The sequence below is a fragment of the Aotus nancymaae genome, unplaced genomic scaffold, assembly GCF_030222135.1.
Source record: "Aotus nancymaae isolate 86718 unplaced genomic scaffold, 86718_ANA_hifiasm-v0.15.2.pri h1tg000036l, whole genome shotgun sequence".
Taxonomy (NCBI): Eukaryota; Metazoa; Chordata; class Mammalia; order Primates; family Aotidae; genus Aotus; species Aotus nancymaae.
Window position 1 is genome coordinate 90,813,911 of NW_026988450.1, and position 67,384 is coordinate 90,881,294.

General features: G+C 58.9%; 4 protein-coding genes and 1 long non-coding RNA gene across 6 annotated transcripts; all 5 read right to left on the bottom strand.

Moving 5' to 3' along the window:
* Positions 1-1,499: 1,499 nt before the first annotated feature.
* On the bottom strand, positions 1,500-3,758 carry LYPD2 (LY6/PLAUR domain containing 2). Its single transcript, XM_012468348.2, has 3 exons — positions 3,629-3,758; positions 2,324-2,443; positions 1,500-1,826 (listed from the first exon to the last, which is right to left on the bottom strand). The coding sequence occupies exons 1-3, from the start codon at positions 3,684-3,686 to the stop codon at positions 1,621-1,623; spliced, it is 384 nt and encodes a 127-aa protein (XP_012323771.2). The 5' UTR covers positions 3,687-3,758; the 3' UTR covers positions 1,500-1,620.
* Positions 3,759-13,938: 10,180 nt separating this feature from the next.
* On the bottom strand, positions 13,939-18,753 carry SLURP2 (secreted LY6/PLAUR domain containing 2). Its single transcript, XM_012468351.3, is given in 3 exon segments — positions 13,939-14,151; positions 14,450-14,554; positions 18,098-18,753. Coding segments are annotated over 3 exon segments (294 nt in total). The 5' UTR covers positions 18,150-18,753; the 3' UTR covers positions 13,939-14,014.
* A 687-nt stretch (positions 18,754-19,440) lies between these two features.
* LOC135278064 (uncharacterized) lies at positions 19,441-20,609 on the bottom strand. Its single transcript, XR_010345649.1, has 2 exons — positions 20,381-20,609; positions 19,441-19,819 (listed from the first exon to the last, which is right to left on the bottom strand). It is a non-coding gene; the product is annotated as an uncharacterized LOC135278064 (long non-coding RNA).
* Positions 20,610-22,789: 2,180 nt separating this feature from the next.
* LYNX1 (Ly6/neurotoxin 1) lies at positions 22,790-24,928 on the bottom strand. Of its 2 annotated transcripts, none has more exons than XM_012468349.2 (4): positions 24,773-24,928; positions 23,609-23,777; positions 23,301-23,402; positions 22,790-23,078 (listed from the first exon to the last, which is right to left on the bottom strand). In XM_012468349.2, the coding sequence occupies exons 2-4, from the start codon at positions 23,658-23,660 to the stop codon at positions 22,882-22,884; spliced, it is 351 nt and encodes a 116-aa protein (XP_012323772.2). In that variant the 5' UTR covers positions 23,661-23,777; positions 24,773-24,928; the 3' UTR covers positions 22,790-22,881. The 2 variants fall into 2 exon arrangements, with proteins under 2 accessions (XP_012323772.2, XP_012323773.2); XM_012468350.3 differs by lacking the exon at positions 24,773-24,928 and adding an exon at positions 24,271-24,579.
* A 13,722-nt stretch (positions 24,929-38,650) lies between these two features.
* LY6D (lymphocyte antigen 6 family member D) lies at positions 38,651-39,923 on the bottom strand. The gene is made up of 3 exons (XM_012468340.2): positions 39,869-39,923; positions 39,003-39,101; positions 38,651-38,871 (listed from the first exon to the last, which is right to left on the bottom strand). The coding sequence occupies exons 1-3, from the start codon at positions 39,918-39,920 to the stop codon at positions 38,651-38,653; spliced, it is 372 nt and encodes a 123-aa protein (XP_012323763.1). The 5' UTR covers positions 39,921-39,923.
* Between the last annotated feature and the right edge of the window lie 27,461 nt (positions 39,924-67,384).

The window sequence follows — 67,384 nt, forward strand, 5'->3', positions numbered from 1 at the left end:
CATAGATCAAGGCCTGCCACTGGTTACAGACTGAGCCCTGATCACTGGCCAGACTGAGCCCGATCCTGACTTCAGGCTGAGCCCTGATCTCTGGTCGCAGATAGGCCTTGTTTCCAGTCTCGGTGGGGGGTTGTGGAATGCGTGTGTGTATGTGTGTGTGTGTGTGTGTGTGTGTGTGTGTGTAGTCTCAGCCCAGGCTCTGAGGCCACTTTGTGAGAGTCTTGAGAAAAGCCAGGTGAGGGTGTGATGTTTGATGGCTACGAGCACTTCTTCCTCTTGACAAAATCAGAGCTCAGGGTCACAGCCCGGATGGCACATCCAAGACAGCACTAGAATGTTCCCAGCCTCCCAGGCCCTCCCTCCCCGGGAGGCTGTTGTCTTTTTAGCACCAAGACGTGTCTGACAGATGGCGCTGTGCCGTGCCGAGCTGTGCTCCGGTGGTGGGGCCACTGGGTGGTGGGGGCCTGGCCCCAGGAGTAGACCCTAAACCACAGAACCCACTGTGGGCTACAGGTCGTGCCCCAGGAGTTGACATTCAGGGGCCCAGAAGCGGTGCTGGAGCAGGGAGGGCGAGGTGGGCGGGCTGAGCGGGGGGTCTGCCGGGTCCAAGAGGAAGGGCAGGTTCCAGGGGGAACACTCTCCTCTTCTGGCCAGGCTGGGGCTCATCTCTTGCCACCACCTCCCTTGGGCAGCCCTGGGGAGGGGCCGGCGCTGGGCGGGAGACCACTGGGTCCTGTCTTTCCCCAAGTCCTTGAGTTCCTTGTGTGTTTCTAGGACCACGTGCATGCGTGTGATCACGGGGAGTCTCCGCCTGGAGGCCTGTGGGGCAGAGGACTCCCTGGAGAGTCGGCCTGGCGGACCAGGGCATTGGCTCAGGGCCAAGGTGAAATGAAGGCCCCTTCTGCACCAGAGCTTGTGGCTGTCCTGGGCACTGACCCTTGGGAGCAGAGCTGAGTGAGGGCAGGGTGTGAGGTGGACATGTGGGGTGAGCCTGGGAGGCAGGCAGTGGACTCACTGGGACCTGACCCATGGCTTCCTCCTCAAAGTGGCCTCCACCGTCAGCCTTGTGGCAAGGCCCTGCTCAGGCTGGGGAGGTGGGCAGTGGGGTGCTCCAGGGGACAACCCCAGCTCCTGGTCACTGCTGTGACCTTCCTTCCACCTGACATGCCTTGCCCTCCTCAAGGCCTGCCAGATCTCTCCGTCATTCAAGGCCTGGCCCTAATGCCCCCTCCTCCAGGGAGCTGGCCCTGACTGCACCATGGTAGATGGGGTGCTCCCCTGCCCACGGGTCTCAGCTCCTGCCCCACCCTGGTCAGCCCCCACGTCCCCAGAGGGCTGAAAGGCAGAGATCTGCATGGTTTGTGTGGGGGTCACAGGCCTAATGGCTGTTCTTGCAATGGGATAGAGCTTAACATCACAGGAAGGCAGGAAGAGAGACAGACAGGGACAAGGACACAGATGGGGTCAGAGACGCAGCTGGGAGCTCCTCTCGGCCCTGGAAGGCAGGTCGGTGCCCAGAAAGGAGACTCAGGAGTCCTGGTACAGGCCACACTTCTTCAAGGCATTCGGAGCAGGCTGCACAGGCCAGCTGGGGCAGGGCCGTGGGGGTGGGCGGGCGCTCTAGAGTCCAAGGCTCAGGAGCAGGAGAAGCGTGAGGGCCCCGGCCAGGCAGTGGGGGCTGTCCAGAGTGGGCACCCCGTCTACATTGCACAGCTCAGTGTTACAGCAGGACACGGGCCGGGTCTGGCCGATGCCATCCACATCCGAGGGCTCACACTTGCTGGCGCAGGACTTGGTCACTGTGGAGTCCCCCTGGAAGGGGTACACTGTGGGGTGTGTGCAGAGTCGGCTGTCAGGGCTGGTCCCGACTGCCTCCCAGCCCTGGTCCCTGCCAGCGCCGCCTCGTGCAGGACTCACTCTGGGGTTACCCCTCCGGGTCTCCGTCCCTTCTGGCTCGGTGCCCTCCTCTTTCTCTTTCCTCCCACCGATGTTGGCCGGGTGCCTACCATGTACCAGGCACACAGCTGGCATTCTGCACCCTGCTGGATGGGGCAGTTCCCACTCTGATGTGACCGTGAAAGCAAAGCCTGTAAGTGCGCCCACCTTCCCAGCCATCACAAAACGAGGCTGCAGATGCGTGCCCGCTGAAGGAGCAGAGGGAGAGAGGAAGGAAGGGGAGGGCAGAGGGCCCTTGCCCATCAGAAAGCCCTTTTTTGCAGATGGGTGAGGTAATGGCTGTGCACTGGGGCCAAGTTGGCTGGTGGCCACGGCAGGAGGTGGCTCTGAGCTGGAACCCAGCTGCACCCGCTCCCGGCCCACTGACCTATCTCCCGGGAGTAGAGTGTGGTCTTGCAAATGGTTTCGGTGGTGGAGCAGTTGGCGATGGTGACGCAGTCAGACGCTCCTGTGGGTTCCGGACAGATGTAGCAGCGCAGGGCCAGCGCTGGGGAGAAGGGACGAGGGCCGTTAGGCAGGCTCTGCCCCTCCCAAGCCCGGAGCCAGCCTGCCCTGGAAGCCCGGGTCTGAGGGGACAGCAGCACTGCCCAGGGCCAAGGTACCCACCAGCCTAAATGAGGGGACAGTGGCGCTGCCCAGGGCCAAGGTGCCCACCAGCCTAAGCTCAGGAGCAATACCAGGAGCCTGGGGCTGGGGATGGGCCAGGCTCTGCCTCGGGACCCTGCTGGGGCGGGGGCCGAGCTCCTTTGGAAGTGTTTGGGAGGCTCAGGGGGCCGAGGCCCTAGCATCCTCACAGCAAAAGGCACCTGGGGTGGGAAGCCTGGGGGTGTGACTGGGAGCAGGTCACCCCTTCAGTTTCCCCATCAGGGAAGTCCTGCTGTGGGGATTAAGGACAAGCCAGGAGGCCGTGGAGTGCAGGGTGGGCCAGGCTGTGTCTGGGCTGTGTCTGGATGCTCACTCCTCTCCCCCAGAGACTTGCAGGCCAGCGGGGGCGGGGACCGGAGCTGCTCCAATTCCCTCCTGCTCCTGTGACCCCCCCACCCCAACCACAGCAGCCCAGGCAGCCGGCTGCACAGCGAGACCCGACCCCTCCGTCCCCACGGTGGGACCCGGCGGGGCCTCTGCCCTCTCCGGTGCACCTGTTTGTGGGAAATGGGCAGGGCCATCCGCGGGGGGCCCCAGGCCCAGCTGCTCTTCTGTATGAGTCCAGGACGCTGCCCCGATGGCTGTCTCAGGCCCCGCATCTGGGAGTCACCCCACCCCAGGTGTCTGGCTTCCCCACTCCTCTCCATCCCCACTGCCACCTAGACTCAGAGCCTCCCTGGGGACCCCTTCCTTCCCCAGCTCAAGACCCTTCTGGGTGCCCATAGCCCCCCATGAAATTCGCCGTGTAGGCTGGTGCCCAGGGGTGTGGTGGGCTGGCCCTGCCCACCTCAAAGGCCACACTCTGCTGACCCTCACTTAGGGTGGGCGCCCCTCTCACCCTCTGCCCTCTCTCCATCTCCACCCTCCCCTCCGTATAGTCAGGGGTGGCGCTCAGCCCTACGCTCCCACTCCTCCGACTTCTGCCTCTGAGGCTCCTTCCTGGGGTGCCCTCCCTGGGAACACTGTGTGAATGTCAGTGGGTGGTGTCTCCCTCCGCTCCAGCTCCCCTGTAGGTCCCACGCCTCACCGAGCTCTCCACAGGCAGCCATCACCAGTGCCAGGAGCACCAGCCGCGTCCCCAGCATTGTCCCGGCCCACTCCTCTGTGCTCTCGCCCTGGGCTTGCCCGGCGGGGACAGCGATTCCAAGCGCAGTGGCCGCCGGACCGGTCTGCTGAGCAGATTAATGAGATCAAGTTTCCCCAGGGTGAAGGTGTGAAGACCCCGCCCAGGCCTGCCTCCACTGACTCCCCATCTTTCACTGCAGCTCCTCCCATTCCCAGCCTGGCCCTCTGGGCCCACCCCACATGCCTGGGACCCTCCCTGTGCCTTCCTCATTCCTCCGGTACCAGGCCGGTCTCCTCCCTGCCCCTTCCTGACCCCTCCAGCTCTCCATCCCTGCCACCGTGGCCTGGGGCTGCCACCCTTCCCTTTGTGGGGACCCTTCTCAAGACTCCTAAACACCCTATACCTCGGATCTTCGCCCCACTCCCCTCTGGCTCATGCCAGGCAGCCCAGGGACTCCCCCACCCACTATCTGGAAGGGGACAGGGGACGGTGGCGGGCCACCCCTGGCTGCTGGTTCCTCGGGTATCCCTCCTGCCTCAGGCCACCTGTGTTCCAGGGGAGAGCCCTGTGCTGGATCTTCCCAGACTCTGGGCTGGAATGTTCCCGGAAGGACCTTGGCCCCACCTCTGATTTCCTTCGAGTGGTCAGGCTAGGTGTTAGGGGTCTGGGACTGAACTCCCACCCCGACAGCCAGCTACAGGGTTTGCGCAGAGGCTTAAGGAGGCAAATGCCAAAAATTACTGGGTCAGCAGAGAAGGTCCTAGTTGGAGAGTGGGGTTGGGAGAAGCCGGGGTGGCCTTGGGGGCGCTAATCCCATGCCCCTTGGCTGCCTGCCAGTAGGACACTTTAATCTCTAACCTCCCAATAAGGCTGCCCTCAGGCAGTGCTTACCGGGCCTCCTTGCAGGTGAGGAAATGGAGGGAACATTCCTTGCCCACTGCTCAGATAGGACACAGTGGCTTTGGGTTGGGGCGACTCCGGGTGGCTCCTGCTCAGCTCCCCGCTCCCCCGACAGACACCCCTCCAGAGTGCTTGCACCAGCCTCCCAGGTAGTGTCTGGCCTGTGATCCTGCCACCCCTGCCCCGAGGCCTGCAGCTGCCAGCGTGTAGGGTTGGGGAGACCAGGGCCTTGACAGCAGCCTGCGTCTTCCTGGGGCCTGGCGTTCAAGGCCATGATCTCACTGAGCTATGCCCAGCCCGAGCACCCGAATCCCACCCCCTCCTGGTCTTCGCTCCTGCTGTTCCCACTGCCAGGAATGCCCTTCCCTCTCCTTCACCAGCCCCAGTGGCTGAAATTCCATCTCTGGGAGCCCGCACTCTCCTGCCTGCACCCCCTCTCTGCCATGGCCCTTTTAGGGTCCCCAGGCTCTCCTTCTGGATCAGCTGTCTGGGATCTGGTCTTTGGCCCAGCGCCTGGGACAGCCTGTGTCTCCTGAGTACTAGCTGGGGGCAGAGCGTGCAGGGGTGGTGAGGGGGGCACCCAGGATTCCCTAGCGCCCCACTTGTGTCAAAGACTTGGCCTAGCGGATCTCACTTTTCCTCACTGTAGCGCTGGAGGCTCACAGTGCAAATGAATTGATTTTGCATAAGGGAACTGTGGCTCTGAGAAGTAATTGACTTAGGCAAGGCCGCCCGACCTGGGCTGGGTGAAGGCCGAGTGGCAGCAAGCCTGTCTGGTTTTGCATGGATGGTGCCACTCAGCCACGCTGCAATCGGCCGTTGATGCTGGGTGCAGCTAACTGGATTAGACACCCCACCCTACACACCCTGGGTTCCTCTTGAGGCCTGACCCAATTCCTCTGCCATGGCATGGCCCAACTCCTTCCTGTCCTCAGACCCAGGGGCCCCACCTGTGCCTTCTATCCAGAACACACGCCTGGCCCCAGGCATTCAGCTCCTCCTAGAATTTCTGCTTGACCCTTGCTGGAGAGATCCAGGCTAAGCCTTTCTGCAAAGTTGCAGCTGCCTGATTGGGGTGTGGAAAAATGCGGCCGAGCCAGAGTCTGGGCTGGCTCTGTCTGGGAGGACTGTGTTCCGAGAGGGCCACACCCTTCCTTCCTCAGTTCCACCAGGAACTTCTGGGTCAGGGCTCAGTGTGTGACCAGAATCCGGGCTCAATGTGTGATCAAGATTGGGGCTCAGCATGTAACAAATGTCAGAGCTCAGCTTGTGACTAAAATCAGGGCTCAGTATGTGATCAGGAGTAGGACTCAGCATGTAACAAATGTAGGGATCAGCTTGTGACTAAGATCAGGGCTTAGCATGTAAAAAGTGTCAGGGCTAAGCTTGTGACCAGGATCAGGGCTCAGTGTGTGATCAGGAGCATGACTCAGCATGAAACAAATGTCAGGGTTCAGCCTGAGACCAGGATCAGGGCTCAGTGTGTGATCAGGAGCAGGGCTCAGCATGTAACAAATGTCAGAGCTCAGCTTGAGACCAGGATCAGAGCTCAGCTTGTGATCAGGAGCAGGGCTCAGCATGTAACAAATGTCAGAGCTCAGCTTGTGAGTTGGATTGGGATCAGTGTTTAACCAGGATCAGGGCTCAGTATGTGATCAGGAGCAGGGCTCAGCATGTAACAAATGTCAGAGCTCGGCTTGTGAGTTGGATTGGGATCAGTGTGTAACCAGGATCAGGGCTCAGTGTGGGACCAGGGGTGGACTCCACCCACAGTAATGCTGCCGCTAAACTGAGGAATTGTCAGGCTGCCACCGGAGCTGCTGACTTCAAGAAGTTACCTCTGAAGTGTGATCCAGGGATCAGACGGGGCCCTGGCACCTGCTCCTATGCCACTGCCTGTTTTCTGGGCACACTGGACCCTGCTGTGAGGCCCTTCTCCAGGGCCTTCCCCAGATCCCTCTCCATGGCCAGGGTGAAGATTCAAGTCTGTCACCTAGAGGAACTCAGGTGGGGGAGGACAGCAGTGAGAGAGGCCATGCCCTGCTCCCTGGAAGTTTCTGCTGACAGGTCGCTGGGTCGGATGGCCCCCAGGGTGGGCTGGGCAGCTCAGCTTCCATGCTCTGTCATGTCCCATGCTACCCAGGGTCTGGCAATGGTCACCTGTGTCCCATCGTCACCCAGTGTTCTGTGTCCGCTCAGGCCTGTGCCCGTCAGTGTCCTGTGGTCGCCCCCACTCACTGTCTCAGTCTTTCTGTTTTCACGCTTCGTGTTGCTCCTGGGTCACCCCCAGGCTACAATGCAGGTTTGGGCTGAGGCATAATCATCTCAAAGTCCCTGAAGCAGAGGTGCTCACAGCATAAAACATGATGGGGTGAGAGGACGGGGAGGACCTGCTTCTAAACTGGCTGGAGTTGGCCACATTCTGTTCCTCACTGTCTGTTGATGGAGGCCGCCCTCAGCTCCTGCCCACGTGGGCCTGTTCAGTGCAGCCGCCAGCTTCGTGGGAGCCTCAAGTTGGACCAGCTTCCATTGCTGGGAAGCAAATCGCCCTGCACTTAATGGCTTGGAACAGCACCCATTTTTAGCTCCGGTCTTTCTCCCCATGTGGGTTCGGCCAGGCTCTCTGACCAGGGTCCCTCCCACAGGCCACAGTCAAGGTATGGCTGGGCTGGACTCCAACCTGGGGTCTCCGGGAGGAATCTTCATCCAGGCTTAGTTGGGCGCTGGCAGAATCCGGGACCTTGAGGTTGCAGGGCTGACGTCTCTGTTTCCTTGCTGGCTGGCATCCGCGGAGGCTGCTCTCTGCCCTAGGGCCCCGTTCCTCCTTGGGTGACCCCTCCGCCAGCCAGCCAGCCGCACGTACTGCATCCTCCTCCAGCTTCAGTCTCTGCCTTCCTTTTCTGTCACTGGCAGACATGCTCCATCCCTGGTCATCCCAGGGGAGGGTTTTGGAAGCTCATTGTGGCTGCCCATCGTCTTGACTGATGGGACCCTCTGAGACTGGATGAACAACTCCAGAATCCGGCCCTTGAGGGTCACCTGCAGGTGGTGCCTTCTGATAGGTCCTGAGGGAAGACTCCGGGAACGAGACCCCACACGCACTGCTCAGCAGGGAGGCGGTGGGCTGGGGCCTGTGCGGGAGCCAGCGCCTTCACGTGTATACCTCCGCAAGGTGGCCTGCGGCCAGGACGCCCCGTGAGCCAGGACGCTGTGTGGCCAGCGGAGAAGTGGCTGCCTTGCCTGGATTCCCATCTTCCATATTCGGGGACTAGAAGCTGCCCCTGGACTCCAGGCCCCTGGGAAAGGGAGCTGTGGCTCTCCAGGTGCCCTGGCACAGTTGGGGTGGAGGCCTGGGTCTTCCACCAACACCAGCTGGGCTCCCCGCTGGCCTCAAGCCACAGTGAGGTGCCACCAGGGCAGCACCGCGTGCCTCTCCCCTGCACCTGGGACCCCTGCCTGTGCACAGCCTCGCCTGCTGTTTCGGCGGCTTCTCCATCCTGTCACTCCGTCCACGTTTTGTGCTGTGAGCACCTCTGCTTCGTGGCAGGAGTCCCCAGGCCCACGTGGGAGGCTGTGGCCAAGCCTGGGGTGGTTTCTGATCACATTAGTATGGAACAGCCTCATTTGTTTTCTTGCCTTACAAAGAGGAACTCCTCTATTTGGGCAGCTTCCTGGGTGTACCGGGAGAAGGAAGTGTCCAAATTGCAGGCCTGGCCGGGTGCGGCGGCTCATGCCTGTAATCTCAGCACTTTGGGAGTCTGAGGCGTGTGGATCACCTGAGGTCAGGAGTTCCAGACCAGCCTGGCCAACATGGCAAAACCCCGTCTCTACTAAAAATACAAAATTTAACCGGATGTGGTGGCGCGTGCCTGTAATCCCAGCTACTTGGGAGGCTGAGGGAGGAGAATCACGTGAACCTGGGAGATGGAGGTTGCAGTGAGCCGAGATTGCACCATTGCATTCCAGCCCAGGTGATAGAGTGAGACTTCATCTAAAAAACTAATATAAAGTTCAGGCCTGGGGCACCCTTCCAGGCTGGATGCCAGCAAGGCTCAGGAAGGGCTGTCTGTGTCGTCAGGCCTGGGAGCTGTCTGGAAGGAGACAGGTTTAGAGGTGCTGAGTGGACAGAAGACACAGCCCTGAGTCTGACACACAGAGCCCTGTAGGAGCTGGCACTGCTCCCCTCTGTGGCCTCGCCCCTGCACAGTTCCTCTCAATTTATGCTGGCAACACCCACCTTCACCAGAACCCGGAGGAGTTCTCTCTGTCTCTGCAGCTCCAGGGCCCGGTGCGCCTTCCTCCTCAGCCTGCCCTCAGGGTGGTCTCCTCCCTGCAGTTTCAAGGGCAGCCCCACCTGGGGGATGGCTCTGCTGGTCACCCTCCTGAGGGGCTCCAGCAGGGCAGACCAATGGCTCTTAAAGCAACGTTTCTATCTGAAAGGACGTGGAGGGACAAACAGCACCAGGGTTGTGTGTTGCAAAGAGGTCTCCCAGGTCCTTCCAAAAGGGGTGTGCCCCACAGTGCCAGCCTCGGCACTCATGGAGGCGAGGCCATCCGGTGTCGTGATGAGAAAACTGGGGAACGTCTGTGCGCATGTTCTTTGTGCCACTGTTAGGAGCAGGGGGCTTGTTCACAAGGAGAACGAGTGCCAGCTCCCCACCCACGGGGCTACTGTTCATGGGAAACACGACGTTCTTTTGTTTCTTTTGTTTTGAGACAGAATCTTGCTCTGTCACCCAGGCTGGTGAGCGGCTCACTCTAGCCTTGGCCTCCAGGGTTCAAGTGATTCTCCTGCCTCAGCCTCCCAAGCAGGTGGGATTACGGGCACATGCCACCACACCTGGCTAATTTTTGTATTTTGGGTAGAGACAGGGTTTCACCATGATGGCCAGGCTGGTCTCGAACTCCTGACCTCAAGTGATCCGCCCCCCTCGGCCTCCCAAAGTGCTGGGATTATAGGCGTGAGCCACCGCACCCGGCCTAGACCAGAACTTTCCAGACTGCGTCTTCATTCCTGCACGCACGCTTCCAGGAAGTTAAAGCAGCAAATAGCTATCACCACCTGGTGACTCTTCAATAGAAACCCGCCTCAAGACTCAGCACCCGTAGCCTCGAAATTCTAAACTACTTTTTCAGAGTCCTGGCTCAACCCTAACCAAGTCCCCACCTTGGAAGACCTACCTCACTTCAGACTCCAGTCCCAGGAGTGCTGAGGAGCACTGGGCTGACCTGCCCTTGGGTCTTTGGCAACGTTTTAGGGAGCCAGCATTCACCCCAATGCTCGTGGCATCTTGCAGTTCCGTGGCCAGGGCTGATTTGTCCTGCGGGGCCGCATCTGTGACAGCGCAGAGGTTGGTCCGCGTCTCTTCTCGCCACACGGCCGGGCTGCTGTCCTGCGCCGGGGTGTGCAAGGCTGCTGGGCGCCTCTCTAGTTCCAAATGCGGTTCAATTTCTTTCTCCTTGGCTTGGCCACTTGATGGCTTTTTCTCTGAACATGCAGCTCATATCTGTTGTTCTTTGGGGATCTGGAAGGGTTATTTATCGTAAACCAAAAATAAAATTCTAAGGGACCCCAACCATCTGAATGGACCCTCTTCTCGGCTAGGGTATCCAAAGTGAACCTGAAAAACTGGCTCGGGCCACAACGGGAAAGGGCCGGATAGCCTCCTTATCCCCCTCTCTCTGGGAATTCGAGGAAGGCCGACCAGCGCTGCCGTCGACACAGACCTTCAGTCTGATGAGGAACATTGCCGGCTCTTCTCTCGGAAGCCTGCTACCTGGAGGCTTCACCTGTTGCTGAAACCCTGGTCTCCACAACCCTTATCATCAGACATTCCTTTCTATCTACTCCAGGTCTTTAGATAATCTTAACTCTTTCAACCAGTTGTCAATCAGAAAATTTTTAAATCCCCCTAAAACCTGCAAGCCCCTGCCCCGTCCCCCGGAGTTGCCCCGCCTTTCCAGATGGACCCAAATATGTCTTCCATGTGTTTGACTGATGTCTTCAGTCTCCCTAAAATGTGCGAAACTAGGCTGTGCCCGGACACCTTGGACACACGTTCTCAGGGTCTCCTGTGGCATGGGCTGTGGCCTCTCATATTTGACTCAGAATAAATGTCTTCAAATATTTGACAGCGTTCGACTCTTTTCACGGACATTATGTGTGGAGGGAATCGTGTGTCACACGCATGGGGCATATTTCCTAGTTTGCCTTGTCTTTCAGTTTGTTTACAGTATTCTTGTTTTTTTTTTTAAATTTTTAGGTAGTATTTATGAATCCCAATCCAGTTTTGTGTCTTGTATTTCTTTTTAAAAAGTTTTCAATAGCTTTCCTGAATATACTTCGTGTAGCATGCACTCCACCCGTTTGAAGGGTGTGATTCAGAGGTTTTTAGTGTATGCACGGTTTGGGCACATTTTCATCATCTCGAAAAGAAACCCTGAATGCTGCAGCACCATCGCTGCTCCTTCCTGTGAGGCCGTGAAATGCTCATTCTGTGACATCGTGAGATGGATATTTTGGTTTCCTGACACACAGCTCCTAAAACCCTTGGAATCTCCGGAGTGACAAGGGCATCCTAACGAGAGGACTGGTGACTGGGGGTCTCCAGGGAGCCTTGGGATGGGGGCCGGCAGGATTAGAGGGCTGGGACTCCAGCCCCACCCCCAGCCTTCAGGGGATGGGAGGCGGCTGCAGGTTGGGTTGATCAGTGGCCAGTGGTTTAATCAATCATGCCTATGTAATGAAGCCTCCTCAGTAAATTTCCCAAAAGGACAGGGTTCAGGGAGCTTCCGGCAGCAGAATTCTCACAGGTGCCTGGAGGTGGCGCCGGGAGGGCCTGGGAGCTCCTCGCCCTCCTCATGCCTGCCCCCTGGGTCTCCTTCCCATGCTGTGCCTCCGCAGCTTCGTCACAGCCTGGGTCATAAATGGGTAAACGCAGTTCAGTGCGTCCCTGCGTCCTGTGAGCCGCTCCAGCAAGTCATCAAACCTGAAGAGGGGGTCGTGGCAACCCTGAGTCATGGCAGGGGGGTCAGAAGCACAGGCCACACCAGGGGCTTTCGACTGGCATCGGAAGTGAGGCTCGTCGCAGGAGACTCGACCTGAGGGATCTGACGTGACCTCCATGGGGATGGCGTCAGAATTGAGTTGAGAACACCCAGCCGGTGTCCGCTGCAGCTGGGTTGTTTGCTGGTGGAGAGAAATACACACACGCTTTGGTGATGGGGTGAAGTCCTGTACCGCGTGAGAGCAGGAGAAGCACACTGGTTTTTCCCTATTTCTTTTCATTTGGTTTTTAAGATGCAGTCTCGCTCTGTGGCCCAGGCTGGAGTACAGTGACGTGATCTCAGCTCAGTACAACCTCTGCCTCCCAGGTTGAAGCGATTCTCCTGCCTCAGGCTCCCCTGTAGCTGGGATTACAGACATGTGCCACCAAGCCTGGCTAATTTTTGTGTTTTTCGTGGAGACGGGGTCTCACCATGTTGCCCAGGCTGGTCTCAAACTCCTGACTTCAGGTGATCCACCCTCCTTGGCCTCCCAAAGCGCTGGAATTACAGGCGTGAGCTGCGGCTCCCGGCCTCTCCCTATTTCTTGATAACCACCGCCACTCCCTGGCAACCACCCACCTCCTTTTCCTCCCCGTAGCGCTCCCTATTCCGGCCATTTCTGAGAAATAGAACCAGCCTCTGCTTGGCCTGTTGTGTGTGGCTTCTGTCACTTAGCGTTGTGTTTCCAAGGCCCCGTGTTTTGGTGTGGATCGGTGCTTCGTTCCTTTATGTGGCTGAATGGCATTCCGTGGTGTGCATCCGTCCATCAGCTGATGGGCATTTGGGTTTTTCCACCTTTTGCCTGCCATGGAGACCGCTGCGAATGTTCGTGCACAGGCTTTTGTGTGGCCGCGTTTGCTTCTCTTGGGCCGGGCCTAGGGGTGGAACTGCTGTGTTTACAGTGACTCTGTGTCCAATCCGTTCTGGAATGCGTCTTGCTTTTCTATTCTGAATTGTCTAGCATTTAAAAATCTCCTCGTTTTACATGGAAACCTCTGATTCAGCTGGAATGCCTCTGGCTGTAGCGAGAGAGGTGAGGATCCAACCTTACCCTGCTCCCTCCGCGGTGCCCGGCGGCGTGGCTGCCAGCGTGCCCCGTCCCTCCCCCGCAGATCTGAGAAGCGCTCCATCGTCAGCTCGATTCTTGGGCTTATCTGGGCATCTCCAGGGCCCGGTTTGTGTCTTCCTCTGTGCCCGGGGCTACGCTGACAGTCGTCCTGCACCTAACTGTGGGTGGCCCTGCCTGGGACACCCCTCCTTGTGGAGCAGACTGACAAGTGCCTCAGGTGATTTCTCATGAGAACTTTGCCAAGGTGAGAACAAGAAAGGCCAAGGGAAGGGTCTGGCAGGTGCTAACTCGGTGTGAGGGGGCGGGTGGGGGCGGGAGGAGGGAGGGAGCCGTGTCCTGCAGTGTTGACTCGCCTCGGAGGGTCTCTTCGAGGGCAGCACCGGGCTTACGTGGGGTCTCATTCAGCCTTGGCGCCGGAAGCTCAGCCATGACACGATGTTTGCCTAGTGAGTGAACGGCTTCCACATCCACCCTGCGATGGGCGGCCACAGCTGCCATCACCTCAGCCTGATTCATCCCACTCCAGCATCACTCCCCAGCGCCCTGCCCTGCGTGCTGGGTACCCAGTGGCCCAGAGGAGCTGGAGGTAGTGTTCCCTGCCAGAACTGGGGGCTCCTCCAGAGGGGCAGGCCGGGCCACTGGCCCAGGGGTTTCTATGAGGGTGAGGATGCCCCAGCCCGCCTCACCCCTCTTCCCTCCATCCTCCCCTCCCTAACCAGAAGGCCTGCTGCAGCTGTCTTTGTCAAGGGCCCCGCCTCCCTTCCTCCACCCTGCACAGCCTCCACGTCTCAGCTTGGACATCCTTTCTCTGCGGCCCCCCACCTCCCACCCTGGGGTGGGGGCTCCTCGTGGGCCCCAGCTCCACCTTCCACTGTGGCTGCTTCAGGAGCAGCAGCTGCCTGGGGGGCCTGGGCCCTGTGCCCTTCAGGCCTGACAGTTGGCTGGAGGTGGGAGGGCCTGTTCGTGATAAGGGCAGGTGGGGGTGGGGTGGGAGGGTTTAGCCTGGGGTGAGGGAGCAAGGCACCCCCATCCACTCCACTCCACCCGCAAGCCCGGGACGGCGGGGCTCTGCGCTCACTGGATAGCGTGTGTCAAGTGATCCAATCACATTTTATTGGGGGGAGGTCAGGACCGGAAGGGATGGCAGCTACGAAGGGCCCCCGGCTTAGACAGCAGCAGATTTAGGCAGGACTCCGTGAAGGACTTCCAGAGCACAAGTGGTGCTGGATGGTGACTGCAGAGGCCGGGAGGTGTGGTCAGGCGACCCTGAGCGCCAGGCCTGGGGTGGGGCCGTGGGGCTGAGTGCCCAGGGTCCTGGAGGAGGGCGGCCGTCAGTATTGGTTGCAGAGGTCGGCTTGGCAGCAAGCGATGGACACGTAGAGGCCCAGGCCCAGGCCGTGGATATCGGGGCAGCCCCCGTGGCACGACTTGGTGACCAGAGGCAAGTCCCTGGGGTTGTTCAGGCCCCCTGAGCGGGCGGGAGAGAGCCCATGGCGCTCCCTGAGGCTCTGATTTGCCCAGACCCCGCCGCCCCATCTGCCACAGAGCTGAGGGTCAGATGCCCCAGCTGCATGAAGCATGCGGGCACTCCTGGGGCAGACGTGGTGTCCCTCGCTCATGCCCTTCCCTGGGCATGGGTGATGGACGCTGCCTCTATGCTTCTGACTTCCTGGGGGCCTGGATCAGGCTCCTCTGTCCCTCTCTGAGCACACATCTTCCCATCTGGGCAAGAAGGGCGTGGGCAGCCCACCGAGGTCCCCACTCACGGGTGGCAGTAGTAATGCAGTGGGTGGAGTCCCTGGGGCATCTGAACTCACAGGATCACCCTCCGAAGCCCTGGCACTGGTGACACCACATGGCTTGAGCTGCAGCTGTGGGCACGGGGACAGACAGGACACAAACGGGGCGCGGGAGGCAGGTGTGGACCACTTCTGCAGTGACGGCGCCCACTCAGCTCCACCCAGCACGCCATGTCCCTTCTCAGGGACCAGTCTCCCAACCCTGTGATTCGGCCCTCTCAGGAGCCAGGCCCCTGTCCCTCATCCTGGGGGGCCAGCTGTCCCTGCAGTTGGAACCAGCTGGTTGCATCCTTGCCCAGGAAGGAGCCTCAGGCAGGTGGGGCCAGGCAGTGTGATGTCCCAGGGGAGTGGGGGTGCAGCAGCCTGGGCTGTTTGGGGCCCTGGGTGGGGGCATGGGGGGAGGTGGAGGGGCCCTCAGACACGCTTTCTGCCCACTTTTGCCTCCAGGCACTGAGCGGGACACTTGAGACCCCTGGGACTGGATTCTGGTGGCTGAGATGATGGGGCCATTCCTGCCTCCACAGGGGGCCCAGGGCAAGGGCGACCGACCAGGACGTGGCAGCACCGAGCAGCAGCAGGGAGCGGAAGCTCTGCCTCGCTTTACCCGGGAGGACGGCGAGCTCGGGAGACACTAGTTCTTCCGCCAGCGCTGCTGTGGATCTGCCCAGCTGTCCTGATCTCTGCTTGGGACACCGCCCCACCCCTGAGGCCCGCCAGCTCTCCTGGGCACCCCTCGCAAGGGGCTTCCCTGCCTGCTCTCTGCCCCTCTTCGTCCCTGTCTCTGTCCTCTCCTCCCGGGTCTCCCTCCATTTCCCAGCCTTAAACGCCCTCCCTCCCTTCCTCCCTGTCCTCACCCCCGGTTCACACACCCAGGACTGGGTAAACAGAGTCCCTAATGCCTGCTGGCCCTGGGCCTGCTCCCTCTGCATAGAGCCTGCAGGGTGGCAGGGCTGATGGCGTGACCACAGGACGTGAGGGCTGCTTTGTTACAGATACCCGGCCCTGGCTTCCTCTCGAGCTGTGCCCAGGCAGCCCGGCCTCGGGACGCCCTGTCCCCTCTCTGCCGGGCTGCCCCCCGCCTCATGGTTGCCAAAGGTGGAGAAGGGCTGGAGTTGGCTGCAGTCAGCCCAGCTCCAAGCCCGGATTCCTGTCAGCATGGCTCTGCACACACCAGCACTGAGCTGACTCAGACCTCAGCGCACGCCAGGCCCTACCAGAGTCCTCCGGTCACTCCTGGGTCCTGAGGGTGGAATCCTCCACCGAGGCACCACGGAGAGGGTGACACAGATGGGAAGTTTCCACCATGGCTGGCACCTGCCATCAGCTTTGGTCCCTCTGCCAGCCCCAGAGAGCAAGCTGAGACCACACCTTCGAGCAAGAAAGGTGGTGACAGCTGCCTCCAAGCCCGCCCTGCCCCTTCCCACCAAAGTGGCTTGGAGCTCCCCTCGGCTGTCACATCCAACCTAGTGACAGCCAATAAGCCGGACATGCTCTGCTGGACACTGGCTGCCACAGGCCACAGCTGGCTGGGGTGAGGGGTGGCAGGGAAGACAGGCAGGAGGCTGGGGCACTGGAAGGAAGAGGTGAGGATACGTGTGCCAAGGGTGCCATGGAGACAACCAGCCCCTGCCTGCCCCCCTGCACACACCCACCCTCCCAACGCCTCCCTGGCTTCAAACTTGCTGCTCCTTCCGCCCTCTGAGCAAACAAGCCCTAGTGCAAATGCCACCTCCTCCAGGAAGGCCTCCTGGGTTTCCAGGGCAGAGTGAACAGCCCCAACTCTGACACACCCACCATGAGCTGCATGGTCCTGCCCCAGCTGGCATTAGTGTCCCTGTCGCGTGTGACTGTGCTCAGGGCTCCCTCCTCACCCCCACCCAAGCATGAGGGCCTCTGATGCAGGGTGGGGGGTTCTACCCACTCCTCAGTGCTCCCTCCCCTGCATGCAATGGGGCCCAGGAGAGGCTTGCAGGATGAATGAATTCCGGGAGTGGGGGTGTTCAGGCTGGGTTATCAAGAAAAATAATTCTGTCCCTTATCAGAGGGTTTTCATTTTCATCAATGAGATTCTGAGGGAGGCAGAGAAAATTTTAGCTTCAAACAGGAAAGGGTGCTCAATGGTGACAGTGGGGACAGGGACAGTGTTCAGACTGGTGCCTGACACACGGGGAGAGAGGGAGGGAGGGAGGGAGGGAGGGAGGGGATGTTGGGGGGAGAAGAGGAAGGAGGAAGAGAGGGAGGAGGAGAGGAAGGAAGGAAGGGAAGGAGTGAGAAGGAAGAGAGAGAGGAGCAGGGAAGCAGCGGGTGAGGGAAGGGGGCAGGAAAAACTGGAGGGAAAACGGGATGGTGGGATGGGCTCTGGGTGCAGCTGCATGGCTGGTGGCAGGTCTCTCCCACTGGGGACCCCTGTGCTGGCTCTGAAGCAGGCTGGCCCCTCAGGGAGATCGTACTGCCCATGGGTGGCAGAGAGCAGACAGCAAACAACGACTGGGGATGTGGGTGCCCCGAGAGAGGCTCCCCAGTCCTCCAGCTGGAAGAGCAGTGAGACAGCTTGGGACTTGCTCCTCGAGGGGCAGGTGGGATTTCAGCAGGGAGGGGCCTCTGGGTCCGAGCGGAGTCCATGGGCACTGGGCATCTAGGCAAAGGCTCCTGTGATGTGCCTCTCCCGGCCCTGGTGACCACATGACCACGTGTCCAGCCCTGATGGTGATAAAGCCTTTCTCCAGGTCATGCTGAGTCCCCAAGCTCCCCATGTGTGTCTGGGACCTTCAGCACAGAGCTGGTCTCCCCTCCTGACCCTGCGACAGTCCTCAGAGTCAGTGGCTCAGCCTCTCATAGGCCAGGAGGGCGCCCCTGGGGATGGAGACTGGAGGTATGTGAGACACCTGAGCCAGCACAGGGACTCACTGACACTCCACCGCCTGCTCATTCAGGGCCTGGGAGGAGCAGGCTGCAGAGGTCCTCCCACCCACAGCCAGGGAAGCAGAGGCTTGGCCCCTGGGGAGCTGGGCTGCCTGGGTTTCGAGGGGGTTGGTGGGAAGATCAAGGGACCAGCTGGTTTTGTTGAGGCCTCAGGGTGGGGGTGAAGATGCCCTGCCAGGAGAAAGTGCCCGGCCCTGCTGGGGAAGCCAAGGCCAGGTGTGCATGGCTGCATTTGAGGGGTCACCCCCTGGGTCCCCCAGGAAGGCCCTGGGCCAAGGGATCTGTAGCTGGGGGGACGGGGCCAGCCGTAGTGGACACAGGCACTGTGGGGGCGAGGGTTGGGGGGTGGGGAGTGGGTAAAATCGCCCAGGGAAGCAGGGGGCAGAGAAGAGGACTCAGGAGGAGGGGCTGAGGATGGGCGAGCAGAGGGACTTGGTTTTCCTGGGGGAGGGAGGAGGGAGTCCAGGGAAACCGGCCCCAGGAGACAAGCCAGCAGGAGGCCAGGCCCAGGAGGGCTGGAGGGGCACATTCAGAGTGCGTGAGCAAAGGTGCATGTGTGAGGGCGTCACTGGGACAGGAGAGGTCTCAGGAGAGGAAGGGAGGTTTGAGCCGACAGTCGCAGCCCAGGGCTGGGGGACAAGGATTGGGCTAGAGCGACAGGGGCCTGAGCAGGTGGACCAGCCCTGGACTCACCCAGCGGCAGGCTCAGGACGGCGGCCAGAAGGAGCCCCTGGTGCAGCTGCATGTTCTCCTGGTGAGGTGGGGCTCTGGGCACCCTGGCCGGCTGCTGGCACCCCGCCCTGGCCCTCACCCACACAACAGACTCTGCGGGTCTGAGTCACCCGGCAGCCAGGCTTAGCCAAGGAGCCGGGCTGGGGTCCAGGCAGTCTGGGGCCAAGCTGGCCCCAGAGCTTGCGAGTTAGGCCTCCGGGCTGGCCTGTGCAACCTCATGAGCCACCTTTCCTTGTCCATAAGTAGGGATAACCCTGGGTGACGGGATGGAGGATCCCATAAAACAGCCTGGCACCAGGCAGACGACCGCCACAGGCCGGTCTCCCTCAGCTGCTGGGAAGGAGGGTCTGGCACCAGCCACCAGCCCACCCCTTCCTCCTCAAAATGCACCTGAGGCTCCGGGCCGGGTGGAAGCCAGAGACCCTCACCTGTCTCCCACCCTAGAGTGAGCTGGATGACAAGACCTCCTCCAGAGAGGCCAGAACTTTCCCACCTCATCCCTCCCAGGGCTGGGAGAGCAGAGGGAGCATGGTGTGAGCAGCCTCTCCGTCTTCTGTACAAGCAGTCATGGCCATTGTCACACTGACTAATGCCCCAGGATCTATGCACAGGAGTTGGGGGGGTGGGGGCAGAAGGGCTCTTGGTAATAAAAGGGGCCCCAAGGATAAAGTAAGAGCCCAGAAGGGACACCCTGGACAGCAGGAGCCATTGACGGTTCCTCCAAAAGCTGGTGAGGGGTTGGGGCCCCGAAGGGCCCGTCTGTAGCGAGTCAGCCCCGACAACCAGGAGCCTCTGTGTGTCTCTCGGGCTGCCCACATGGCTTCCGTCCACCCTTCTGTCTGGGGGGCTCCTTAGGGCTGGGAGGGGGGCCCACAAGGAAGGAGATGCCGAAAGAAGGGTGGGCAGGTGCAAACCCTCCATCCCGGGGAGTGGAGAAGCTGGGGTCAGGAACTAGGTAGCCAGAGAGGTCAGAGATGGTGGGGTGGGGTCCTGGGGTCCCTCCTCCCTTACCCAGCACCCCCAGCCTTCCTCAGGGGCTTGTCTGCCCCTAGACGGCATGGGGGCTCAGCCTCTCTCCCAGGGAACTGGGGGCAATATTCGGCAAGCCTCAGGAGCCCAGCCTGTCTCCCTCCCAGGCTCGGCTCTGAAGATAGGCCAGGCCTGGAGGAGGCAAGAAAAGCCCGGGGCCTGGACTGGGTGGGGTACACAGGAGAGCAGCTGCGTGGAGGCCAGAGGGCCCCCTCAGCCAGGCTGGAAAGGCGAGGCCTGAGCTCAGGCCGAGGCAGTGGGGCTGGAGCGAGACATCGAGGATCTGTTCATTTATTCACTGCTCGGGGAGACGCCGGCTGGACCTCTCCCGGGTGTTGCGTACACGGCGGGCCAAGGGGAGAGTGGCCTGAGGGTGGAAGTCCGTGTCCCGGTTGCTAGGGTTAGGGTCGGGGCTAGGGTTAGGGTTGGGGCTAGGGTTAGGGTCAGGGCTAGCACTAGCAGCAGGGCACGGCCCTGGGAAGTGCCTGGACCCCAGGACATAAGACAGGAGGGAGAGGCGCCATCGTTCAGCCGACACCTATGCCCACCAGAGCAGTGGAACCCAGCACCCGCAGAAAAGCCTGGCATGTCCAACGTGGGGGCCTCTGCTTCTTCTGACCGTTTTCAGAGTTTTAGAATTTTGAACCTGATCACCTTCATGAGAGAAGGCGAATCAGACGCTACCTGGGGGAGGAGGCGGCAGCCGGCCTGGCCCCACTTCCCCGGGACCCCCACCTGGAGGAAGCCTGCCCAGGGCCGCAGCCCCGCCCCCACAGACCCCAGGCCAGACCAGGGCTCCTGCTGGAGCTGGTTTCCTTGCCCTTGCTGACCCGGCCACGTCCCCAGGTCCCACCCCAGGACACCGCCTGCAGCTGTCGCTTCTTCTTAGTGGCTGATTCCAGTTCCCAGGAGAAGGTATAACATCCAGGGAGCCAGAGCCGCCCAAGCAGCCACTCCGGAGCTGCTCGGGAACTTCTGGGATGCACAGACAGCAGCACAGATAGCCCTGGGCATGGAACCCATCAAGGGGCCCTCGGTTCTGCCGGCGAGATACCCGAAGTGGGAACTGGGCCCCCGGGGTGGCGGGCGCTGTTCCCTCTACTCCCACTTAGCCCGGCACCCACAGGCAGCGCCGAGGCTTACCCTACGACCCAGGGCTTCTCAAACCTCCCGTTCCGCGTTGCTCCTTCTAAGCTTTCCATTTTGCAAACTCACCTACCCCTTCCCAGGCTTGGGGGTCCAAGGAACCCCAGCTGGTGGGAGAAGCGGCTGCGCCATGGTGCCTGGGTGGTGCTCCTGGGGGCAGCTGTTTCACCTCCCTGTGCCTCAGTTTCCTCCCCTTCAAGGGAGCAGGATAATGGCTCCCATCTCGCAGGGCTTCTGGACAGTGCTCGGAGCCACAGTGCAGTGGGGAGCCCGCGTCCGCCGCCACCTTGATGGCTACAGCGGGACCAGTGTTCTTGTGCGGTTCCCGCTGGCGCTGCTGCCCGGACCCTGCTGCACACCGTGCACTTCCCACCAGCGGGCCTGGCCAGCATTCGCCGAGTGCCTCCTGTGTGCTCTGTGCCAGGTGCCCAGCGCAGGCCAGCCACGCAGAACGGTCTGTGGGGCTGGGGACAGTGCTGTCAGTGTGGAGCTGGGGCAGGTCAGGGTGGGGTAACGGTGGACAGATGGAGGCAGGAGGCAGGGGTGAGAAGCTGCCCACCCCACCCCTCAACACCACGGCACTCGAAGCTCCTACAGCTCCTTGTTCTCAGCTGCCGCTGAGCCCCGGGTGGCCAGGCCCCCTCCCCATCACCCCACTGAGCCATGAGACAGGGAGGACCTGATCGGGGAGCCCCTCCCAGCCCTGGCCCAGGAAGTCACCCGACTAGTGGAGTGGCTTGCGTGTGGTGCAGTGACTGCTTCCAGGCCTCCCACGGACAGGGAGCCTTTGGGGCTGGAGGGCCCAAAGCCACTTCCCTCCCAGCAAACATCACAAGGCCTTGCCGGCTGCAGCTGAGAGGCCTCAGGAGACACATGGTACCCTCGCAGCCGCCCCAGGCCAGGCCTGCTCTGGGGGTAGGGGCGAGGGCTCTTGGCCTGTGTGACGCCCATCTTCCCTCTGGGGAGTCACATTCTTCCCATTCCAGGCCCGTTCCCACACTGCCCTCCTCCAAGAGGAACCAGGTGTCTCGGCAACCAAGACTCTGCCCCCTCCCGTCCTCGTGTCCTCAGGGCCGACAATCAGCCCCAGCCCCAGGAGCAGAATGCAGGCCTGCATGCAGACTGGCTGTAAGGAGACCCCTGGGGTGCACACTCTCATCCCCCACCCCCGGGGTCCCACATCAAAGCTCTCAAGATGCAATTTCCAGCAGGGGCTCCCCTGACCAGGGCCACACTTTGGGGCAGAGGCAGTCTTACTGCATGGACCTCTGTTTCCATCCTGCCCATGCAGGACGGCTTGAAGTGCTTGGAGGGCTCCTCCGAGGGCACCAGAGCCGGGGGCACTGGTTGCGGGGGGTGGGCCTCGGGTGCAGCGTGACTGATGGCACTAAAAGGTCTCATGCCCCCACTGGCCCCATTCCCTGGGAGTCTCTGGGAGTCCCCACTCCCAGCTGGGGCTTCCGCCCCGCCCTCTCTGCCAAAGCAGTCCCAGGTACAAGGCGCTGGGGCACCCACTCACTGACGCAGTCCCGCTGTGGGGAGGGGCTGGGTCTCCGCCCTCCCCACTCCCGCCCTCTCGTGGCCACAAGAGGGCGGCGCACTCCCACCTCCCCACGCCCTCGCCTGCCCCACGCTGCTCCCGACCCCGGGCCCATGGGTGCAGCCCCCAGCCCTGTGCCACCAGGCCCTGCGGTGGTTGGGGACCAGGCCTCAGCAGGCCACCGGCCGTGCCCTGCCCCTTTCCCTCCCTGCCCGGAATAGCGCTGGCCTGGGCAACGATCAGGACACACCAAATATAGCACAGCCCAGCTCCTGCCAGCCTCAGGCCCGGCGCCCTCCCTGTGAGGGGGTAGGAAAGGTCAAGGGCTGTGGCTGAGCGAGAGGACACAGACCCCCTTACCAGACCCGGAAAAGCCTCTGCAGCTTCGGAGGTCTTGGGGGCCTGCTGAGGCAGAGCCGCCCCCTCCCCTGTGAGGGGTGGCTCCCAGGCGGCCTGGCAGCCTTCCTAGCACGGGGACGGTGCCCAAGGCCTTCCTCTCACAGCCGGATCCCATACCCGCCCGGCAGCTCCTGGCCCTACGAGGAAGCATGGCAGCCGTCCTCGGCCTGGAAGAGCTCTTCCTCCTGAGTCCCCCCCAAGTTCCTCGTCTTCCCCTGCCCCAGCACAGCCTGGGCAGGCAGAGGCAGGGGCCTTCCCGGAAGGTGGGCTTGGTCACAGCACCCATCTGCTCAGTGCTCCTCACCTGACTGGACCTCTCCCCATAAACAGCACTGCACCAGAAGCCCCCAGCCCTGGACAGGCGAGGGGCTGAGCCCACCAAGGCCAGATACTTTTGGGACCCCACACATTAGCCTTTAGGAAACCAAAGGTCAAGGCCTCGAAGTGAGGTCGCGTGGTGGTTGGGGGAGAGGTGGCTGGGGTGAGGCGTCCTCTTGCCCACAGGCCCAGGCCCTGGGCATGGCTGAAGAGGTCTCAGGGAGGGCGGAGAGTGAGGCGGGGCAAGTGGGGTGAGAGGGTGCAGCGGTGTCTCCCGAGAGCTTTGTTTTTGACTGGGTCTGCCTGGGGGGCTTTAGAGCAGACCCCAGAGGGTGGCCAGGAGGATGGGGGCCAGGGCCAGTATCGCTGGGGCAGCAAAGCCGGCGCCGTTACAGAGGTCGTATTGGCAGCAAGACGTGGTGGACGCGTGCTTGGAGTAGCCATCGTACACGGTCTCGAAGCAGCTGGGTACGCAGGACTTGCTCACCTTCATCCTGGTGGGGGTGTAGTCTGCAGGGGGGTGGGTCGGTGAGCCAGCTCCCCATAGAGGGCCGGGGCACAGCCGGCCCCACCCCAGCATGAAAGGCCATGAGGGGAGGGCCCTCAGCTTGGAGCTTCACGACAGGATCCGGGGACAGGCCTCCTTCCTCAGGACCCCTACATGCTCAGGGGCAGGGCAGAACCTCCCCCTCATGCTCCCCAGGCAGGGCCACGCAGGGCCCCCAGACTCACAGGTGCGCGTGGTCATGCAGTAGGCAACCATAGCCGGGCAGCGCATGGGGTTGAAGCAGTTGTCTCCGTTGTAGGCACACACGTGGCAGTCTAGGGCCTGGGCTGGGCCAGCAGATGGGCGGGAAGGGAATGGGGGTCACAGAACAGAAGAGTTCCCTCCTCCAGCCACCAGACCCCAGCCCATCGCCTTCCCCAGGGCAGGGGCTGGAAGGAGGGTGGTCGCTGGGAATTCTGGCCTCTTTCCCTACTTTCAGCCCACCTGCCCTCAACACGGGCCTGTCCATCCCCCTGTCCTTTGTCCGTCTTACCCAGAGGTAGGCCCATGAGGGCCACCAGGAACAGGGTGAGCAGGCGCATCATGGCTGCAGGGAGGAGGTGGACAGCAGACAGCCCTGGATCCAACTCAGGGTGGTGTGCGGAGGACGTGGGGCTAGGCCTGTCTCCCACAGCTGCCGGTCTAGCGGGAGTGCTGCAGCCCTGCACAGCGGGGGGCAAAGACAGGTGGTCACTGCTGGGCCCTGAAGGACCCATGTGAGCCTGGGCAGGGATGAGGGTGGGCAGAGGAGCCACCCAACTCAGTGGGTGTCAGGGAAGGTTTCCCAGAGGAGGAGACACTTGGGATGGAACAAGAGGGGAGAAGAGGTCAGGTCATTCCAATCAGAGATCAGCAGCTGCAAAAGCTCAAAACAGCCTGTAGCGCTGGACAGGGGAGGGATGGGAGGAGGATGAGGGGCAGTGCCAGAGAAGGAGTGGGGGTGGGCAGTGCTAAGGGGAGGCAGAGGGGCCTTAAATAACAGCCCCACACAAGGACTTTACCCAGGGGATGGTTGCTGCAGAGGTCCTATGGGAGCTGGTCCTCGCCCCCATCCCTCAAAGGGCCCTGGGGATGCATGACTGGCCACGGCAGGACTGGGCCTGAGGCCTGGGTCTCTTCTTGTTTCCCTCCCCTCTGCTCCGGGGGTGTCCCTACTTGGTGCCCCTTCTTCCAGGAAGACCTCCAGAGCCCTGGTTAGGGTTGTCCGAGTCCTCCGCCACTGCAGAATCTCCCCAGAAGAGATGAGCAGTGCCCAGCTTGTGGGGAATGCATTTTCAGCGCCCCCCGGGAGGGCACTTGGGCCAGACCGGAAGAAGCAGGCTGGGTCTGGTGTTCGGAATGGGGATGCCTCCTCTCTGGAAAGAGGTTTACAGCGGGGAGGTGGGGGTTGGATTATGACTCCCCGCCCCCCACCGGGATACTCAGCCATCAATCCCCGTCCTGGGAGACTAAATTAGACTTATCCCGTCCTGAAAACAGCAAATCTGTTTTTCATGACACATTTGCCAGGCCAACCCCAGGATGCCAAAGGCCAGAGTCCGGCGAGGCCTGCGGCTCGGAGCTTCCGCCCTCTCTCATAGAGCCCCGCCCCAAAGACTGCGGTCCCGGGTCGAGGGGAGGGCTCCGGGCGCGAGCAGAGCTATTAGGGTGACCTCACCTGTGACCTTCACCACCTTGAGGCACCGCCGCGCCTGGGAGTCCCCGCGGCCGCTAGCCAGTAGGTGCCTCCCTCGGTGAGATTGAACGCGCGTCTGTATGCCCCGCAGCACCCGTGCCGCATCGCCAGATACCCACCGCAGGCCCAGCCCCAGTCCCGCCCCCGGAACGGCCCGCCCAGCGAGAGCTCCCCACAGGCCCCGCCACGGCCCCGCCCCGGCCCCGCCTCCTGGGCTACCCACCAAGCCGAGCTCGCTGTAGGCCCCGCCCCCGCCCCGCCCCCGCCCCGCCCCCGCCCCGCCCCCGGACTGCCGGCTCGCAGGGCGAGCGCTGAGACCCGGACGCCAGTCCAGGCACCTGGATCTCAGACACAGAGGCCGTCACGCAGTGACTCCCTGGCGACCCTCAGACCCACGTGTCCCGCCGGGACACTGCGCAGACCATCTTCACCGCTGGCCCACGCCCCACCCTGTCGTCCCCGCCCCGCGCTCCTCCAGCGCAGTCCTAGCAGCTCCGGAGCAGGCGCCCTTCGGCCCGCGGGGTCCCTGGCGCCGCCGCCTCGCTGCTCCTGGCCTCCGCCCGCTCAGCCTCCGCGCTGGTCCCCCCTAGCAAAGCTGGAAGGCAGGCCTGGAAGGCAGCCCCGTGCTCCGGGGTCCTCTCGCTATCATAATGTTAATGTTAATAATTATCTTTACATTAAATACTTACGTTGTTGGTTCTGTTTTGGCAAAATGTAATAGAATTTCATGATCCTAAAGCTTTCATTTTTTTCCAATGTGAGAAAGAAAATAAAACATTTTCTTTTCTCATTTTTTACTTTAAAACATTTTAGCGGGCCTGAGGTGCAGAATACCCCATGTCTGCTGGGCAAGCGGGCTCTGGTTCCGGGAAACCCCTGGGTCCTGACACACTAGGCCAGTTGGTAGGTAGTTCTGTGTGCCGAGAGGTAATGCGCGCCCTAGCGTGCCAGGAGCCGGCAGAGGGCAGAGAATAAAACCAGCAGACGTTCCAGAATATTCCCACCAGAATATTCCCACCCCATGGAGCTCACACTCTGGTGGGAAAAGAGGCCTAAAATGAACGCATAGGTCAGAACCGGAGTGTGTCGCCGGCTTCAGCCTCGGACCGCTATGAATTAACCCTCCCGCCTTAACTAAATACGAGGCCAAATACACAAAACAACGCGTTTTTAGCCATGACTCCACAGTGGACGGGCAGCACAGGGCAGTGATCCCTGAAAGAAGCAACACAGATGCAGTGAGCTGCAGGATGGGGGCAGGGAGGGGCCTACAGAGAGCCCAGGGCCTCCGGGTGAGCAGAGTGGAGCATCCTGGCAGGGCGGCTGAAGTCGCAGGGCAGGAGGCTGGAGACGAAAGAGCAGCGGACAGGGGAGGAGGGAGAGGCCCAGAGGCTTCCCTGAGTCCTTAGCCCAGGACAAATTACGGCAGCATTTGAGGAACCGCCCCCCAAACAGGGAAGGAGCCTTAAACAATTCCCAGGCTCACCCTGGTGGGAAGCGTGCTCCTGGGTGCAGGGGGAGGAGAAGCCCGTCATGCACCCGCCATCCAGCTGTGGACTCAGAAGGGAACCACCTCAAAGGCCAGTCAGATCAGCCCCAGGCTAAAGACCACGTTCAGCCCAACCAGCAAAGCATCAATGCATGCCTTGAAAGGATCTTCCAAGTAACTTAATTGCATCCAAGAGAAAAACCTTAAAATTATTTAAAAGAAGGCTGGGCGCGGTGGCTCACGCCTGTAATCCCAGAACTTTGGGAGGCTGAGACCGGCAGATCACCTGAGATTGGGAGTTTGAGACTAGCCTGATCAACATGGAGAACCCCCATCTCCACTAAAAATACAAAAAATTAGCCCAGCATGGTGACGCATGCCTGTAATCCCAGCTACTTGGGAGGCTGAAGCAGGAGAATTGCTTGAACCTGGGAGGTGGAAGTTGCGGTGAGCGGAGGTCACGCCATTGCATTCCAGCACTCCAGCCTGGGCAACAAGAGTGAAACTCCATCTTTATTTAAAAGAATACAAAGACAGTCCCACTCCCATCAATACAAAATTCATTCAATAAAATGTCTGACATCAAATGCACGTCACCAGGCATGCAAAGAAACAGGAAAATGTGAGCCACATGGGAAGAAAACATCGGTCACACAGATGAAGTCTTAGTAGGCAAGCGTGTTAACACAGATTTGTAAGTGTATTTCGTGTGTTTGAAAAGCATGAACATATATGATGGGGGCATAGCAGTTTTAAAAGACACAAATCAAACTTCTAAAAATGAGAACTAGGTTTAAGGTGAAAAATGCACAGTGTGGGATGAACAACAGATTACAGACGGCAGATGAGTGAATGGAAGCGCAGCATTAGAAACTGCTAAGAAGGAATCACAGGGCCGGGGGCGCTGGCTCGTGCCTGGAATCCCAGCACTTCGGGAGGCCGAGGTGGGCAGATCACATGATGTCAGGAGTTCGAGACCAGCTTAGGCAACATGATGAAACCCCATCTCTACTAAAAATACAAAAATTAGCCAGGTGGGGTGGCACATGCCTGTAATCCCAGCTACTTGGGAGGCTGAGGCAGGAGCCTCAGTAGGTGGAGGTTTCAGTGAGTCGAGATCACGCCACTGCACTCCAGCCTGGGTGACAGAGCAAGACTGTCTCATATATATATATATATATATATACACACACATACACACACACACACACATACATACACATACATACACACACACATATATATTTACACACACAATAAAATAAAATAAAAATATAAAGGAATCACAGAAGAAAAGCCAAGACTCCAGTGTGAACAGAGCACGCGGGAGCTGTGGGCCGCTCTCTTGTGGGTAACACGCCCACAGGCACCGAGGAAGGAGAACTGTGCAGACCCCAGGCACAACTAGTGCCTGAAGAAGAACTCACTGCTTACTGTATCTAGTTTATATATATAATCATGCTTAGTCCCATATAATCTTTCTATATAATCATGTAATAACTTACTGTTTACTATATCTAGCTTATATGTGAAATAATCATGCTTAGTTCCATATACTCTTTCTATATAATCATGTAATGACTTACAGTTTACTGTATCTAGCTTATATGTATAATCATGCTTAGTTCCATATAATCTTTCTATATAATCATGTAATAACTCACTGTTTACTATATCTAGCTTATATAAATAAAATCATGCTTAGTCCCATATAATGTTTCTATGTAATCATGTAATAACTTACAGTTTACTATATCTAGCTTATATGTATAATCATGCTTAGTTCCATATAATCTTTCTATATAATCATATAGATATTCTAGTCGGAGCTGTACTGACACATTTAGTGCTGATTTATAGAATCCTTCCATATGACCATATAGCAGGTTTTAGTAGGAGGAATCCCTAGAGCAGTCACAGAACAAGCAGTACATGGGAAAACAGCCAGACCAGGACGAGAACCAAAGACCCAGGCGATGGCGTCCCTGCCTGAAAGGGCACACGCTGTATGGCAGGCTTGGAGCAGGAGCCTCTCCTCCTGATAAAGGAGTTGTAGCACCTTGCATCCAGTTCCTGTGGGAAGTCGGCCTCAGGCCTGAGATCCTGGAAGTAACCGAGGGAGAAGAACCCCTCTGGTGTGACCAGTCACGGTGGCTGTACACCCTGTCAGTCTTTTCTCACTTCTATGCTGGCTCAAATCATCCTCCCATAAATATCTTAAGAGAAGAGCACACGTCTGTCAGCTCCCACTGCATTAAGCTTACAGTATCCTTCTATTAGAAATCCTTTGAAGTCTCCAGCCCCCAGATAAGAATTGTTGCGCACGACACCTGTTGCACACAGCCCACCTCCTTGCCTCGGTGACCTAATGGGGGTGGACCCCTTTTCTGTACACGACCCTCTACTACTGTGCACGGCACGGACCCCTACTGCGCACGGCCCACCTCTCTGCCCAGGTGACATAATGGGGTGGCCCCCTTGCTTGTGACTCACATGATTACGTATGCCCTATCACTAAGCCTATAGATGATGACCTCACTCACGACCTTGCCCCCTACTTGTACCTAATAAATACAGATGCTTCTGAGCATTCAGGGCCTCGTCTGTCTCCACTCATAGGTGGCATGGCCCCCCGAGTCCAGCTGCTCTTCACCAGATCTTCAGTGTCCTATCTCTTTACTTCTTGGATCCTGCACCTCAGCACAGCATAAGGGACACCCCACGACCCTGTGGGGCCAACAGCCCTACACTCTCTGTGTGCCATTAGGGTCACAGAAGAGAGGAAGAAGGGACAGGAACAGATATGCAGGAAACAGTTGCTAAGATGTTTTCAAATTCGCCGCAAAGTGTAAACCTGCAGAAGCCAGGGATTCAGTGAACTGCTAAGTGTAGAAATACGAAGAATGCTGCATCAGAGTCATCATCCGATTGCTTTGCACTAATGACAGACAAAAAAATTAGAAACAGACATTATGTACAGAATATTCTTGTCAGTAGCAATCCCAGCCGGGACGGTGAAGCAGCGTTCAAAATACAAAACAAACAGAAATCGCACCTGTCAATTGGAAATTAAATGCCCAGCATAAACGAAGGTGAATCAAAGACTTTTTCAGATGTGTAAAGGCAGAAGAGGTGCAGCACCGGCAGATGTGCACTGGAAGAAATGTGAAGGCAGCGGCTCCCAGCCTTTTTGGCACCGGGGACTCATCTCGTGGAAGACGATTTTTCCCGGGACCGGAGGCAGGGGGATGGTTTTGGGATGATTCAAGCACGTTCCATTTACTGTGCATTTTATATTTATTATTATTACATTGTAATACATATTGGAACAATTGTACAACTCACCAACATGCAAGTTCGGTGGGGGCCCTGAGCTTGCTTTCCTGCAACTAGACGGCCCCACGGGGTGTGATGGGAGCCAGTGACAGATCACCAGGCATTAGCTTCTCATGAGGAGCATGCAACCTCGATCCCCCACATCTGCGGTTCTCAATAGGGTTTGCTCACCTGTGAGAATCTAATGCCGTAAATACAGCTGACGCTTCCCTCGCCCACCCGCCCGCCAGCCGCTCACCTCCTGCTGCGGGGCCGGTTCCCAACCTGTCTTTGACCAAGGGGTTGGGGACCTTTGTGTTAAAGGAAGTCGTTCAGGCGACGTGTGGATCCACATAAAGGACTAAATGATACCAGAAATAGGAAATAGAAGGCGGTTTTTTCTTTGAATCACGTTAAAAGGTGACTACCTAAAGCAAAAATAATAACAATGTGTTAAGGAATTTCCAGCAAGTGTAGAAGTAAATTACGTGATGATAGTAGTGCAGGCTGAGCACCGTGGTTCGCGCCTGTGATCCCAGAACTTTGGGGGGCGAAGGCAGGTGGATCGCTCGAGCCCAGGAGTTCAAGACCAACCTTGACTGGGCGACGTAGAAAGACCTTGTCTCTACAAAAAATACAAACAAATTAGTGGGCGTGGTGGTACACACCTGTGTGGTTGCACCCAGGAGATAGGTGAGAATTCCTTGAGCCCAGGAGATGAACATTGCAGTGAGCTGTGATCACACTACTGCACTGAAGCCTGGGCCTATCACCAGATAGATGTTAGCGTAGTATATCTTAAATAAATAAAATAAATAAGTAAATAAAAGTATTAGTGCAAATTGACCAGGAGACAGACAATGGAGTTGACTGTTGTAGATTTATTCTACTCTATGTGAAATGGTCTACTATTTCTTGAAAGTAGACTAGTAAGTCAAAGGTGTATGCTAAGACAATAAAGTGTCACTAAAAAATGACAAAGAAAAAAAGCAAAAATCAAAGAGCTCTAGTTAATAAATCAACGAAGATGATGGAATAGAATCATTTAAAAAAACACATGTTGCTGGGCGCGGTGACTCACGCCTATAATCCCAGCACTTTGGGAGGCCGAGGCAGCTGGGTCACCTGAGATCAGGAGTTCGAGCCTGGCCAACATGGTGAAACCCTGTCTCTAAAAAAAAAAATGTTACAGAGACTACAGAAGAGGAGAAAGGAAAAAATAATGAGGCAAATAGCAAGATGATATATATTTAAACCCAGCCACAGCAAAAATAACACTATGTAATCTAAACACTTCAATTAGCTGAGTGGGCGTGGCTCACACCTGTAATTCCAGCAGTTTGAAAGGCCAAGGCAGGTGGATCACTCGAAGTCAGGAGACTGAGACAAGCCTGGCCAACATAGTGAAACCTCCCTCTCTACTAAAAACCACAAAATTAGCTGGGCATGGTGGTGAGTGCCTATAATCCCAGTTACTTGGGAGGCTGAGGCAGGAGAATCGATTGAACATGGGAGATGGAGGTTGCAGTGAGTTGAGATGACGCCACTGCACTCCAGCCTGGGTGACAGAGTGAAACTCTATCTCAAAAACAAACAAACAAAAACACCTCAAAAACAGAGATTGTCAGATTGGATAGAAAGAGAAACAGCCAAGTATATGCTCTCATCAGGAAACTCACCAGACTTACACAAACACAAATAAGATAGAAGTAAAAAGATGGAGAAAGATATACTATGCTAACATCAATTAAAAGAAAACGGGAGTGACTACATCAATATCAAAGTAGGTTTAAAGCAGAGACTATAATCAGAAATAAAGAGGGAAATTAGTGGCCAGGTGTGGTGGCTCTCACCTGTAATCCCAGCACTTTGGGAGGCTGAGGTGGGAGGATTGCTTGACACCAGGAGTTTGAGACCAGCCTGGGCAAAACAGCACAATATTATCTCTACCAGAAAGAAAAAGTTAAAAAAAGAGGGACATTACCAAATGGTAAATTGATCAGTTCATGAGGAGGTCTTAGCAATCCTAAATATGTACGCACCTAGCAATGAAGCTTCAAAATACACAAAGCAAACAAGACATCTGATAGAATTGAAAGGCAGAAAAGAAAATCCACAATAACAGAGACTTCAATTTCAAATTGTTGAAAGATTTCCTCTTTCAACAACTGATAAAAATAGACAAAAAACCTGTGAGGATGAAGACAGCATCACCAGTCAACAAGACCAACTTGATATTTATAGGACACTCCACCGCACAGAAGGGAACACACCTTTATTTACCAAGAATGTCCACCAAGACAGACTGTATTCTGGGCCATAAAGCAAATCTCAGTAAATTTACAAGGATTAAAATCATACAAATTATTTGCTTGGACTACAGTGGAGCTAAATTAGAAATCAGTAACAGAACTCTATCTACAAAATCATCAAATATTTAAAAGCTGAGTAACAACACATTTCTAATCAACCTATAGGTCAAAGGAGAAACCAGAAAGGAAAGCGGAAAACGTTTCCAACTGAACGAAAATGCAGACACAATTCATCAAAGTCAAGGGATGCAGCTGAAGTGGCCCTGGAGGGGAAGTTCCCACTAATGCGTCCTTTAGAAAAAAAACAGAACTGAAACTTCTTTTAGAAGAGAAGGAAGTTCTCCAAAAAAGCACCTAAACTTTCACCCTCAGAAACTAGAACAAAGAGAGCAACTCAAACCCAAGGTAAGCAAAATAAAGAAAATAGCAAAAATAAGAGAAAAAAAAAGTGAGGTCGAAAAAGAAAACAGAGAAAAATCAATGAGAGCAGTGTTTGAGACTGCCCCTCCGGGAGGAAGACCTCAGCAACCCCTCCCCAGTCCAGCTTGTCCATGGCAAGACCAGAAAGAGGACCTCTTGCAAACCAAAGCTAGCTCTCTGTGGGATCTGGCTGCCCAGGCTGGGTGTTAAGGGAGGCTTCTGGGCCCCCCTGACCTGGCTGAATAGTGCTCCTTCCTTTCTGGTGGAAGCTGAGGCCTGACTGGACGATGAGGAGAGCAGGTGGAGCTCTTGTCAGAGAACCTGGTCAGAGCTCTCCCTGAGAGCTGCCCTCTGTCTGGACACTGTGCTTAGTCTGACTGTTTTTAGCATTTCCACTTTTAAGACATAGAGAAAATTTCATCCTGGTGATGGGCCAGGAGAGTCAGCCCTGCACCTCCTGACAGGGTCAGTGCCCCACCCCTGGGTGCTGGCTGAACATCAGTGGCTGTGCCTTGGGGCCCCACCCCTCAGTCCTGTGCCCAAGACATCTCCCTGCGGGTCCTGGGCTTGGGCTCTGGCAGAGGGAGCTCCTCCTTCAGTGGCTCTTGGGAGGAGGGGCTGGGGCTGTCGGCCCACTCTGGCCGGCCACGCTGCCCTCACCTACAGGGTTGTAGGCCCTGTTCGGGGCTGTGGCCTGACAGGGTGGCTGGGCCTGGGACTGGGGTCAAGTTGTGTCCAGGACATTTGAGGAGCTGTCCAGCAGAGTCACAGAGAAGCAGCCTGGGGGTCGGGAGACTCAGCTAGGGACCCTTGGAGGTGCAGGGCAGAGGGCAGTGAAGGGCCAGGAGCTGTGGCTGTCCTTGGGCTTTGTCTGGAGTCCTGCCAGCCCCCAGTCCCACGGCAGCCACACTGGCAGCCTGGCCCTCTCTGGATCCTGTGGGTTGGCTCCCACTTCTGGGCCTTTGCCCAGGGTCCACACACAGCCTTGCCCATTGTAGTGGGGAGATCCCATCAGCTCTGAGGCGGAGCAAAAGGCCTCAGCCTATTTCCATATACATAATGAAGAAAGTAATTACAAATATAAACATAGTAGTTATTAGTTATTCATGTGTGATCTTAGTTATTCATGTGTGATCTTAGTTATTCATGGGTGATCTTATTCATGTGTGATCTTAGTTATTCAAGTGTGATCTTAGTTATTCATGTGTGATCTTAGTTATTCATGTGTGATCTTAGTTATTCATGGGTGATCTTAGTTATTCATGGGTGATCTTAGTTATTCATAGGTGATCTTATTGATGTGTGATCTTAGTTATTCAAGTGTGATCTTAGTTATTCATGTGTGATCTTAGTTATTCATGGGTGATCTGTTATTCATGTGTGATCTTAGTTATTCATGGGTGAGCTTAGTTATTCATATGTGATCTTAGTTATTCATATGTGATCTTAGTTATTCATGTGTGATCTTATTCATGCGTGATCTTAGTTATTCATGGGTGATCTTAGTTATTCATGGGTGATCTTAGTTATTTATTTGTGATCTTAGTTATTCATAGGTGTCTTAGTTATTCAAGTGTGATTTTAGTTATTCATGTGTGATCTTAGTTATTCATGTGTGATCTTAGTTATTCATAGGTGATCTTAGTTTTTCATGTGTGATCTTAGTTATTCATAGGTGATCTTAGTTTTTCATGTGTGATCTTAGTTATTCATAGGTGATCTTAGTTATTCATGGGTGATCTTAGTTATTCATGTGTGATCTTAGTTATTCATGGGTGATCTTAGTTATTCATGGGTGATCTTAGTTATTCATAGCTGATCTTAGTTATTCATGGGTGATCTTATTCATGTGTGATCTTAGTTATTCAAGTGTGATCTTAGTTATTCATGTGTGATCTTAGTTATTCATAGGTGATCTTAGTTATTCATATGTGATCTTAGTTATTCCTGTGTGATCTTATTCATGTGTGATCTTAGTTATTCATATGTGATAGTTATTCATGTGTGATGTTAGTTATTCATGTGTGATCTTAGTTATTCATAGGTGATCTTAGTTATTCATATGTGATCTTAGTTATTCCTGTGTGATCTTATTCATGTGTGATCTTAGTTATTCATATGTGATAGTTATTCATGTGTGATCTTAGTTATTCATGGGTGATCTTAGTTATTCATGTGTGATCTTAGTTATTCATAGGTGATCTTAGTTATTCATATGTGATCTTAGTTATTCCTGTGTGATCTTATTCATGTGTGATCTTAGTTATTCATATGTGATAGTTATTCATGGGTGATCTTAGTTATTCATGGGTGATCTTAGTTATTCATGTGTGATCTTAGTTATTCATGTGTGATCTTAGTTATTCAAGTGTGATCTTAGTTATTCATGTGTGATCTTAGTTATTCATGTGTGATCTTAGTTATTCATAGGTGATCTTAGTTTTTCATGTGTGATCTTAATTATTCATAGGTGATCTTAATTCCTTTACTAATGCCTCTCAGGTCAGAAGTGTGAACCTGGGGTGACATTGTGAAATGAATGACACTAAGGCAAGCTGCTCTAAGCCCTCTGTCACGCCCGCATAAGGGCTGCTGGAGGGTGCCCCGGCTGTGCGGCAGTGCCAGCGCTGGGAAAGCCCCACTGTTTAGCCAGCTAGGGAAGGAGACGTCCAAGATGGCCGAGACGTCTACTTCCTGGGGAAGTTAGGAGAAGACTCCGCTTCTCCAAGCTCTTGTGGTGGGCCTGACGGCTGTCAGGAGACCCACAGACATCCAGAGCTGAACTGTCTCTGTGTGAGGCTGTGCTTCAGTGGTCACGGTCCAGGTCCACTCTCATGTTCTGCTTCTACACCTGGCTCCTTTTGTCTTAGAAAAGATCATCAGTAACAGTAACATAAATCTTAATGTTTTAGTTCTTTCTTGATAAGTATGGAAAAGGTGCTGATGCATTATGCTCCTTGCCTCTCTTTGGGTGCCAGAAATTCCTGAGCCCGTACCTGAATGACACGTGATGTTCTTGACTCTGTCACTGCCATGCCCCATCTACCCTGCCCCCAGTCTCCAACCACCAAGGCCACACCCTACCTACCCGGTCCCCAGATTTGCAACTAAATAAAAGTGAGAGCATCCCGTCCTGGCATTGGGGCCACTGCAGGTCTCCGTGATCTGGGTAGCCGTGGACCCCTGGGCCCAAACTCTCTTTTCTGTACCTCTGTGTCTTGTGTCTTTTAGTTCTACAATTTCTCGTCTCCGCAGCACCCGGGAGCGGCTCGCAGACCCTGTAGGACTGGACCCCACAGCCCATGCTGCCTCTGTTGTCCCTGTACCGGCCGCTGCTTTGCAAAGTCTTCCCTGACCCACAACAGAACTCCCTCCCTCCTGTCCTGGAGTTTGTGGCCACAGCCCTGGCTTCCTGACTTTCCAGGATGGGAGTGGTGAGGGAGGTGGCATTCCCTCCTGCCTCCAGGCTGCCCTGGGTGCAGAGCCTCCCTTAATGCCCAGCCTGGGCAGCCAGATCCCAAGAGGGCAGCCCTGGCCACCCCGTTCCTGAAGCGGCTGGCCCTGGCCCTGACAAGGATTCCTGCGGTCAGCCTGCCGGGAGGTGGGCAGGAGTTGCTTTCCCTTGCCCAGCCTTGGTTTCCCTACACAGAAGTGGGGATGGGTGGTGGTCTGCAGCCTGGGCACTCCCACTCCTCTGCTGTCTGCCCGACTCCCATGCCCAGGTCCCTTCACACGCTCTGCCCTGGACACTTGGGGGCCTCCAGGCACCTGTCCAGAGTGGAGTGGAAAAGGGCACAGATGGGGCCATGAGTGGCACTGGCCCGGGCGAGGGGGGATTTTCCCTGTGCCTGAGCTCCAGCACCCAGCTCTCCGGTGGCCACCAGAGGAGGCTCCAACCCAGGCCTCACCCCAGGAGTGTGTGCAGGCCCTCCAGCATGGCAGCACTCAGGGGAGAAGGGGCCCCTTCACCCAGGTCATGCTCCTGAGACTGGGGTTCAAGAGCCTCCAGAGAGGCCGGCTTGGCACGCCCCAGGCCCAGCCCCAGCCTCGGAGCCATGTGGGCACTGAGTACCCACAGCCACAGCCCAGGGCCATTCCAGCTGCCTGGAGGACCCCATCCCTGGGCACCCAGCAGCCCCCTTGGCCAGACCTCACCAGGGTGAAGTAGAGTGGGCGGGGAGCATGACTCAGGGAATGTGGGCCAGGCGGGGTCGCCCAGGGGCAGGGAGGGTTCCGAGCCCGCTGCATGGGTTCTGGCTGTATTTCCAGTACAAGGCTGTGGCGTGGAGTGAGAGGAGGCCCCCAGCAGACGCCACAGCAAGGAGCCCTTTCCCTCCTGGAGACGGCCAGAGGCTCCCGAAGGCTGCCCCGAGTCCCCGGAGGGATAAGTCTCAGGCCTCACTCGGGTCAGAGCAGAGCTCCGCCTTCCCCAGGCCAGTTCCCTCGCAGGACTGGCCTGGGAAACCCATGGTGGCCGAGCCCCCTCTGGCCCTGGCTGGCAGACCTGTGGCATGGGTGGTGGCCGGTGAGGGATCAGCAGTGTTTCCTGGCCCCAGGTCCAGACACTCAGGTCTTTGTCCCTGGCACCGTGAGGCCAGCACCATCACCACCCCCAGTTCCAGCCAAGGGCAGGAGCACTAGGTGGGTCTGGGCCCCGGCTAGGAGGAGGGCTGAGGCTTCGCGGGAGGCCAGGGCCACCATTGACAGCCACGTGCTGCAGATGGGGTGCTGGCGGCCTCAGGTGGGTGCCCAGTGGAGGAAGATGGAGGCTCCGGGGGGCAGAGTGCTTTGCCTGGGGTCTCTCAGTCAGGGCAAGAAGTGACCCACCTTGGCCACCCTGGGGAGGTGGGGACCAGGTGTGGAGAAAGGGGATCCCAAGTGAGGACAGTGAAGCTCACCCAGACCCAGGCCTGGGTCACAGTGCCTTGGCTGAGCACTGGTCAGGCAGCCCTCCAGGGTGGGGTTGCACAGTGTTCCTGGGTCCCAGGGGAGGCAGGATGGACACATGCTAAGAGCAGGCCTCCCCACATCACTCTCCACCTCCGACAACCAACCAGCACCCTGCTGGCCCCCAGGCCCTCGGCTGGAACTGGGGGTCGTGATGGTGCTGGCCTCACCATGCCGGGGACAAAGAGCTGAGTGCCTGGACCTGGGGCCAGGAAACACTGCTGATCCCTCACCGGCCACCACCCACGCCACAGGTCTGCCCGCCAGGGCCAGAGGGGGCTCGGCCACCATGGGTTTCCCAGGCCAGTCCTGCGAGGGAACTGGCCTGGGGAAGGCGGAGCTCTGCTCTGACCCGAGTGAGGCCTGAGACTTATCCCTCTGGGGACTCGGGGCAGCCTTTGGGAGCCTCTGGCCGTCTCCAGGAGGGAAAGGGCTCCTTGCTGTGGCGTCTGCTGGGGGCCTCCTCTCACTCCACGCCACAGCCTTGTACTGGAAATACAGCCAGAACCCATGCAGCGGGCTCGGAACCCTCCCTGCCCCTGGGCGACCCTGCCTGGCCCACATTCCCTGAGTCATGCTCCCCGCCCACTCTACTTCACCCTGGTGAGGTCTGGCCAAGGGGGCTGCTGGGTGCCCGGGGATGGGGTCCATGGGACTTTTCCTGGGCCGTGGCTGTGGGACATGGCTCCGAGGCTGGGGTTGGGCCTAGGGTGCCCCAAGCCGGCCTCTCTGGAGGCTCTTGAACCCTGGTGTCGGAGTCTGGCCCAGGATGAAGGGGTGAGGGGGCGCCTTCTCCCCTGGGTGCTGCATGCTGGAGAGGCCTGCAAACCTCTGCCCTGTGCTCCTATGCAGGCCTCACCCCACGGTGCCCTCCACCTCTGGGGCAGTGGGGTGGCACCTGAGCAGCCTGTCCCTCCCCGGATGGTGCCATTTCGGGCATTGCTCCATGATTGGCCCCAGGGCACATGTGCTGGAGGCTTAGGGGACCTGTGTGGCCTGATGCCTGCCCCAACCTCCTCTGTCCCAGAATAGCACACACACCAACACACCGGTTTAAATCCTTTATGTCCATGCAGAGATTTGAGTAGAAAAATAAACGGCAAAAAAACAGTTTGAAATGTGGCGATCAGGGGGCGGGGGCATGAGGGGGAGGCTCCCGTCCTCCACCCTCCAAGCGGCGGGGGCTGCATTCTCTACGGGGTCTGTGGGGCCTGCTCCAAGTCATCAGCACTCCATGCCCACCTGGACCTGGCCCCAGATTTTCGGGGAAGCCCCAAGCCTGGGGCTCCTGGCACCCCCATTGCAACTGGGGAAGGGAGCCGTGGAATCCCTGGAGAAAGGGAAGGAAAGGCAGGAGGGGCCTTCCTTGCGGGGAGGTCACAGGCCAGGGACTAAGAGGAGGGCCAGGAGGCCCAGGGCCAGCCCCAGGCCGAGGGTGGCGCGGGTGGGCGCCGCGCTGTGCAGCTGTGCATTGCACAGGTCCTCCTGGCAGCACTGGGTAGAGCCGGCGCCGCTGCTGACCTGGCCTTGCTGGGTGTGGGTGGACACGCACGAATCCACACAGTCCTTCTTCACCAGATTCCCGCGCAGAGGCTCCACTGGGCACAGGTGAGCGTGGTCAGGCCCGGCGGCCGCCTCTGCCCCCCACCCCCTGCCCACCTCCCTGCCGGCGCCCACGTCAGCCAGGGATGTCCCCCACCCCCGGGGCGCCCGGACAGAGGCTGCTCACCCGTGATCACGGTCGTGCAGTATCGAGCGCTGGCCGGGCACTCCTTGGGCTTCTTGCAGTTGCTGGAGCTTTGGCACACATGGCAGCGGAGGGCAAGGGCTGTCGGGGATGGGGCAGGGCGGGGGACGGCCGAGCACGGGACTCAGTGAGTCCCGCTCCACCACCCGCGGAGACCCCTCCAGGACAGAGGCCTCCACCCTCCACGCTGCCCTTGCCCTGGGCCCCCAACCCCCAGCCCTGGGCCCTGTCGGGGCGGGTGCCCTGAATGCAGCCTAAGGGGACCTGTGCTCAGCTGGGCTGGCTGGTAAGAGGTGTCCTCTCCTGGCCCTGTCTAGGGTGTGCTGCCGGCCTTTCCTCCACGGCCTCAGGCAGCTCTGTGACTATGCCAAGAGCAGCCTGCAGGACCCTGGCTGCTGTCCCCCACCCCAGGGGCTGTCCGCAGAGTAGATGGCCGTGTTTCCGAGGGCCTGACTGAGCCAGGGCCTGCCAGCTTGGCTGCTCTGAGCCTATGAGACGGGCTCGGTGGCCTTTGGGCTATCCTAGGCTGTGCTGGGGGAGACCCGGGGACTGGGAGGGGCTGGTGGCCACCCTCCCAATGAGAAGCATCTCAAGACACCCCCCTGCTCCACTGACTCAGGGTCCGTGACTCCAGGAGTCCATTGTAAGATCCTCAGATTCTGAACCATTGTACACAGGGGACCCCATTAGGTTAAGATGAGGGCTCCCGGCTGTTTTAAAGGTGAAGTTTGGCACACACAGTGCGGGATTCTCTGTGCCTAGAGGTCGTCAGCTCCAGCCTCCTAGTATTTGGTGACCATACAGGCCAGAGCTGCCCACCAACCCCTCCCCTTGGCTCAGCCCCTCACCTGGCCCTGCAGCCACGGCCAGGGCAGCGACGAGCAGCAGGACCGTCCTCATCGCTGGTGCCGTCGGGGAGCGGTGTGGGTCCCTGCACGGCTGGGGCCTTATAGGCACGGGCTGGGCGGGGGTGGGCAGCCCGCCAGCCCGCGGGATCCGCAGGGCCCTGTGCAAGCATCAGCCCAGGACCGGCACCCGCCCCACCCTGCCTGGCCCACGCCCACCAGCCTGGCTGTTGCCGGGCGCTGTGCCTGCTGCCTCCCCAGGCAGGGGTCTGCCCCCACAGCGGGCCCAGTGGTTCCTTCCTGGCCCTGCTGTTCCTGCTCGGCCCAGCCCCCTCTGCCGCTCGCCTGTGCTGGGCAGCACCCAGCTGTGGTGTGGAGGGACCCACAGAGACTTGCCTTGCCCCTGTCCTGGCCAGGCTGATGGTGAGTGGGAGCGGGAGATGGAGGTCAGCCTTGGGCCCAGCCTCCTGCCACCGCTGCCACATGGCTGATGAACAGGCACCAACAGGGCCAGGCCAGGGCAGGGCTTGCTGCAGGGAGGGTGGTCCTGGGCTGGGCTGAGACTCAGGCTCTGGGGAGCACCGTGGGCCCTGGAGCCAGTCAGGCCTGGGCTGGAGACCGACCCTCTGGCCCTTCCTCCCCCGTCTCTCCCTTGCTGAGCCCCACATCACGGATGCTGCGGATCCCGGCAAGTGTCTCCTGAGAATGCTCCTGGCCGGGCTCTCCCTGACAGTCCCGGGACCTGGCAGACCTGCCCACAGGTGGGGTTGTCTGGTGGTGCCTTTGGAAACCAGGAGGGGTGCAGGCAAGAGCCCCTGGGGCAGCCCCACATTTGCATCTGGTGCCTGGCTGCTGGCTGGTGCCAGGCTTCCTCGGGCTTGGTTGGGACATGTGAAGTTTCACTCGCCAAGGCAGGTGACCCAGAGGTCTATGCCCCCACCCAGAGAGAGGACGTCTCCTGCAGCTTCGAGTCCCTGCATCCATGGGGTGCAGTGAGAGGCATGGGTGGCTTGGGGGAAGGTGCTTCCGGGGGCCTCGGGAAGCAGAGCTCAGGGCTTGGTGACAGGATGGTGACTCGGTGGGCATGGCAGGTGGGGAGAGTGACTCACTGTGGCCAGGGGCATGAGAGCTGCTGGAAGAACAGCTTTGGGATCCCTGTTGGGCCTGGTGGCGCTGGAGGGTCCAGGCTGTCAGGTGGCCTGAGAGTGGGGTCTGAGTGTGGGGCACGGGAGAGTGGGCTCCCCACACCTGGGGCTGGAGGAGGGCCCTGCACATCTAGCTCAGCCCCGTGGGATGCATCAGGTGTCACTGTGGCTGCGTCCCTGCCAGGCATGGAGGCCACAGCGGGTTTCAGTTCTGGGGGAGGAAGGCCTCTGCCCTGGTGGGGCTACTCAAGAGGATGAGCTGCCCATGCCAGGTGGTCCTAGCAAAAGCATGAGCAGCAGCCCACGCACGGTTCACCCTCAGGAAGCATGAACGGCGGCCCCAGGCAAGGTTTACTTTCAGGAGGAAGTGGGTGATTCTGATGCCAGGAGCCCTTGGACAGCTGGGAGCTTATGGGGACAGTGCAGTCAGGGAGGGCTTCTTGTAGGCAATGACCTGACTAGAGCCTCAGAGCCAGGGGTTGGAATGGGGAGAGGAGCCATTGTGGTCCCTCATGCCAGTCCTCACCCAGTGCCTGTTTGCTGGTGAGGAAATGAAGGTCAGAGAGTGCCAGGCAGGTACGGGCATGTCCCTGAGTGGGGCAGAACCTGGTGGGGTCTCAGGCACTTCTCAGTCTCACCGCCCGCCCTTCCCCTCCTCCCTCTTCTGTCCTCTAGCACCTGGGCCCTCTCCCCACTCCACCCCTCCCACTCACTCCTTGGAACTGGGGCCCTGGGCCTGGTGGCTGGTACCATCAGGCTGTTGGCAGCAGGAACAACACCTGAGATTGGCGATGAAGGAACCTGGGGCAGGGAAAACCACTGCTCCGCCCCCTCAGCCCTGCCGGCTGCGTCTTGAACCCAGAAGCCTGGCACGGGAACAAGTCCGGTGTGGGAACAAGCCCGGTGTGGGGACAAGCCCGGCACGGGAACAAGCCCGGTGTGGGGACAAGCCCAGGCCTCTGTCTGGAGCAGAAGTTCCTTGCCTGTGACCCTTCCCCCAGCTTCTGCCCTCTCTACCTCATGCTGGGCTCCTAGGATCACGAAAGGGTGTGGCAGCCCAGAGAGGGAAGCTCCTGGCTAGGGCCGCACAGCTTGCTACTCCAGCCTTCCAGGAGAGCAGCCCCGGGCCCTGTCCTGGCTGAGTGGGTACCCCGTAGACAAAGCAGGGTCCTGGGCTGGAGGAGCTGGGAAGCACCAGGGCACAGGGAGGGGCTTCTTCAGCCTCAGGCTGTCACCTGGGCAAGCAGGAGTCACAGCCACACCCCAGGGGCTCCAAAATGCATCCCTCTGCCTTGAGGCACTTCATTCATTCATTCATTCATTCATCCATTCAGCAACATTTTATAAGGACCAGCCATATGCAAGTCACTTTGGGTGTAATGGAGACCAAGAGAGGAGAGGGATGGGGCCAGCTCGCAGGCCCCCAGACCAGTGGGGAGTGGGAGCAGACCCTTGCTGGCTCTGTGGGGCCCACAGCAGGGTGTGACGAGGTGGAGGCTGAGGGTCTAGGGCTGAGAGGCTAAGGGAGGACCGACCTGGGCGCAGCTGTCTGAGCAGGGACCTGAAGGGTGTGTGGCCATCCCCTGGTGAGCAAGTGGCTGTTGGGCAAAGGCTTGGGGGCCCAGGTGCCAGGCCCCTTCTCTGCCTCTTTCCCCAGGATGGGGGCAGGTGGTTGCCTGGAGCCGAGCTGCTGAGTCTTGTGGTGTCTTTCTAGAGGCTTCCCTGCTCCTCTCGGCCCCTCACTTGCACAGATGGAGCCTCGGACAGCAAGGGCCCAGCCTTGCCCAGCATCACCCTGCAAGCGGTAGCCACAGCTGGGCCGGGCTTCTGGGCCTGGGCCCTTCCCTATCACACCCAGGCCTCCCCAGCCCTCCCCCAGTGCTGGAGTCACCTTCACACAATCCCAGGCATGGCCCCTTCCACCTGCTTCCCAGGCCACGCCTGATCCTGCCCCAGTCTTAGGTCAGCCCCTGGGACCCTGGCTACCAGCCACCCCTCCAGGGTACAGCTAGTGTCCATGGACCAGGCCACGGGCCAGGGCTGAAGTCCGGCTCTGCCCCTGCACACAGGCCCTGCATCCTTGCTGGGCCTCTCTTTCCTGCACCGCCAGGGTGGCAATCCAGGGAGCAGTTTTGTGCCTGGAGAAACCCTTCCCTGCCTTGGGGCACGGCCTGTTCCCAGCAAGGGCTGGACTGGGGCCGTGGTTCCTAAGGCCCAGAGAAACAAACCTGTTCTCAGGCGTGGCTGGTGGTGCCCGCAGGCAGGGCTGGTGCCTTCCCTGAGAGACACGACATGTCAGCACCTAGGACTAGCAAGGTCCCTGCAAGTCACTGGCATTCACGGGGCTAGGCAAGGGTGCCCGGCCCTGAAGTCTGGGTGATGACAGAGAATCCCTCAGGGTGTGAACTGTGTCAGGCCTGAGGTCGGGGGGAGAGCTTGCAGAGGCCTGGAGCCACGGAGCCATGGAGCCATGGAGCCACGGAGCCACAGCGCAAACAGCCACGGGGACCTCAGAGCCCCAAGACTGCATGCCCTTAGCCGGGGCTCGCAGAACACAGAACCTTAGAATTGCAAGACCCAAGGAAACTGGGTGAGAATCAGGTGTCCTGGACGGGGGTTATTTTCACACAGTAGGACGAAGACCCAAGGAACCTGGGTGAGAATCAGGAGTCCTGGACGGGGGTTATTTTCACACAGTAGGACATACTTCCACCAGGGTTCTAGGGAAGGACAGAGGGTTTGTGTTAATGCTCAACTCCCGGGTTCTCCCCTCTGCTGGACCACAACTCAGTCACCTTCCTGTTGTGGCCTGGAGCTTGTGGCTGCCAACCCTTAGCTCCACGAGGTAGGGTCAAGGCTGGTGAACACAGGGCCCACCTCACTTTCCTTCCTCACTCCCCTGCCTTCATTTGCTCCCAATACCTACCTGTTCATCCATCCTCTATCATCCGCCCATCCATCCATCTGTCCACTCATTCTCACTCTTTTGTCTATTCTCCATCCTCTATTCATCCCTCATCCATCAATCAATCTACCATCTTCCCACTCATCCATTCATTCACTTATCCATCCTTCATCCATCCATCCATCTACTCATCCATCCATTCTCCATCCACTCTTCATCCATCCTCCATCCACCCAGTCATCCATCCATCAATCTACCATTTGTCCACCCATCCATCCACTCATCTATCCATCCATCATCCATCCATCCACTCATCCATCCACCTCCCGTCCATCCATTCTTCATCCATCCATCCTCCATCCACCCATCCTCCATCCTTTATCCATTCATCCTCCATTCATCCACATCCATCCTCCATTTTTCTATCTACTCATCCATTCATCCATCCACTCATCTATCCACCCTTCATCCATCCATCCTTTATCTACCCACCATCCATCCTCCATCCATCCATCCATCCTCCATCTTCCATTCATCCAGTCTCCATCCATCCATCCATCTACTCATCCATCTTCCATTCACCCCTCATCCACCCTCCATCCATCCACCCGCTCACCCATCCATCCTTCATTCATTCATCCTCCATCCATCCATCCACTCATCTATCCATCATCCATCTACTCCCCCATCCATCATCCAGCCAGCCATCATTCACCATTGATCCATCCACTCATGCATTCATTCTCCATCCATCCATTCACCCACTCTTCCATCCATGCTTCATCCATCCATCCATCCTCCTTTCATCCATCCATCCATTCACCCTCCATCTATCCAACCTGCCCCCTCTGGGCAAGTGGGTCAGACCTTTGACCACCTAGGAGTCACGGGATGAATTTAGTGCTGATGGCACAATGTGACCCTTCCCTTAGTCATAAGGAAAACCCCCAAGATACTGAGCTTGTCCTCCCAGAGGGTCTCCTGCTAGGTGGGCTGCTTCACTCCTGCTCTCCTGTCCTCAGGACAGGCATTCTTCTTCTTACTCTGCCTGTGGTCCTCCTTTGCCCCGAGGGAGTTCCTATCCCACCAAGGGACTCTCCACCGTGAGTCAGTGCAGACCTGCTCCCTCGAGGAAAGTCCTAGCAGGCCCTGGACTGGCCTGCAGCGCTTCTTGGACAAGGTCCCCAGCTCAGTGTTCCCAGCAGTGAGCACTGCCCTTACACCACTGTGTCCTGCAGGAGTTAGTCACAATGCCATCTCTCTGCCTCTCTCCCTGCTCTTCCTTTTCTATTCGCCCACACCTGCGCCTGACAAAACAGTAATTCTCACGGGTCACGGAGTCCACCCTGGCAAGGGTTCCAAGGCCTTTAGGTCTGCGGTGGGTTGATGGCACCTCTGGGGATGGCAACACCCAGCCTGTAGACACATGGTTTTTACAGATTAGAGGATCACTTGGGGGGCCAGAGGTGACTTTGGGGGACATGATTGATCTTAGATATCATTGGTCCTGGCCCTAAGAAGGAAGCAAGTGTCTTCAATGCTCTGCATGCCCTGTTGTCGGTCTGCCGCTGGCACCAGCACCTCCACAGGGCGCGTGAGCTGTCCCCACATGACCTGGGTGGAGGAGGCTTGTCTCTGCTCCTCCTGGGATCAGGTGGCAGCTGAGATTTGAGGCTGGAATGGCCAGCATGGCTGCTCCCTGCTCAGCCCGGAGGTGCTGAAGACTCCACATGGATGCTAGTCCTGGGCAGGGGCCTGGGGGGGGCTGTCCCTGCAGGAGATGGGCGTGTTGCCGCAGCCCTCACCGGGTACCAGGACAGGCCTCCAGGGGAGGGAGGAGAGGCCCATGCCAGGGAACTCACTGGGATCCGAGGGGCTTAAGGGACCAAGAGGGTGTCATGTAGGAAGGGAAGTGGCAGGTCCTTGGGGAGCAGGACACGCTGGCTGGAAGGAACACGGAGGCCCAGGCGCCCAGAGTCCATGCAGCTGTGCCCAGAACAGAGGAGCAGCTCTGACCGCCAGCCCAGGTCTCCAGGAGCCAGGTCGGCATGGAAGGGACATGAGAAAGCCCCACCCACCTTTACTGCAGAGCTGGCCCTGCTGACAGCAGCTCTAACCACAGGGCTGGCCCTGGTTCCACTGCCCGCACATCTCAGCCTGAGCCATGCACAGCCTGGTGACCTCTCCTCCCTGATCCCCGCCTCCCTCGGGCATTTCAGGGATAACTCCTGCCAACCCAGCCAGCCCCAGCTCTCCCCCAGACTGCTTCTCCTCAAACCGGCAGCAGCCGTGCAGCGCCCCCAGAGCCTGCACCTCCACCATCCCTCTCCCCTCCGCTGGCTCCAGTCTGGCCCTGCCTCCTCCCGGTTGGGGGCTGTGCCTGCCTCCCCCACCCTGCCCCGTGCCCGTAGGCCCCCACTCCTTACCCTGCACTTGGGTTGGATCCAGTCCCTCCCCTGGTGACCCCTTGGTGCTCCCGGCACTCACAGCCTCCCTGTCCTACTCCTGGGCCCTGACTGGGCTGGCTGTGTGCTCTGCCCATCCCAGGGTCCAGGCACCCCCTTCCCTCCCTGTGTCCCTGGGTCACCTCTCGGCCATCAAGCCCTTTCCTACCTCCAGGTCTTTGCACTTTGTCCCCATTGTCGGAGACACTGGTGCCTTCCAGAGGGTCCCAGCCCCACCCCTGAGCCTGTCTCTCCTGCCCTCCTGCCTCCCTCTCACCTCAGCCAGGTGCTGCGGCCCACGTGAGCTCGTCACTTTGCCTGCTGTGCTCAGTCTCACCTGCCTCGAGGGCAGGGATGGTCTGTCATGGTGGCATCTGAGAACCATGATGCCTGGTGTGAACGAGGTGCCCTCCAGAGCTGGTGACTGAATGGTGGAGGAGCAGGAGCGCCCAGGCGTCCCGCCGAGCACTTGCCAACCCAGGAGTGGGGCTGTGGGCCCACGGCCCCCAGTGCCCCAGCTCTTCCCCTGTGGCGAGGGGCTATGGACAGCTTTGTGTGGAAACAGCTCCTTGACGTGCCCCGGCTCCTGCACACAGAAGCTCCTGCAGGCAGAGGCTGTGAGCTGCTGGGTGGCAGCAGATGCGGGTTCTGTTGGGACCTGCAAGGGTGGGGCCTGCCCTGAGGGGTGAGCCTGAGTCAGGCTTCCTGGGAAGGTTCCTCAGGCAGGAGTCTGGATTATTCCCACCTTCCCTGGGAAAAGAAAACTCCAGCTTTGCTCCCAGGATGGCTGAGAGCACCTGACCCCACACCAGCCTCCCCAGATCCCTGGAGCCCAGAAGACGGGACCCTGTGGGAGGCTGTGCCGGGGAGTCCGAGGGAATCCTGACAGCCTGGCTGCTGGGGGGCTCGCTCCGCTCCCCTCAACCTGCTCAGCCCTCTGTTGGCCTCCAGGCATCTCAAGGTGCGATGACCGGTCAGAAGCCCGGTGAGGCGAAAGGAGCTTCTCCGCAGACCCCAGCTCCCTGCTGCTGGGAGTTTGGGGGTGCTGCGCCCCGCAGCAGCTCTTCTCCAGCACTGGCTCAGGAGACCAGTGGCAGGTTGGGTGGGGGCCATCAGGGCGTTCGGGACACTTAGATGGGGCAGCGGCCCCAGAGGCTGAGAGGAAGCGCTGGGCAGACCGAGGGCACTGCTGGGAGCCTTCTTCTCTCTGGAGCAAGAGTCCAGCTGCAGGAGGCAGCCCTGGGCCAGGGCAGCTGGGGGAACATCCTGCCAAGCCCACTGCCTGGAGGCCTGGCAGGTGCGGAGGGTGGAGGCCGGGCATCCGGCCTCCACACCTGCCCACTCAGATTCCCACAGCCGTCGAGGGAGGCTCCCAGCCGGTACGATGGCTCCTGGCTCAGGCATCTGGGCCGTGGCAGCCGGCTCTGCCAGGCAGGAGGCCTCTGCCACTCACTGGGCCTGGCAACTTGTGCCTATCACCTGGGGAAGGGAGGCGAGGGATAAAGAAGTCAGGGAAGGGAAAAGACGTCTCTTCCTGGCTTCCAAGCTTGAATGGGCAGAACAGCGGGGCGAGGACTCCAGATCTGGAGCGAGGAGGCCACTGGGAAGGGGAAGGGCCCCTCACGCCGAGGGAGCAGAGAAACCCTGAGAGCCCGTGGGTCCAGGACCTGGGGGGCTTCCTGAGGAAGGGCCCTGCGTCCGTCCCCAGAGCCACATGCTGGGCAGGGTGTGGCTCTGGCCTTGCCACCCTGGAATAGCCCTGGAAGGAGACGTGGCCTTGAGAGGCCTGTCCAGGGTGGCGGAAGACTCCTGTGCCCCCACCAGAGACAGAGGACTTGGGGGGTGTGGGGCGCCCTGCAGGGCTGAGGGCCAAGTGCACAGGATCCGGGCCTCTGCTGGTGCCACATAGACAAGGGACACCGAGGCTCAGAAGGGCTCCCCAGAGGACCCCAGGCAACCCCTGACTCGAGACTGACTGCACATGTGTTTCTGCCTTGATGGTCGTGCAGGGCTCAGGGTGGACTCAGGATTCCCAGGTAACAAACCAGAAGCATTTCTCCCACACCTGGGCCTGAGCACCAAGAATTCTACCCTCCCCTCTGTAAAGCGCCCCCGGTCCACCTCTAATTGCCGGGGCCTTCCCTTTTCCCAGGCGCAGCTGGCTAGGGATGAGGAACATGCCCTGGACCAGGCACCTCTGAGAGTGAGAACAGACTGAACTGGCAGCTTTATTCTGGGGGGGCATTGCAGGGGTCCTTGCCTGGAGGGCCAGGATGAGCCCCCCACACCCAGTGAAAATGGACACCCCCAATTCCAGTGCCTGACACTGAGCCCCAAGGTGACTCCTCCTCCTCAGTGGGCAGCCAGGGGACCATTTAAAAGGCCAGTGTTCACCTGGATGGGGCTGAGAAGGGTCCCTGGGGTAGGGACATTGACCAGCAGACTGAGCCCCCAGTGAGAGTCCTGGAGACAGGTCCCTCCTCAGGGCACCTGCTGCAGGGACACCCCGGGCAGGTTTGTGATACATGGAGGGAGGGAGGGAAGGAGGGATGGGGGAGCTGGGCGGCTGGTGGAGAGGGTAGAGTCGGAGGGATGCAAGCCCAAACCCCTGAGCCGTGTCCTTTCTTCCAGGGCCACTGTGGGCAGAAGAGGAGGCCGAAGGCTCTGACATGCACGGAGCTCTGTCAGGCCAGGCTTGGGAGAGGAGGAGAAATCCCCAGCTCCAGCCCCTCAGCCCCTAGCCTCTGAAATAGTGACAGAGGGTGCTGGAGAGAGCTGGGGGGTTCTTCCCACTCGTGGCTGGCCAGGGCTCCCAGGACCCCAGCAAAGGGCCGAGGGTCTCCTGCAGGTGTGGGTCTTGGAGCGGGCATCTCCTCTGGGGCACCCACCAGCGATTCCCTGAGGCAGGGGTGGAGCTCCCTCACCAGGGCCAGAGCCCACGGGGGTGGGATCCTTTATCTCTCCCCAGGGCCAGGGAGGGGCTAGGTGTGGCCTGGGCAAGGGAGGGAGGGGCGTGGCTGCTGAGACGGGACTCTGCTGCCTCGGGTGGGGGGTGTGGAAGGCTGCAGGGGCCGTGCGGAGAACTCCATGCCAGGGCCTCAGCGGGGTGCCCGGAGCAGGGCCCACAGCAGGCTGGCTGCGGTGCTGGCCCACAGGGCCCCAGGGCTGCCCCCCAGGCCCGAGGCTGCGCTGCGGCAGGACACCGAGAGGGCGCGGCCGTCGGAGGACACGGTGCTGTTGGGGCACGTCGGGGAGCAGGACTTCATGACCAGGATGCCGCCGGGGCTGGCTGTGGAGAGAGGAGGAGCTCTGTGGGTGCCCTGCGTCATAGGCCAGCTGCCCGGCCCCGGGGATCCCAAAGCCTGGGACCCATCGGCACCGAACTGGGAGGCCCCTGCCCATGGGGCTTGGGGTGGCGGCTTGGAGGAGCGGGTTTCAGAGAGCCTTCTGCTGTGGGCGAGGTCCTTCCTCTGGCCTAAGGGGACCTGTCTCCCTCAGACCAGGCTCCTCCATGACATCTGGGGCAACTAGGTGGCTCCTGCCTCCCCAGTGTCTCATTCCAGAATTTCAGGGAGCCCAGGTCCCGCTCTGGTCCAAGTCGGGAAATGGTGGGGGATGAGAATGGGGCAGGCTGCTCAGCTGCATGGAAAACCTCATGTCCCGCAGGGAATGGGAGGCAGGGTCTTTGGGGGGCCTTGGGGAGTGCGTGAGGGGGATCGGGCAGGGTCTTTGGGAGCCCTAGGGAGCGGGTGAAGGGGAGCGGGTGAAGGGGAGCGGGCAGGGTCTGCGGGGGCCCTGGGGGCAGGTGAGGGGGAGCGGGCAGGGTCTGCAGGGGTCCTGGGGAGTGGGTGAGGGGGAATGGGCAGGGTCTTTGGGGGTCCTGGGGAGCGGGTGAAGGGGAGCGGGCAGGGTCTGCAGGGGTCCTGGGGAGTGGGTGAGGGGGAATGGGCAGGGTCTTTGGGGGTCCTGGGGAGCGGGTGAAGGGGAGCGGGCAAGGTCTGCGGGGGCCCTGGGGGCAGGTGAGGGGGAGCGGGCAGGGTCTGCAGGGGTCCTGGGGGCAGGTGAGGGGGAGCGGGCAGGGTCTTTGGGGGTCCTGGGGAGCGGGTGAAGGGGAGCGGGCAAGGTCTGCGGGGGCCCTGGGGGCAGGTGAGGGGGAGCGGGCAGGGTCTGCAGGGGTCCTGGGGGCAGGTGAGGGGGAGCGGGCAGGGTCTTTGGGGGCCCTGGGGAGTGGGTGAGGGGGAGCTCTCGGCCTCAGGCAGCATTGCTGTTGGTGTGAGACTCCCTGGCTTCTGCACCCTCTCTGTGGGGGCCACTTAGATCCCAGCAGCCTTGGGTAAAGGGGTGATGCTCCCCGAACCCGCACTGCTCAGAACATTCTGGAAGCTGTGACCCTGACCCAACAGGCCTCTTGTTGAAAGCTGGGCCAGAAACAGTGGAGTGGGGACAGAGGCTGCTCTCTGGAGAGGCTGGCTGGGTCTGCGTCTCCGCTTCCTCATCTGCCGTGGTTATGGGTTAAAGGAATGAATTCCCGACTAGCGTTGAGAGCAGTGGGGCTGCACGGCCCATGCCAAACACACAGTAGTCACAGCTGCGTGTAGCTGGTAGCAGGGTTTAGTGCCACGTTCTGTCCAGCCCTTTCCTGGCCCTGGCAAAGCAGAGAGTCAGAGCCGCTGCCAGGTCTGGCTGAAAGGAAGCTGCTCCTGGATTGAACAGAGCATCAGAGGTGCAGGGATTCACAGAGGGACCCCGTACCTCTTGCCCAGCGTTCAGTTCTTTAATTAAGCCCCATGGTCACTGAACCTACACTCGATTCTCAGGTGAGGAGCTTCGGCTTTATGGGCAAAATGGAGTAGAGGCAGCGTCAGCTGGTCCCGTCTCAGTAATCGCTGGGGAGACCTGGGGTGGGCCAAGCCACCAGTCGCTGGCCAGGTGGTTTGGAGAGAGAAGGCCCCCGGCTCCAGGCAGAGTGAAGCCACATCAGAGCGTGGCCCTGGGCTCCCACTTCCTCGCATGCAAAATGGGGACATTCACCTGGGCTGCTGAGGAGTGACTCAGAAGTCAGACCCAACCACTCGGGGCCTGGGCACTGCAGGGTTGGCAGTGGCACCCGGTAGTGTTGCACCCAGGGGCCCTTCCCCCTTTGCTCCGGGACCCTCAGGGGGTCAGGCAGTCCCGCTTCTCCCTGCTGGAGTCACCGGAGTCACTGGCTGAAGTCACTGTGGTGGGTTCAGGGGCACCCGGTAGGTTCCTCTGCCCACCCTTCCCTGGACGCACGTCTGCCAGAGGACTTCAGACCCTGATACATGCTCAAGACGCCTTCTGTCCATGCTGCTATCCCTGGCAGAACTGACATATGGGGTGGGTAGCCGGGAGGACAGCATGTTACCCCGTGTCAGGCTTGGCTGTGACTCCTGAGGGCCCTGGAGGACGGGCCCTGGGGATCTCTGTCAGGAAATGCAGCCCAGACAGACAGACAGATGGACAGACAGAAGCAGGCACAGTGAAGGGCCAGGTGGAGGAGGGGCGGGGCGGGGACAGCGCCCTGGGGAGTATGGGAGGAGCACGGAGGGCGAGCCCTGCCTCCGAGTAAGACCTGAGTCTTCCAGCAAGGGGGGCCCCAGGGAGAAGAGTACCCGGCCCCTCTCCAGCTGGCTGTACCTGCTGCCTAGTGGGTTGCTGTTTTCTGACCAGGCCCCGCAGCCTGCCCTTCATGGGGCAAGGCTCCAGCCTCCCTGCTCCTGCCTGGTGGAGCCCCCAGGAGGCACTTGGTGGGCAGCTGTTGGGGGTGGAGGCGAGAGAAGCTTCTCAGCGTGCCACCCCCTGCGTCAGGTGTGGCCAGAGTGGGGTGGAGGTGTCCCCGAGCCTTTGAGAACAACAGACAGTGTCTCTGGGCCAGGCTGTGCACCTTGGCACCCAGAGCAGGACACTGTCTCCCCGCAAAATGGGTGGCTCCAAGTGCAACATGGAGGGGACTTTGTCCTGACTGGAATCTGTAGGAAACTGGCCCAGAGGATGGGTCCCCAGGGCCACACAGGGAGGCTGCCTAACAGCCCTGCCCGGCACAGAACAGGGAGCCTGGGTGAGCCGCACAAGAACCACACAACCAGCGTTTATGGGCTAGAGACCCCACAGACATGATCCCTATGGCTACAGAGACCGCCAGCAGGGAGATCCCTCATACCCTTCCCAGACATGGACCCCGCGGTTAAGGAACGATGACTCCAGGATCTCCCAGGTCATATGTGGCCGTCCTGGGTCTGAGCCCATCAGTCTGCCCCTCCACCATCTCCCCAGCCTCTATCCTTCTCAGGGGAAGGACCTTCCTCAATTCAGGGTCCCCCCACGCTGGCCCCACTGTCTTTCCCAGCTTCACACTCTCAGGGTTTCCCGACCCCACTGCCTTTCCCAGCTTCACACTCTCAGGGTCTGCCCACCCCACTGCCTTTCCCAGCTTCACACTCTCAGAGTCTTCCCACCTCACTGCCTTTCCCAGCTTCACACTCTCAGGGTCTCCCCACCCCACTGCCCTTCCCAGCTTCACACACTCAGGGTTCCTCCCACCCCACTGCCCTTCCCAGCTTCACACTCTCAGGGTCTCCCCACCCCACTGTCTTTCCCAGCTTCACACTCTCAGGGTTCCCACACCCCATTGCCTTTCCCAGCTTCACACTCTCAGGGTCTCCCCACCCCACTGCCCTTCCCAGCTTCACACACTCAGGGTTCCTCCCACCCCACTGCCCTTCCCAGCTTCACACTCTCAGGGTCTCCCCACCCCACTGCCTTTCCCAGCTTCACACTCTCAGGGTTCCCCCACCCCACTGCCTTTCCCAGCTTCACACTCTCAGGGTCTTCCCACCCCACTGCCTTTCCCAGCTTCACACTCTCAGGGTTCCCCCACCCCACTGCCTTTCCCAGCTTCACACTCTCAGGTTCTCCCCACCCCACTGCCCTTCCCAGCTTCACACTCTCAGGGTCTCCCCACCCCACTGACTTTCCCAGCTTCACACTCTCAGGGTTCCCCCACCCCACTGCCTTTCCCAGCTTCACACTCTCAGGGTTCCAACACCCCACTGCCTTTCCCAGCTTCACACTCTCAGGGTTCCCCCACCCCACTGCCTTTCCCAGCTTCACACTCTCAGGGTCCCCACACCCCCGCGCCCTTCCCAGCTTCACACTCTCAGGGTCCCCACACCCCCGCGCCCTTCCCAGCTTCACACTCTCAGGGTTCCCCCACCCCTCTGCCTTTCCCAGCTTCACACTCTCAGGTTCTCCCCACCCCACTGCCCTTCCCAGCTTCACACTCTCAGGGTCTCCCCACCCCACTGCCTTTCCCAGCTTCACACTCTCAGGGTTCCCCCACCCCACTGCCTTTCCCAGCTTCACACTCTCAGGGTTCCCCCAGCCCACTGCCTTTCCCAGCTTCACACTCTCAGGGTTCCCCCACCCCACTGCCTTTCCCAGCTTCACACTCTCAGGGTCCCCACACCCCCGCGCCCTTCCCAGCTTCACACTCTCAGGGTCTCCCCACCCCACTGCCCTACCCAGCTTCACACTCTCAGGGTCCCCCCACCTCACTGCCTTTCCCAGCTTCACACTCTCAGGGTTCCCCCACCCCACTGCCTTTCCCAGCTTCACACACTCAGGGTTTCCCCACCCCACTGCCTTTCCCAGCTTCACACTCTCAGGGTTCCCCCACCCCACTGACTTTCCCAGCTTCACACTCTCACGGTCTCCCTACCCCACTGCCCTTCCCAGCTTCACACTCTCAGGGTCTCCCCACCCCACTGCCTTTCCCAGCTTCACACTCTCAGGGTTCCCCCACCCCACTGCCCTTCCCAGCTTCACACTCTCAGGGTCTCCCCACCCCACTGCCTTTCCCAGCTTCACACTCTCAGGGTTCCCCCACCCCACTGCCTTTCCCAGCTTCACACTCTCAGGGTCCCCACACCCCCGCGCCCTTCCCAGCTTCACACTCTCAGGGTCTCCCCACCCCACTGCCCTACCCAGCTTCACACTCTCAGGGTCCCCCCACCTCACTGCCTTTCCCAGCTTCACACTCTCAGGGTTCCCCCACCCCACTGCCTTTCCCAGCTTCACACACTCAGGGTTTCCCCACCCCACTGCCTTTCCCAGCTTCACACTCTCAGGGTTCCCCCACCCCACTGACTTTCCCAGCTTCACACTCTCACGGTCTCCCTACCCCACTGCCCTTCCCAGCTTCACACTCTCAGGGTCTCCCCACCCCACTGCCTTTCCCAGCTTCACACTCTCAGGGTTCCCCCACCCCACTGCCCTTCCCAGCTTCACACTCTCAGGGTCTCCCCACCCCACTGCCCTTCCCAGCTTCACACTCTCAGGGTCTCCCCACCCCACTGCCTTTCCCAGCTTCACACTCTCAGGGTTCCCCCAGCCCACTGCCTTTCCCAGCTTCACACTCTCAGGGTTCCCCCACCCCACTGCCTTTCCCAGCTTCACACTCTCAGGGTCCCCTCACCCCACTGCCTTTCCCAGCTTCACACTCTCAGGGTTCCCCCACCCCACTGCCTTTCCCAGCTTCACACTCTCAGGGTCCCCCCACCCCACTGCCTTTCCCAGCTTCACACTCTCAGGGTCTCCCCACCCCACTGTCTTTCCCAGCTTCACACTCTCAGGGTCTCCCCACCCCACTGCCTTTCTCAGCTTCACACTCTCAGGGTTTCCCCCACCCCACTGCCTTTCCCAGCTTCACACTCTCAGGGTTCCCCCCACCCCAGTGCCTTTGCGAGCTTCACACTCTCAGGGTTCCCCCCACCCCACTGCCTTTTCCAGTTTCACACTCTCAGTGTTTCCCCCACTCCACTGCCTTTCCCAGCTTCTCACTCTCAGGGTCTCCACTGCCTCTGAACAGGGCTTCCTCACCTCTCACCATACCCCGGTCCTCAGGATTCAGATATGACCCCTGAGTCCTCCAGCCTGTGAACGCTCACCCTGCCTGTCACTGCCACTGCCCTACATGTGAGCTCTGGGACCCCGCTCAGCCTGCAGCTCAGAAAAACCAGATTCGAAGAAGGGTCCACAGGAGGCCAGAGGAAAGAAAGGGTGTGTTGTTAGGAGGGCAACCTCCAGGCTCAGCTAGAGGCACCCAGGGCAGAGGCTGGAAGAGGCCCAGGGGCGCCTCTCAGGAGCAGTGCATCCTCCAGGTGTCAGCACACACCACCTGCTCTCTCTTGCCCTGGTGTTTTAAATGGGCACCATCTGCTTTAACCTGTAAAGTCCTTTCTTAGCCCTGCTCTGACAGTACTGCCAGGGAGCCGCAGGGCTTCCTCTAACACGCTCGAAAAGGCACGGTGATGAATGTAGGTGCATTAGCTGTGGCCACTGGCAGCCTGCAGGGTGTGGACCCTGCAGGATCCTTTTGGGAGGGCAGTGGTGTCCCAAGGGCTGGACCAGGGCAGTGAAGGGGTGCCCAGGTGTCAAGGTGCCCGGTGGGGCAGGGCTGGTGGGTGGGCCTGGCCTGGGTACTCACTGGCCTGTGTGATCACACAGTACTTGTCAGTCAGGGCATACTCCACCAGGGACTTGCAGTGCTCGTGGCCGCAGCACAGTGGCAGTGCAGGGCCTGGGCTTGGGGAGGAAGCACAGGCCCATCAGTCCATGCCTGGGGCTGGGGCCGAGCACCTGGCTCCTGGCCCACCCAGCTTTGCCCCCTCAGCTTCCTCTGTCCTCCCTCCAGGGGAGCCTCTGATCCCCTGGGATGGGCCGAAGGGCTAGGGACTTCGTGGTGGTGACCATTCTCTCTGTCCTTTCTTGTCCTGTGTGTGTGAATGTCAGGCTGTCAGCATGAGCGAGGGGTATGTGTGGGGTAGGTGTAGGCTGCCCCAGGTCTCATGAAGGGTCTTCCCAGCCCCTTTTCTTCCCACGGCTTCCCTAGCACATATAAACTCATGCACACATCTGCCTCCCTTCCCTCTGAAGCTGTCACTGGGAAGAGGACTGGGATGCTGCAGAATGTAGTGGAACCACATCAGCTAAACCAGGAGACAAGATGGGTGGATGAAGGAGTGGGTGGATGGGTAGAAGTATGGATAGAAGAGGGGATGGGTGGGGGAGTTGTGGATGGGGGATGGAAGGGTGGATGGGTGTATACATAAGTGTAGGAGATGGATTAATGGATGGATGGATGGATAGGTGGATAGATGGATGGATGGATGAATAAATGAATGAATGGGTAGATGGATGGGTGGATGAGTGGATGGAAGGGTGGATAGATGAGTTAAATGGGTAGTTGGATGGATGGGTGAATGAAGGAATGAATAGGTAGATGGATGGGTGGATGGAAGGGTGGATAGATGAGTGAATGGGCAAGTGGATGGGTGGATGGATGGGTGGGTGGATGGAAGGGTGAATGGGTGGGTAGAAGGGTGAATGAGAGGGTGAGTGAATGGATGGGTGAGCGGATGGGTGGATAGGTGGGTGGGTGGGTGGAATAATGGATGATGTGTGAATGCATGGGTGGATAGATGGAAGGGTGAATGAGTGGGTGGGTGGAGGAAGGGTGAATTGGTGGGTGAGTGGATGAAGAGTGGATGGATGGAAGGCTGGATGGGTGGGTGGATGGGTCAGTGGGTGAATGGATGGATGGATGGGTGGGTGGGTGGGTGGATTTAAGGGTGGATGGCTGGATGAAAGGATGGAAGGAAGGATGGAAGGATGGATGGATGGATGGAAGGGTGGATAGGTGAGTGGGAGGGTGGATGATGGATGGAAGGGCGGATGGATGGATGGAGTAGGTGGGTGGATAGGTGAATGGGTGGATGGATGGATGGTTGGGTAGGTGGGTGGGTAGATGGATGGACAGATGGATGGATGGATGGATGGATGGATGGATGGATGGATGGATGGTTGGGTGGGTGGACGGATGGGTGAGTGGGTGGATGGAAGGATGCATGGGTAGACTGGCAAATGGTTAACAGAAGAAGGGATGAGGCAGCATGATGCATACAAGGAGGGGTAACTTCACAGATGACCTGTGTTATACTTCTTACTGTCCCCATCTTCTGTCTGAATCAGTGTCCTCACCTACCAGTTGGGAGCAATAACGGCCCATGCTATGGCCTTTTTGGAGGTTAAAATGATGAAATGCACAAAACATTGCCCCCTGCCCCACCCTTCTTTACTGGGGTGAAGGACTGCAGGAAGCTCCAGGCAGGGAAGCCAGAGGCAGCTGGGTTGCCTTACCCAGGGCAGGTGTGGCTCTAAGGACTTCACATACAGTAGGTGCGTGAGGGCTGTTGAGAGGGCTATCTGCCTGAAGCCTGCTGGTGATGCCCACACCCAGCCATGAGGGGGTCTGCAGCCAGACCCTGGGCCAGGCTGCAAGTGGGAGGAATGTGGGTGGGCTGTGTTCCTGGCTGGCATCTGTGTGCTGTGTGGTTGCCCGCAGCTTCCAACAACATTGAGGACTGGGTCCACGGGCTCCATGGGCAGGGCTGACAGATGTACCGTCATGTCACATGGCCCTGAGTGGAAGAAGGGCAAGGTACAACGGATGCCCTGGGGAGACACCTGGCCAGGAGGGAACACAGTTTTGATAGAGGGCAGGGAGATCTGGAAGGCTTCCTGGAGTGGGTGGCCCCATAGGTACACTGATGGATGGATTTCTATTTGTATTCTGAGGAGAGACATTTGAGAAGAAGGTGCAGCAGGAAAGAGGGAAAGCCAGATTGTTCAGGGTGTGAGGCCTCAGGAGTTGTGACAGGGGGTGACAGTGGGTGGAGAAGCCAGAAACACCACATCCTGGTGTGGAGGCTATGCTGCCCAGAAAGACGCATTTGAGCCTTTTGTGCTAGGACTTAGGGGTGGAGGCAGTGAGAAAGGTGCCCTGTAGGGAGTGTCCTGTAAGGGTGGCCTGTAGAGAGTGTCCTGTAAGGAGTGTCCTGTAGGGGTGTCCTGTAGGGGTGCCCGGTAGAGGTGTCCTGTACATGAGTCCTGTAGGGAGTGTCCTGTAGGGAGTGTCCTATAGGGGTGTCCTGTAGGGAGTGTCCTGTAGGGGTGTCCTGTACGTGAGTCCTGTAGGGAGTGTCCTGTAGGGGTGTCCTATAGGGGTGCCCTGTAGGGGTGTCCTGTACGTGAGTCCTGTAGGGGTGCCCTGTAGGGATTGTCCTGTATGTGAGTCCTGTAGGGAGTGTCCTGTAGGGGTGTCCTGTAGGGGTGTCCTGTAGGGAGTCCTGTACGTGAGTCCTGTAGGGAGTGTCCTGTAGGGAGTGTCCTGTAGGGGTGTCCTGTAGGTGAGTCCTGTAGGTGAGTCCTGTAGGTGAGTCCTGTAGGGGTGTCCTGTAGGAGTGTTCTGTAGGTGAATCTTGTAGGGAGTCTCCTGTAGGGGTGTCCTATAAAGGTGTCCTGTAGGGGTGTCCTGTAGGTGAGTCCTGTAGGGGTGTCCTGTAGGGGTGTCCTGTAGGAGTGTCCTGTAGGTGAGTCCTGTAGGGAGTGTCCTGTAGGGGTGTCCTATAAAGGTGTCCTGTAGGGGTGTCCTGTAGGGGTTTCCTGTAGGGGTGTCCTGTAGGTGAGTCCTGTAGGGGTGTCCTGTAGGGGTTTCCTGTAGGTGAATCCTGTAGGGGTGTCCTGTAGGGAGTGTCCTGTAGGGGTGTCCTGTAGGCGTGTCCTGTAGATGAGCCCTGTAGGGGTGTCCTGTGGGGGTTTCCTGTAGATGAGTCCTGTAGGGGTGTCCTGTAGGGGTTTCCTGTAGGTGAATCCTGTAGGGGTGTCCTGTAGGGAGTGTCCTGTAGGGGTGCCCTGTAGGTGAGTCCTGTAGGGGTGTCCTGTAGGGGTTTCCTGTAGGTGAGTCCTGTAGGGGTGTCCTGTAGGAGTTTCCTGTAGGTGAGTCCTGTAGGTGAGTCCTGTATGGGTGTCCTATAAAGGTGTCCTGCAGGGGTGTCCTGTAGGTGAGTCCTGTAGGGGTGTCCTGTAGGGGTTTCCTGTAGGTGAGTCCTGTAGGGGTGTCCTGTAGGGATTTCCTGTAGGTGAGTCCTGTAGGGGTGTCCTGTAGGGAGTGTCCTGTAGGGGTGTCCTGTACGTGAGTCCTGTAGGGAGTGTCCTGTAGGGGTGTCCTGTAGGGAGTGTCCTGTAGGGGTGTCCTATAGGGGTGCCCTGTAGGGGTGTCCTGTATGTGAGTCCTGTAGGGAGTGTCCTGTAGGGGTGCCCTGTAGAGGTGTCCTGTATGTGAGTCCTGTAGGGAGTGTTCTGTACGTGAGTCCTGTAGGGAGTGTCCTGTAGGGGTGTCCTGTAGGGGTGTCCTGTACGTAAGTCCTGTAGGGAGTGTCCTGTAGGGGTGTCCTCTAGGGAGTGTCCTGTAGGGAGTGTCCTGTAGGGGTGTCCTGTAAATGAGTCCTGTCCTGTAGGGAGTGTCCTGTAGGGAGTGTCCTGTAGGAGTGTCCTGTAGGGAGTGTCCTGTACGTGAGTCCTGTAGGGAGTGTCCTGTAGGGGTGTCCTATAGGGAGTGTCCTGTAGGGAGTGTCCTGTAGGGGTGTCCTGTACATGAGTCCTGTAGGGAGTGTCCTGTAGGGAGTGTCCTGTAGGGGTGACCTGTAGGGGTGTCCTGTACATGAGTCCTGTAGGGAGTGTCCTGTAGGGGTGTCCGGTAGGGGTGTCCTGTAGGGGTGTCCTTTACGTGAGTCCTGTAGGGAGTGTCCTGTAGGGAGTGTCCTGTAGGGGTGTCCTGTAGGCGTGTCCTGTAGAGGAGCCCTGTAGGAGTGTCCTGTGGGGGTTTCCTGTAGGTGAGTCCTGTAGGGGTGTCCTGTAGGGGTTTCCTGTAGGTGAATCCTGTAGGGGTGTCCTGTAGGGAGTGTCCTGTAGGAGTGTCCTGTAGGGGTGCCCTGTAAGTGAGTCCTGTAGGGGTGTCCTGTAGGGGTTTCCTGTAGGTGAGTCCTGTAGGTGAGTCCTGTAGGGGTGTCCTATAAAGGTGTCCTGCAGGGGTGTCCTGTAGGTGAGTCCTGTAGGGGTGTCCTGTAGGGGTTTCCTGTAGGTGAGTCCTGTAGGGGTGTCCTGTAGGGATTTCCTGTAGGTGAGTCCTGTAGGGGTGTCCTGTAGGGAGTGTCCTGTAGGGGTGTCCTATAGGGGTGCCCTGTAGGGGTGTCCTGTATGTGAGTCCTGTAGGGAGTGTCCTGTAGGGGTGCCCTGTAGAGGTGTCCTGTATGTGAGTCCTGTAGGGAGTGTTCTGTACGTGAGTCCTGTAGGGAGTGTCCTGTAGGGATGTCCTCTAGGGAGTGTCCTGTAGGGAGTGTCCTGTAGGGGTGTCCTGTACATGAGTCCTGTCCTGTAGGGAGTGCCCTGTAGGGAGTGTCCTGTACGTGAGTCCTGTAGGGAGTGTCCTGTAGGGGTGTCCTATAGGGAGTGTCCTGTAGGGGTGTCCTGTACATGAGTCCTGTAGGGAGTGTCCTGTAGGGAGTGTCCTGTAGGGGTGTCCTGTAGGGGTGTCCTGTACGTGAGTCCTGTAGGGAGTGTCCTGTAGGGATGTCCTCTAGGGAGTGTCCTGTAGGGAGTGTCCTGTAGGGGTGTACTGTACATGAGTCCTGTCCTGTAGGGAGTGCCCTGTAGGGAGTGTCCTGTACGTGAGTCTGTAAGGAGTGTTCTGTAGGGGTGTCCTATAGGGAGTGTCCTGTAGGGAGTGTCCTGTAGGGGTGTCCTGTACATGAATCCTGTAGGGAGTGTCCTGTAGGGAGTGTCCTGTAGGGGTGTCCTGTAGGGGTGTCCTGTACATGAGTCCTGTAGGGAGTGTCCTGTAGTAGTGTCCTGTAGGGAGTGTCCTGTAGGGGTGTCCTGTAGGGGTGTCCTTTACGTGAGTCCTGTAGGGAGTGTCCTGTAGGGAGTGTCCTGTAGGGAGTGTCCTGTAGGGGTGTCCTGTAGGAGTGTCCTGTAGGTGAGTCTTGTAGGGAGTCTCCTGGAGGGGTGTCCTATAAAGGTGTCCTGTAGGGGTGTCCTGTAGGTGAGTCCTGTAGGGGTGTCCTGTAGGGGTGTCCTGTAGGAGTGTCCTGTAGGTGAGTCCTGTAGGGAGTGTCCTGTAGGGGTGTCCTATAAAGGTGTCCTGTAGGGGTGTCCTGTAGGGGTTTCCTGTAGGGGTGTCCTGTAGGTGAGTCCTGTAGGCAGTGTCCTGTAGGGGTGGCCTATAAAGGTGTCCTGTAGGGGTGTCCTGTAGGGGTTTCCTGTAGGGGTGTCCTGTAGGAGTGCCCTGTAGGTGAGTCCTGTAGGGGTGTCCTGTAGGGGTTTCCTGTAGGTGAGTCCTGTAGGGGTGTCCTGTAGGGGTTTCCTGTAGGTGAGTCCTGTAGGGATGTCCTGTAGGGAGTGTCCTGTAGGGGTGTCCTGTAGGCGTGTCCTGTAGATGAGCCCTGTAGGGGTGTCCTGTGGGGGTTTCCTGTAGGTGAGTCCTGTAGGGGTGTCCTGTAGGGGTTTCCTGTAGGTGAATCCTGTAGGGGTGTCCTGTAGGGAGTGTCCTGTAGGAGTGTCCTGCAGGGGTGTCCTGTAGGTGAGTCCTGTAGGGGTGTCCTGTAGGTGAGTCCTGTAGGGGTGTCCTGTAGGGGTTTCCTGTAGGTGAGTCCTGTAGGGGTGTCCTGTGGGGGTTTCCTGTAGGTGAGTCCTGTAGGGGTGTCCTGTAGGGATTGTCCTGTAGGGGTGTCCTGTAGGGGTGTCCTGTAGGTGAGTCCTGTAGGGAGTGTCCTGTAGGGGTGTCCTATAAAGGTGTCCTGTAGGGGTGTCCTGTAGGGGTTTCCTGTAGGGGTGTCTTGTAGGTGAGTCCTGTAGGGAGTGTCCTGTAGGGGTGTCCTATAAAGGTGTCCTGTAGGGGTGTCCTGTAGGGGTTTCCTGTAGGGGTGTCCTGTAGGGGTGCCCTGTAGGTGAGTCCTGTAGGGGTGTCCTGTAGGGGTTTCCTGTAGGTGAGTCCTGTAGGGGTGTCCTGTAGGGGTTTCCTGTAGGTGAGTCCTGTAGGGGTGTCCTGTAGGGAGTGTCCTGTAGGGGTGTCCAATAGGCGTGTCCTGTAGGTGAGCCCTGTAGGGGTGTCCTGTAGGGGTTTCCTGTAGGTGAGTCCTATAGGGGTGTCCTGTAGGGGTTTCCTGTAGGGGTGTCCTGTAGGGGTTTCCTGTAGGTGAGTCCTGTAGGGGTGTCCTGTAGGGAGTGTCCTGTAGGGGTGTCCTATAGGCGTGTCCTGTAGGTGAGCCCTGTAGGGGTGTCCTGTAGGGGTTTCGTATAGGTGAGTCCTATAGGGGTGTCCTGTAGGGGTTTCCTGTAGGCGTGTCCTGTAGGTGAGCCCTGTAGGGGTGTCCTGTAGGGGTTTCCTGTAGGTGAGTCCTGTAGGGGTGTCCTGTAGGGGTTTCCTGTAGGTGAGTCCTGTAGGGGTGTCCTGTAGGGAGTTTCCTGTAGGGGTGTCCTGTAGGGGTGCCCTGTAGGTGAGTCCTGTAGGGGTGTCCTGTAGGGGTTTCCTGTAGGTGAGTCCTATAGGGGTGTCCTGTAGGGGTTTCCTGTAGGTGAGTACTCTAGGTGAGTCCTGTAGAGGTGTCCTATAAAGGTGTCCTGTACGGGTGTCCTGTAGGTGAGTCCTGTAGGGGTGTCCTGTAGGGGTTTCCTGTAGGTGAGTCCTATAGGGGTGTCCTGTGGGGGTTTCCTGTAGGTGAGTCCTGTAGGGGTGTCCTGTAGGGATTGTCCTGTAGGGGTGTCCTGTAGGGGTGTCCTGTAGGTGAGTCCTGTAGGGAGTGTCCTGTAGGGGTGTCCTATAAAGGTGTCCTGTAGGGGTGTCTTGTAGGGGTTTCCTGTAGGGGTGTCTTGTAGGTGAGTCCTGTAGGGAGTGTCCTGTAGGGGTGTCCTATAAAGGTGTCCTGTAGGGGTGTCCTGTAGGGGTTTCCTGTAGGGGTGTCCTGTAGGGGTGCCCTGTAGGTGAGTCCTGTAGGGGTGTCCTGTAGGGGTTTCCTGTAGGTGAGTCCTGTAGGGGTGTCCTGTAGGGGTTTCCTGTAGGTGAGTCCTGTAGGGGTGTCCTGTAGGGAGTGTCCTGTAGGGGTGTCCAATAGGCGTGTCCTGTAGGTGAGCCCTGTAGGGGTGTCCTGTAGGGGTTTCCTGTAGGTGAGTCCTATAGGGGTGTCCTGTAGGGGTTTCCTGTAGGTGAGTCTTGTAGGTGAGTCCTGTAGGGGTGTCCTATAAAGGTGTCCTGTACGGGTGTCCTGTAGGTGAGTCCTGTAGGGTTGTCCTGTAGGGGTTTCCTGTAGGTGAGTCCTGTAGGGGTGTCCTGTAGGGAGTGTCCTGTAGGTGAGTCCTGTAGGGGTGTCCTGTAGGTGAGTCCTGTAGGTGAGTCCTGTAGGGGTGTCCTATAAAGGTGTCCTGTAGGGGTTTCCTGTAGGTGAGTCCTGTATGGGTGTTCTGTAGGGGTGTCCTGTAGGGAGTGTCCTGTAGGTGAGTCCTGTAGGGATGTCCTGTAGGGGTGTCCTGTAGGTGAGTCCTGTAGGGGTGTCCTATAAAGGTGTCCTGTAGGAGTTTCCTCTAGGTGAGTCCTGTAGGTGAGTCCTGTAGGGGTGTCCTATAAAGGTGTTCTGTAACAGTTTCCTGTAGGGGTTTCCTGTAGGGGCGTCCTGTAGGGATGTTCTTTAGGAATGTCCTATAGATGTGTCCTTTAGGGGTTGTCCTGTAGATGTGTCCTTTAGTCGGTGTTCTGTAGGAATGTCTTTTAGGGGTGTTCTGTAGGTGGTGTCTTCTAGGGGTGCTCTATATGGGTTTTCTGTAGGGGGTTCCCTGTAGGCTTCCTGTAAGGGATCCTGATGGGGACATCCTGTAGCAGTTTACTGGGCAAACCACACCTGCTCTGACCTCAGAGCGGCTGCCTGCTGAGTGGGGTGATGGCATCTTCCACACACACAGCTGATATCCACGTGCTCGGGGTCTGACCCTGACGGTTCCTGCTCCCCCTGCCTGCAGCTGGGTTCCTGGTGCCGATGGGGCTGGGAAAGACTCCTGGGTTCCTCTGAACAAGGACTTTACATGACCGCCACTTCTCCATAGGGACCTTGGCAGTCCCCATACCCTCGGGCTGTGATGGGAAGGAAGGGGTCTCCTCATTCAATCCTGGGAGCAGTGACCAGTTCCCAGCAGGTGCTGTCTGAGCTACATCATCATATGGGCCAACCTCCCAGAAAAGCTGAGCCCCCGAGAACACAGGTGTCCCAGGCTGGTGTCCCCATGTCCTGACTCAGCACCCCTGGCCCCTTCTCTCCAAGGCTGTGCCCTGACATAGGGGCTGAGGGTATCTGAGCAGGGCACTCAAGCTTGGGCAGCCAGACCCTGACTCCTGCCCTTTCCTGATGCCCCACTGTCTGTCTTTCCAGCCTTCCCACTGCGGGCCCCTCCTCAAGCGGGGGCTGCTCCCCAAGGTGCCCCCTCTTCCTTCCACCCTCCCCCCATGCTCAGGGGAAGCTGATGGGGATAATTATCCCTAGATGATAATTATTCAGCTGATAATCACATGCTCTGTCACCTCCCACCCACACCCCAATTCCTCCTGGCCCCATTTCAGGCCCTAAAGCCAGGTTATCAAGGTCAGGGTAGAGTGGGGCTAGAAGTGGGGTGATGAACCAGCCCTGATTTTCTTAGGACTTGCCTTTTTGAGCACTGAGAATCCAACATCCCAAGAATTCCCCTCTGTCTTGGGAAGAGGGAGCAGTCAGTCACCCCGGCTGGAACCCAGGACCAGCACCCGGGCTTTCCCCACAGAAAGACACCAGAAGCTGTGCCCATAAGAAGAGGCCTCCAAGCCTGGCAGGGAGGCGCCATGAAGGGTTTCCCGCAACTCCCTGCAGCCCCCAGTCCAGGCTGGTGATCCTGGGTAGAGCCTGCCTGCCAGCGCCCGGCCCCTGGGTGCCCAGCCCAGGAGTCACCTCTTCCCATCCCTCCCATGGTGTGACCAGCGTCTTACCCAGGGCAGCACACAGGGCAGCCAGAAGCAGCAGCACCAGAAGGAACCTCATCGCAGGCTTTTCCCCAGGGACTGGGAGCCACCGTGCCAGGGTGCCTTTATATGGTGGCTGAGGTCTGAGCCAGACCTGGTAATTTAGCTGGAAGGTGCACTGGGGAGAGCAGGCCAGCCTGACTCACGCCCCTGGGCTTCCCTTTGCCCCACCTCCAGGATTCTCAGAAGGTACCTGTGCCCCCATCTCTGCTGTCCCTGGGTCCTGAACCTCTGGCCCCTACTCCCTGCAGCTTGGGCCTTGTCCTGGGAGTTCTCAGAGGGCCTGCCTCTGGAGCCTGAGGGGACAGGCAGGGCACTTCTGACTATGTGCAGCCTCCTCCCCACAGCCTGGGGGGACAGGTAGGGTGCTTCTGAGTATGTGCACCCCCTACCCCGAGCCTGGGGGGCTGCGCAGAGCGCTTCTGAGTATGTGCACCCCCTCCACACGGCTGGGGGGCTGCGCAGAGTGCTTCTGAGTATGTGCACCCCCTCCCCACAGCTGAGGGGCTGCTCAGAGGGCTTCTGAGTATGTGCACCCCCTCCCCACAGCTGAGGGGCTACTCAGAGGGCTTCTGAGTATGTGCAGCCCCCTCCCCACGGCTGGGGGCTGTGCAGAGGGCTTCTGAGTATGTGCAGCCCCTCCCCACAGCTGAGGGGCTGCGCAGAGGGCTTCTGAGTATGTGCAGCCCCCTCCCCACAGCTGGGGGGCTGCGCAGAGGGCTTCTGAGTATGTGCACCCCCACCCCACAGCTGAGGGGCTGCGCAGAGGGCTTCTAAGTATGTTCACCCCCTCCCCGCTGTGCTTGCCCTTGCACCAGGGTTGGCAGGGCCACCAAACCCATTCTGATGGGGAAACTGAGGCATTGGAGGCTGGAAGCTGGCTTGGGCCAGTGCTGCTTCATCTTCAGTGTGCACATGAGTCACCTCGGATCCGGCTGAAACGCTGGCTGTGGACGCCTGGGCGGGGCCTGGAACCATGCATTCCTGGCAAGCTCCTGGAGGTGGTGTTGTCTGCCTGGGGTAGGCTTAGCTTGGGCCAGTGGCAGAGCCAGGGTGCGCAGGGCAGCCCAACCATGTCTGAGTCACTGCCCATCCGATCCCAGGCCAGGCCTGGGGGACTGTGGGGTGACAGGGATGTCCTGGGGGGGCAGGACACGGCCCGTTTGCAGTGGGGCTGTCTCCATTGCTATCTTCGGGGTGTCGCAGGGATTCTGGAGGCTGAGGGGCAGCAGCTCACATCTCCTGGGAGTCTCCTCCAACCCCCGACGGTTCCCTGCCTCAGGATGGCTCCCCTTCTGGTCTCCTTCCACCTCCCCTTCCTCACCCTGTCTGTCCACCCCACAGGGACTGGCTCCAGTCCTGTCCACCCTTGCATGGCCACTTATACTCGCCTTCAGGCCTCTCCCAGGCCCTGACACGTGTCTCCCCCGCCGCCCCCTCAGCAAGATCACCCTTGTCTGGAGCGCTCTTGGACCCCCTGTCTGGGCCTGTGTCCTAGAGGTGCCCTCGAGGGCCAGAGTCCTGTTCCAGACCTCTCCACAGACCTGGGAGCCCAAGAGGCCTCTTCTCCACCCACCCTCAGAAGGCAGGCCAAGCTGCTGGGTACCCACCCCAAAGCTGGGAGGTAGGGCTGGACCCATGTGGGGGCCGTGCAGGATTTGGGGGGCAGGCAGGCTCCAGGGCTGGGACTGGCTCTCTGTGCAGGATTTGAGGGCAGGCAGGCTGCAGGGCTGGGACTGGCTCTCTGTGCAGGATTTGAGGGGCAGGCAGGCTGCAGGGCTGGGACTGGCTCTCTGTGCAGGATTTGGGGGGCAGGCAGGCTGCAGGGCTGGGACTGGCTCTCTGCAGGATTTGGGGGGCAGGCAGGCTCCAGGGCTGGGACTGGCTCTCTGTGCAGGATTTGAGGGGCAGGCAGGCTGCAGGGCTGGGACTGGCTCTCTGTGCAGGATTTGGGGGGCAGGCAGGCTGCAGGGCTGGGACTGGCTCTCTGTGCAGGATTTGAGGGGCAGGCAGCCTGCAGGGCTGGGACTGGCTCTCTGTGCAGGATTTGAGGGGCAGGCAGGCTCCAGGGCT

Coding starts and splice junctions, on each gene's coding strand:
- LYPD2 (XM_012468348.2), bottom strand. CDS start 3,686: ATGCTGGGGACGCGGCTGGTGCTCCTGGCACTGGTGATGGCTGCCTGT. Junction 2,444..3,628: donor GGCTGCCTGTGGAGAGCTCG/GTGAGGCGTGGG, acceptor CCTTCTCCCCAG/CGCTGGCCCTGCGCTGCTAC. Junction 1,827..2,323: donor ACTCTACTCCCGGGAGATAG/GTCAGTGGGCCG, acceptor CACACCCCACAG/TGTACCCCTTCCAGGGGGAC.
- LYNX1 (XM_012468349.2), bottom strand. CDS start 23,660: ATGATGCGCCTGCTCACCCTGTTCCTGGTGGCCCTCATGGGCCTACCT. Junction 23,403..23,608: donor CCTCATGGGCCTACCTCTGG/GTAAGACGGACA, acceptor CTGCTGGCCCAG/CCCAGGCCCTAGACTGCCAC. Junction 23,079..23,300: donor CTGCATGACCACGCGCACCT/GTGAGTCTGGGG, acceptor ACCCCCCTGCAG/ACTACACCCCCACCAGGATG.
- LY6D (XM_012468340.2), bottom strand. CDS start 39,920: ATGAGGACGGTCCTGCTGCTCGTCGCTGCCCTGGCCGTGGCTGCAGGG. Junction 39,102..39,868: donor GGCCGTGGCTGCAGGGCCAG/GTGAGGGGCTGA, acceptor CATCCCCGACAG/CCCTTGCCCTCCGCTGCCAT. Junction 38,872..39,002: donor CTGCACGACCGTGATCACGG/GTGAGCAGCCTC, acceptor ACCTGTGCCCAG/TGGAGCCTCTGCGCGGGAAT.